The following is a 72,089-nucleotide window of genomic DNA, read 5'->3' as shown; positions in this document are numbered from 1 at the left end:
CCTGCGGAACATCATCCGCGCTTGGTGGCCTGGCAACTGGATCTCAAACGTGGAACTTCATCGCCGGTGTCGTCAAAAGGCGCTATAAATCGAGATTCGGGAACGTACGTGAAGATGGATTGGGCACACGCTGCGAAGAGCCGAAAACGAGATTTGCAGACAGGCGCTTGACTGGAATCCAGATGGGCATCAAAGAAGGGGCAGGCACAAAGGCTCGTGCGACGTAGTCTAGCCGCTGAAATCCGCACAGTTGACGAGAACCTTGGCTGGCAGCAAATGATGACGCTGGCTCCGGATCGCCAGCAGTGGAGATCTTTTATCTCAGCTCTATGCGTCGGTCAGTTTTCTGCTTAGTTATAGTGTAATCGGAAACTAACCGGTATCGCCTCGACGACTCTATAAGAGCCTAAATGTGATGGTAAAATAAATAAATCAGATATTTTAAGAAATGGTATCAATTGGTAGGGTGAACTTTGAACTCGATTTCTTCGAAATCAAGTTTATGGTGTTTAGTTCGGTCTGGTCGAATCCTTACCATATGAGAGCAAGCTATTTTTAGCTATCGCTAGCACAACTGGCCTTTGCAGAGGCTAGGAAGCGCTCAGGTCAATTAGGCGGCTATTCAAGGGAAGCCTCTCCAATAAAATAAAACAAATTAAATTGTGCGGCTATCTTGAAAGGAACCCTGGAAGAGGGCCGCTCGGGTTTCCACACATATTGATCCTCTAGAGCACATGATGGGCAGCACGGCTCATGTTAACCCATGATGCCCCACAATCTCCCCCTCTCTTCTTCAACAACAGAGATCAAATAAACTTGACACTGAGAATCATTTACGGCTGTGAACAAATGAATGAATGTGGTATGATGTCATTAACTTACTTTTATATATGCCCACGAAATAGGTAGAATTGAGGAGCTGCCGAATGGTCCTGCACTCACAACTCCAAAGCTGTTATTTGGACTTCCTTCGTATGGATCAATAACAGGATGAGTTGGTAAAAATTCAGCCAAGTGTGATTTGACTCCAATGGGACCCATTCCGGGACCTCCACCTCCGTGCGGTATGCAAAATGTTTTATGCAAATTCAAGTGCGAGACATCACTTCCAAAATCTCCCGGACGGCAAAGACCGACCTGTGCGTTCATGTTGGCCCCATCCAGATACACCTGGCCACCGTATTTATGCACCGCGTCGCAAACATCGACGACGTTATCTTCAAATATGCCGTTTGTGGAAGGGTAAGTAAGCATGAGACATGATAGGTTTTCGGCGTGCTGCTCGAGTTTCTCTTTTAAATGGGCCACATCAATGATGCCGTTACTGTTGTTCACTCTGATCGCTTCCACTCTCATGCCAGCCATTTGAGCCGATGCCGGATTAGTGCCATGAGCACTGATCGGGATCAAACAAATGTTTCTTTTGATATCCCCGCGTGATTCGTGATAACTACGAATGGCTCGCAGCCCAGCGTATTCTCCTTGAGCACCACTATTGGGTTGGAAAGATATTTTATCATAGCCCGTTATTTCACACAGATCCTTTTCCAGTTCGTCGAACATCTGCTTGTAGCCCTTGGCTTGCTCTCTCGGAGCGAATGGATGTATTTCAGTAAAGTGTCGGAATGAACACGGAATCATTTCCGTCGTTGAATTCAGCTTCATCGTACAAGAACCGAGTGGGATCATTGAATGTACCAACGATATATCTTTGTTTTCCAAGCGTTTCATGTATCGGATCATCAGTGATTCGCTGTGATGTTTGTTGAATATCGGATGAGTTAGAAAGGGAGAAGTGCGTTTGAATTGGGTCTTGTGAATAGAGGTATCCATTACAGACAAATCGGATATGGTAGTTTCAATGTCCGGACAGTTGAAAACCCACAGTAGATCCTCAATATCCGATGTTTTCACTGTCTCGTCCATAGATATGCCAATAGAACCATCCTCGAAATAGCGTAGATTGATCTTTTTTGCCTCGGCGCGCGCTTTTATTTCAGTAACACTCATGTTATGCGGGATCACATGTAAGGTATCGAAAAATACTTTGTTTAACTGTTCATGACCCGCTTTTCTAAGACCAGAGTTCAGAGTCAGTGCGCAGTTATGGATACGATTGGATATAGCCTTCAAACCTTCGGGTCCATGATAAATTGCATACATGGCAGCCATATTAGCTAAAAGAGCTTGAGCAGTGCAAATATTGCTGGTCGCTTTATCTCTGCGTATGTGCTGCTCCCTGGTTTGGAGAGCCAATCTGTAGGCATCTTGTCCATCCATATCCCTAGTTACACCGATCATTCTACCAGGAATCAAACGGGTTAACTTTTGTCGGCAGGCAAAAAATGCTGCATGTGGTCCACCGTAACCTAAAGGTACGCCCAATCTCTGTGCCGAACCTAGAGCAATATCGGCACCAAATTCTGCCGGTGGTCGCAAAATGGTCAGCGCTAGAAGATCAGTTGCTACAGCAACTAAAGTTCCATTCTTCTTACAATCGGCCGACACCTGTTCAAAGTCTTGTACATCTCCAAATGTGTCGGGGTATTGCAGTAGAATTCCAGAGATTTCATGTTCAGCAAAATCAATTTTCCGCACGGAACCTACCAAAACCTCCACGCCCAAAGCTTCTAGACGTGTACGAACACAGGCAACTGTTTGGGGATGCAGTTTCTTCGAAATAAAAACCTTCTTTCGCTTGTTATAGCGATAGCAAAGACTAAGCGCTTCAGCTGCTGCTGTACCCTCGTCCAGCAACGAAGCGTTTGCAATTTCTAGCCCGGTGAGTTCCGTTACCAGCGTTTGAAAGTTCAGCAGAGACTCCAGGCGACCTTGGCTTATCTCCGGTTGATAGGGAGTGTACTGTGTTGTCCATCCCGGATTTTCAAATATGTTCCTTAGAATGGGATGAGGCACTAAACAGTTGTAATAACCCATTCCAATGTACGAACGCCAGACATCGTTCTTCATCGCAATTGCCCGAATCCTATCGATGAGTTCATGTTCGTCTGAAAATTAAAACAAAAACAGGTTATTTTACTGATTTGGGCGAGAGCTTATGAAATTAGGAAAATCGATCCACTCTAGGCTGACAGTGAAGAGGATCTGCGATTGCTTCGCCTCCTCTACATAGTCAATCAGTGAGCCTAGCAAAAGTTTATCCGATCAGTTTTGAGCTTTCTATACAAATTGCCCTCCGCTTAAATTCTTCAACACCTTTTCACTTCTTCTCGAAGCGCACTCGCTTCATCTATCCAGCTATATTCTTCACAATATCTTAAAACATTTCTACCTTAGAAGTTCATCTCGTCGCAATGCCATTAAAATAATAAAGTAGTATTTCGATATCACGGTCAAAAAAAATTTCGCCATGAATATGGCGAAACCGTAAATGATAAAATCGAACAGTGAAAAAGTCGAAAAACTACTGTATAATCAATAATTATATCCGTCGTTATTTTTATTCCTCGAAAATATAATATCGTAAAAATTTAAAATAGTTCAGCTTTTTCTTTCAGTATGTTTACCGGAGAATTTTCCTAATTGGATTCATCTGTTTCTAAATAGTGCCGTCGTACAAGTATGTGAATTTTTTTACAACTTCCGGTCTAAATACCCAGCAAACATTTATCTAGATATACCGCAGACACAACAGGGATATAAAAACGCTTATACCAGAAGGAATAATCGTATTAAACTTACCAGGAAAATCTTTCACGTTTTGTAGTTAGGAGAAAATGTATGGCTGTTCCTGTGTATGTATTCTTTTTGACGCTGAAATCTTTTAGAATGGAAAAATTCTAAGGGTTTCTGGACTGTATTAATAATTTCTCTGCTCTTTCAAATCTTTTCAAAAGCGAGCAATGGCGCTATAACCATGGTCGATGACCTGAGATGAAGGTACAGGGATCCAAAATTAAAACAGTGTATGATGGTTAAAGAAGAGTTTCTTTAATTATTGTATTGTTAAATTTTGGACTTTATGAAGAAAAACCTCATTTCCATCCCCTGAAGGAAGAATCTAAAGGCCCAACACCAAGGAGCATAGAAATATTTTAGCATCTATGCTCCCAACGATTATTTTATTTACAAAGTATTCCGTCTCACGACATAACTTGACGAACATAATTCCTAAAATTCACTCGGTCCATGGCAACCGTTCTCCAATTTCTCGGACACCCCACGGTCGCCAGATCATGCTTCCAACGAATTAATATCAAATAAACATGGGAACGTATGGTACTGTTGTCCACGTTTCTTCCTCCCCTGTTTCCAGTCGTCTCTGCGTCCAATACTGCGCAGTAGGCCCGGCCTTGATAAGATAAATAGTGAATGTATTTTTACTATCCACAGGGATGCTGATAAGATCTGGCTATGTACACACTAAGATTGCATTTATCCCGCTCGGGACCATGGGTCTCCGTATCACAGAAGAACTGCCCAATTCAAACGAAGTTCGAATGAGAATTCACCCAAATCTCGGGCCGCTTCATCTCTCCTGAGATCCAAGACAAACTTTGAACGAGAGCGCAGGAACTTTAAGTGTCCCCGTGATTTCAGGACTTTGTGTTCTCCTGAATCACGGGAGAAACAATTTTTGTCAAATGTTCTTTCTCTTGCTCTCCTGTATAGAACAAACAATTTTTTTCTCTTTTTCACTTGTGCATAAAATCTCAAACCGTCAAAGTTTCAACTCGTCATTTTTTGCGGTCACCGTTCGATCGTTGCAGACGTGTGAGAAAACAACGTTTTTTTCTGTCCTGTTGGACCGTGTTGTTGGAAACGGCAACAATATTCTCTTATCTCAATCAGTTGTGAAAGTGTGAAGTGAGCTGCGCAGACAAAAACGCAAAAATTATTATTGTCCCTCCATCGCTTGGTCTAGGCAAGAGCGTTCCAGGCCGGCAAGATGTTTCCGGTACGTTTGGTTGCCAGTGAAACTAAGTGCAACAGCTGGATTAGAAGACGGCGGCAGCGAACCATTACTCTGGACGTCAAAATTATGGCCACGGTGCAGAATCGATTGGCCCTTACGACGACCAAGAAAGAAGGTGATCTACAGTAATAGCTACACGGGTTTTGTAACGTAGCGAAGCCCATAAAGTGCCTTGTGAATTGATTTTAGTTTTGTGGTTTGCCAATAAAGTGTAAAAAGAAATTCCTAAAATCTAAATCCGAATTTTTTTCCTTTATGAATTAATTTTCAGAATAAAAACACTTTTAAGCTGAAAAATCTGATGTTAACCTGAATTAACAACATTTTGAATTTTAAATTTGGATTCTGGACCAATAATGTATTCTGAGACTAAAATACAAAAAAAAAACAAGACAATTGGATAATTAGCGTTTATGATACAAAAATATTTTTTTCTTATACATATTTGATGAAAAATTGTTGAGCGTTTCAAGGTCAAAATTTAAAAAAGGATTTGTAATACAGGTCTCAAAATTTATTTTCAACTCGAATCAAATATCGAGAACTGAGAAGTTCTGTGCACGTTTTTAATTTGCTTTTATAGACACAAACTTTCATTAAAATTGAATCGAATTTTTAAGAAAAGACACTTTTGTAATATTTTTTGAAACATTTTTCATCTTGAAACGATTTGTTTTAATTTTCTATCGTGAATTATTATAAAGTTTTGTTATTTTTAGAAAATCATGTTTTTTCCTACCGAGTCACCTGCAAAATAGGTTACGACTTCAAAAGTCACTTGCCACCGACTTGAGTCACGCCATTCGCCTCTGAGAATACGGTGACAGTAAAAAAAAGTTCATTCAAGTCACCTAAAGTTCATTCAAGTCACGGCATTCGCCTGCTAGAATACGGTGACTCTTGAAAACGGAGTCACTTCACGTCACTCGCCTCGCAGAATAAGCCCCAATATTCTCAATTTGTTGTTACCAAAATTTCAGCACAAGAAAGCTTTTTTTTCTTTTTATTATTGAGTTTAAGTATTAACTTTTAAATTCAAACAAAATCAGGTTCATATATTTTTGAACAAGTGAATCGTTGGGAATTGCTCCCTAACCCTTCCACACATTCCATCATTTTGCAAAGAATATTTTAATGTACAACGAACAAATAACAAGTAATATTATTCAAAAAACATACTGGATAAACTTCGTGCTATGTTTTGGAAAAGAAATGAAAAACAAAATGTTTTCAAAATCATCCATCCAAAAAGTATAAACGGAACTACAAAAAAATTCAGATACACCCTGTAGCAGAATCGTTTCACAAACAAACACCGAACGGCCGACTGGAGAAGCAAGTTCGATTTGATGCGCCAAAAAATGCCGTTTTAAATCTGGGGCTCGTGGATTTCGATTGTGTAAACCATTATGAGTATCTTTTTAATCATTGACATGATTTGTTACAAGGCTGATAGCTAGAAGTTGATAAAACAATAATTCAAAAAACTAAAAAGGAGTAATGAGCAGGAACGGTTTGATTGTTATGGTCATGTAAATTCACAATGTCATTTTTTTCGTTTCGGGAATTTACATTACATCATAAGTCATGTAAATTTAGTTGATATAACTTGTTCCATTTATTTGCATGTTATAATGTGGTGGATGCCCCCACTAGCTACGCCCATGCGAACATTCTATCGCGACGGTCCAAGGTTCAGTCCTTTATGCTGACACAAGCAAAAGGAAACTGTACTTCGATCGTCCGATGTTTGTTTATGCTGACTACGCGTAAGCTACGTGTAGGTCGCCACCCGAATGTAGGTTTAAGAAATGGATAATAAAATTAATCTTAGTTAGACTCCCAACTTGACCGGATCGTTCGATCGAGATATCACTCCCCTTGTTTCCCTAACTAACGCGGGACAAAACATGGCGATCCAGGCCAGAATTAGCACAAAGTGTACAAGTTCAATGTAGATAGCAGCATCGAAGTGAAGCGCATTACCTGTGCGGGACGGAAATTGATGAAAATAACCATCTACAATTGTTTAACAAGAGAGAAAAGTGAGCAGTTCATGTATGTGACTTTTATAATAAATAAAGCCTAAATATGGGGTGGTTCTCTGCTGACGAAACCGTCGTCGCGCAGAACACTTCCAAAGAACATTCAACCATCGCTTGGGCGTTGGTAGTGATTGCCGCTGCTTTAATTAGCTACGTGCTTCTTAAAGCACATTCGCGATACACCGTGGCACGCCTACGGGATATCCAGCAAAGCCAACCAACACGAGTGCAGCTGGAATAATAAGAATAATAAGACGTTAAATCTTTGCACCCGATATTGTTAAAGTGGAAGTTCTGAGAAGTGTGTGCTGAGTGGAAAAGCAAATCATCCTGTGAATATGGACATCACGGCTGCCGCACCACACAATCAAGCGACTGTATATCGGCAAAGCTGGGAGATCGAAGCCGAGTACTCGTCTAGTATGGCCGATTTGAATGTCAACAGTAAACAACCGGAGCCCTGAGGGAATCGCTCCTGGGGGACTACAGAGAATTGATGGGGACGTTGGAAACGTACCTCAGAATGGGAACCGGATCTAGATAAGTATCTATATGTTTAATTTTAAAAAAAAAAAAATTTAAAATAATGTTTTTAATGTATAGAGTAGTCAAAAAGCTAAAATAATATTTCGACTTTTAGGAACAAACAACAAACAGAAAAACAAAACATGGAAAACGAAAACAACCAACAGAGGAAGAGAACAAATGAAGAGAAATGAAAGACAGAAAAAAAAAAAAATAATAATAATAATCGTAAGTAGAAACTGTATTTTTAGAAATAATGCCAGGAAAAGCAATAATGCCGCCCAAACTTGACCTTAGCTTAGCGATAAAGGTGGTAAAGCCATTCGATGGCACCGCCATAAAACTTCAAAATTGGATCGAAAGTGTGGAGTTATTGAGCGACTACTCAGAAGGGGTCGCAGAAGTGACAACCCTTAAATTTTTAAAAACAACGCTCGTGGGCGCAGCCCATGGAGCAATTGACAATGCAACTACAATCGCGGAAGCTGTAGAAGCATTAAAGAAAAAATTCACAATTCGAGTAACGCCGAAGGCTATAGAAAAAGAAATGATGACCAAAAAGCAGAATACAAAGTCGATATCGGATTTTGGAACCGAAATTGAACAACTCTCTGCCAAGCTAGCTGCAGCGCACGTATCTATGGGTACGTTCGCAAATGAAGCGGCATCTACAAATATTGTACAGCCAATTGCTGTACAAGCATTTACCGATGGACTTAAGGACCCATCGGTCAAATTTTTCTTAAGAGCACGAAACCCGACAACTTTAAACAAAGCGGTTTCAGATGCTCTGGAGTGTCAAGCAACACCCCATCAGGAAAACAGTGTTGACACTCTAATGGCACTCTGGTGCACAACCGGAAAACCGTCATATAGAGGCAATGGACAAAATCAATGGAGAGGCAGAGGCCACCCTAGGGGACATGGTTCCTACAGAGGGAATAATGGATACCGTGGAAGAGGTAACCATTATACCAACTACAACCGTGGTTACAACAATAACAACTATGGAAATAACCATAGCAACCAAAACCAAAGAGGGAATAATCGAAGAGGTCGAAACGGTCCACACATGGCAAACATTGCCGAAGGACAACAACAACAAATTCAACAACAACAACCACAACCCCAAAGACAAGAACGAGAAAGGGAAGAAGCCAATCTGATTGATCTTTTTCGCTAATTTTAATGCGAAAAAGGCTCTCAGAGTAAAATTTTTATTATTTGGTAAAGAAGTAGAACTAATAATTGACAGTGGAGCATCTTGTTGTATTTTGGACAAAAGATGTCTCCCTGAAATTTTCAATATAAATAATTCACAAACATTGGAAATAAGTGGTGTAAACGGAGTTACCAGCACGCTGGGATACGTTGAAACTTTTGTAGGATACAATTCTGTAGAATATCCCATTAAATTTAATATAATAGAGAGTTTACCGGATACAGTTAATGGTTTAATTGGTACAAATTTCCTTAAGGAGTTCGGAGCAAACATTGATTTCGCAAGAATGAAGATGGAACTCAAAAACCCAAATCACGAGTATTTTACAATACCGGCTAGAACGGAAATTGTTAGATACATCGAAACTAATTTTTTTGAAACGTGTGTTGTATTGAATGAGGAAATACAACCACAAGTATTTGTTGCAAATGCTATTGTACAACCGTCAAACGGAAAAATACCCATACGAATGATCAATGTTAAAAACAAACCAGTTCAAATTTCAAATCTGAAACCAACAATCAAGCCAGCCAGTGAGTATTTGATACTGGCGATGGATTATAAGAATGATAAGTCAGACAGAATCCAACAGCTTTTCAAAGAATTGGATTTGAGTCTTTTGCCAAAAACAGAGAAACAGCATATGGAACAAATTTGCACAAAATATGCTGATATATTTTGTCTTGAAAACGACAATCTGACTGTAACAGATATCTACAGTCCAGTGGTTAAAATAAATAAAGAAGCCCAGCCAATTTATAGTAAACCCTATAAATTGCCGCAAATGCAAAAGTCGGAAGTAGAAAAGCAAATTCAAAAGATGGTAAAGAACCAAATTATTGAAAAGGCCACTTCCGCATGGAATAGTCCAATATTGCTAGTGCCCAAAAAATCTGCAAATGACAAGAAAAAGTGGAGACTTGTTATAGATTACAGGAAGCTAAATACGGTAATTGAGGATGATAAATTCCCTTTACCTAATATTGAAGACATAATCGATACACTTTCAGGTGCTCGTTATTTTTCGCATTTAGACTTGTCACAAGGATACTATCAATGCACCCTACGTCCAGAAGATAGACCAGTGACAGCTTTTTCGACACCATCCGGACAGTATCAAATGACGAGACTGCCGATGGGTCTCAAAATAAGCCCCTCATCATTTTCCCGTCTAATGACGATAGCGATGTCAGGGTTAGATATGACAAAATGTCTTGTCTATTTAGATGACATTATTGTCTTTGGTAAGTCAATTGAGGAACACAATAGGAACCTCATCGCAGTTTTTGAAAAACTTCGAAAAGTCAATCTAAAATTGAATCCTAAGAAATGTAATTTCTTTAAAACAGAGTTAATCTACTTAGGACACTTTATATCCGCTGAAGGAATAAAGCCCGATCCTGCTAAAATAGAAGCAGTGAAAAAATGGCCTATTCCGAAAAATGCGGACGAGGTGAAGCGTTTCGTAGCGTTTGCGAATTATTATCGCAAACATGTTAGAAATTTTGCAGCAATATGCGCACCACTAAATCTTCTAACAAGAAAGAATACACAATTCAATTGGAGCATTGAATGCAATGAAGCCTTCAATACTTTAAGAGAAAAATTTATAAATCCACCTGTACTTGATTTTCCTGATTTTGGTAAAAATAATACCTTTACGTTACATACGGATGCATCTGGGTATGCAATTGGTGCAGTTCTTTCCAATGGAAATGGCAGACCGGTTGCATATGCTAGTAAATCCTTAAACCAGGCTGAGACTAGATATCCAACTATAGAGAAGGAACTGTTGGCTTTAGTGTGGGCAATCAGACATTTCCGACCGTACCTTTACGGAAGAAAGTTTATTGTTCATACTGATCACAGGCCATTAGTTTACCTGTTTTCTTTAACAGATCCTTCAAGTAGACTAACCAAATTTCGGTTGGCACTTGAGGAGTACGATTTTCAAATTAATTATATTCCCGGAAGAAATAATGTGATAGCGGACGCGTTATCACGCATTTCGATTTCCGATCTAAAAACTATGACAGAAACAACAATGACAATGATAACACGGTCAAAATCAAAACAAATCAAAGAAACCACTGACACGGAAGGAACTGATCAGCCTCAAGAGTCAAATGTGGAATATATGGAAATGGAAGTATGTCCAAATATAAAAGAAATTGAAATAACCCCACAAAAAATAAGAATACCGCAAACTCAAACGTTAACTCACCTACGGGGAGTAATGAAAAAGGTAGCGGATTATATAAAAAATTTAAAAATGAACGTATGCATACTATTAAAAAGAAAAAAGAGCGCTCAACATCTTATGGAAAATATCCATGAAATAAAAATGAAGGATATACCGGATATAATTATTATAGGGGAACACATAAAAGTGATAAAAGAAGACATACAGAAAAAGATAATAATGAACGACTATCATGTCCTACCAACGGCAGGCCATGCAGGCATCAATAGAACTCTGCACACTATCCAGCAAAGATTCTATTGGAAGAATATGAAAAAAGATATCAAAGTTTTCATTGATTCGTGCCAGTTATGCCAGAAAAACAGAATCATAAATAAACCCAAAACACCAATGATAATCACAACAACAGCTGAAACTGCGTTTGAAATAATTTACTTAGATCTTGTTGGTCCTTTACTGCCTAGTGCAGAAGGTAACCGATATATATTAACAACGCAATGCGACCTGACAAAGTTTATTACGGCAACAGCCATTAAAAACAAAGAGACAGAAACGGTAGCGAAAGCTTTTGTAGAAACCATTGTTTTAAACTATGGGATTCCAAAAAGAATCGTAACAGATAGAGGCAAAGAATTCATGTCGAATCTATTTTCGGATATATGCAAATTACTCGAAATAGAAAAACTGAATTCAACAGCATATCACCACGAAACAATCGGTGGACTAGAAAATTCTCATAAAAACTTGGGAAATTTCTTACGTATATATAGTGAGAAATCACCCTTGTATTGGGACAGTTGGTTAAAATACTACCAGTTTGCGTTCAATACTACAGTCCACACAACGACAAACAAAACACCATTTGAGCTAGTTTTCGGTAAAATCTGTAATTTGCCATCAAACCTATCTAACGCCGAGACAGTTGACCCAATATATGACATTGAGGATTATTCAAAAATTTTAAAAATTAAATTGAAATCTTCGCAACAAGCAATCAGGGACAAAATAATACAAGAGAAAATAAAACGAGTTGAAAAATTCAACAACTTGGCGAAACAAATGAATTTTAACAAAGGAGACTTAGTGTTATTAAAAAATGAAACTGGGTCCAAGATGGAAAATATATATGTAGGTCCATACCAAGTATTGGAAGATTTAGATCCAAACATAAAAATTTCAATTCAAGGAAAACAAGATTTTGTACACAAATGTAGAGTAAAACCATATATAGGACGTGTGGTGGATGTTTAGAAAATAATACTAATAATAATAATAGTAATAATAACAATAAACCATAATTGTAATTCACCATAATAAATCATTGTAACACTTTATTCGAAACACTAGATGATCTTCAGTTAAATATATTTATACAATATTAGTTTTTGCATTAACAGTTCAAGAAACAATATCTCAATGTAATCAATAACAATATCAATTAGTAACAACTTATCAACAAATCAATTTATTGCTTATTATACTACTATAAATAAGAGGAAGACTATAACAACTTTAAACTTAATTTAAAAATTAAACAATAGCATAATTTTTAAATTTTATAAGAAAGGGCGTGTGGTGGATGCCCCCACTAGCTACGCCCATGCGAACATTCTATCGCGACGGTCCAAGGTTCAGTCCTTTATGCTGACACAAGCAAAAGGAAACTGTACTTCGATCGTCCGATGTTTGTTTATGCTGACTACGCGTAAGCTACGTGTAGGTCGCCACCCGAATGTAGGTTTAAGAAATGGATAATAAAATTAATCTTAGTTAGACTCCCAACTTGACCGGATCGTTCGATCGAGATATCACTCCCCTTGTTTCCCTAACTAACGCGGGACAAAACAATAACATGTAATTATTTAATACTGTGTATTTACGGTAATATATTAAGAAATTTACATCCCTGTGTATTTTGACACGACGGTTTATGTCTTCCGATTTCGTGCATTTTTTTTCGATTTAAATTTACACGCCTCAAACATTACATCATTGCAAAAAAAAACATCGCCGTAGAAATTTAGATCAAAATCGATGTTCCGTTTTCGTGCATCGTTTTCGATCTTGAATTATCTACACGAATTAATCTTACTGTGTGGTGTTTGCTTAATAATTCCCTTTATCCTTGATTTTACATTCCACGTGTTTGCGTCCTACGGTGTTCGAATTTTGTACGCATTATACACGCGTCGCCACATTGACACAATATTATTGTGATACTTTTACACAGAGGTTTGTTTATACATATGTATGCGTATTAGACTGCTCAAATTGGAATGGGAAATTTAAAACTTCTGGAATATTATGCGCTACATGCTAAATTTATCCTAGGCCTAGTACAAGATTTCATGCCAAATTTGGGCCAGATTGGATCACGGGAAGGGGTCGCTCAACGAGCCTGAAGTTTGTATGAGATTTTGAGACATTTTGTTCGGGAGAACATGAAAACCCAGTATTTCATAAACAAGTTCTGCCGATTTATTTTAAATACGGTTTTTATTAAAGCCCAAATTATGACAAGTATTTCATCCCAGGACTGCATTTCAATTAGAGCTAAGATAACAAAGTTATTAGGCTTCAAAAATGAGCTATTTTTCTAAGGGTGATATTCATCACTGTTAATGCTGCGCCAAAATGTTCGACGCAGCACCTCACCCTGACAGTGGCGAATATCACTGGTCTAGGAATGAAATCTGTGTCATAATTTGAGCTTTAATAAAACCGTATTCAAAAGAAAACGGCAGAAGGGGACCAAACTTGTTTATGAAAAACTGCATTTTTATGTTCCTCCCGAACAAAATGTCTCAAAATCCAATACAAACTTCAGGCTCGTTGAGCGACTCGTTCCCGTGATCCGATCTGGCCCAAATTTGGCATGAGATCTTGTACTAGGCCTCAGATCAATTTAAGCCTGCAGCGCATAACTTTTTCAAAAGTCGGGTCATTCGGGGCACTCTAAGGCCGATGACATAGGGCAGAAACACAGTGCACGCGAGCGAGCGAGCGAGCGATTTTTGAATGAACCTGAAATGAATTTCGCGTGAACATTGTTCAGGATCGTTCACAGTGCACGCGACGAACGGGATGCGATTTACACTGAGAAAAAACTTTATGGATAGGAAAGAAAATAATATTTATGTAAATCAATTTATAGGGAATTGAAAGAATAATTTTTAAGAGGCTATTTTTGTTTAAATCATTATGTAATAATTCGTATGTGACATTCAATTTAAATTTTCAGTCTTATTTCAATTATTTTTATTGCTGAATCCACAAACCGGAGTTTTAATCGCTATCAGCGCCGGCGACTTTCACTGACGTCAAATCATGTTGACCCGACAAATCCACGTCACGTGACTCGCAGAATAAGCACCAAAGATTTCATTTCAAAAGCACTTTAATGTAAGATATATTTGTTCTAGAGTCATATTTATTATTTAATCCTTGCTCATGTTACAGATTGAACAAGTAAAATTTACCTTTTTCTGGATATAAATGTTCTGTGCTCAGCAGTTGAGTGTTTTCTTTGGTTACAGCACGGATAAAAAACTTTACAGGTTGTTATCAAAATTCGTATGGTTGGCTCGATAACTACGAACAAACTAGCGTTTATGTAAAGTTGATTCGGCTGTAGAGAATTTCTCAACCGCTTATCGATAAAATAATTCAACAGCTAATAGTTTTGACTATATTTTTCTAGTCTGCATTACAATCTGATAGTTATAGTTCTCAAATATCACTGATGCTTGACTAGACCTCGAATTTCGTATGAACAAGCAAGTTAATTATCTGACTTAGAGGGAAAAAAGCCAGTAATTATTTCGTATGGAACGGGTCGACCAACACGAAGCGGATAGGTAAATATGATTTATTTTTTTCAGTTGTTTTTTTTTACAAAAACAATATTTTAATGTTTTCAGATACATATAGAGAGGGTTCACTTTGACTCCCGAAGGCCAACCCGGAAGGTCGAACAAAAAACAGTGATAAACAAGATCATATCACGTAAGTTACATAGTATTCTTAAGTTTTTGAAATTTTTTATCACAATCATATTTTCACAAGAGCTATTGTTTTCTTGCAGGGCGCCGGCTGTTCAACTTCTACCTAAAAAAATTAACAGCATTTTTTTAAGGTCATGGTGCCGGCTCCCCCAGCAGAAGAAAAAAAAAAACAAACAATGCAGAGGTTAACATAAAAAATCATGTCACTGATCGTATATATAATTAAATAAAAAATAAATAAAAATGCGTTTCATTAAAAAAAAACAATGCATTTTATCTGCTCAAATTAATTTAATTAATATTTTGAATCTACGATGCCCCACGTTCACGGGGAGCAGCATTTACAGTAGAAACAGCCATACGAATGATTGAATGAAAATTCCTGTTGAATTCTTAGCATCGATGCGATCGCTAAATCAGCTATTTATCCTTTCGTGGCAAAGTATCATCTGATTGTTTATGTAGACATATTTATGTTCATGTAGACGCATAAAATAACTGAAAAATCTATATATTTTTCTCCGTGAGATGTTAGGATGCTATAAATTTTTCTAGGAGTTTTCATTGTGAGTCCAAGCAACTGATTTTGATCTGGTAGCAGCGTTTTTTTTTCAGTCGACATATTTTGAACTGTATAATCATGATTATAGCAATTTAAGATGAAGGGAAATGATAAATAACTATTTTGGCAGCTAGTACTTTAAATATTTTTCAGCTAATCTACTCTTGTTTTAAATATTTAAAACAATTCCATATATCAATTTCTCTAGGAGAAGTTATTTTATTTGTTCTTAAAGAAAAGGAGTATTTGTTTTACGAAGAAAATAATTTTTTATAAACCATCTTATTTATTTTGGCATCAAAACTTCACGTTCTTAAATTATTCAAGCAATTAAAAATGGAATGAAAAAACTTAGGATCGTGCGATACGTGATGATGTCAATTTGTCACCGGAATCTCCAAAGGTTTCAAATAATTAGAGAAAAAAACGCACGCCGGTATATGGAATATGCATCTTATGCAGCTTGGCGAAAAAAAAATTCACAATGTTTAAATTTTCCCCCGAAATAATGTGTTTTTTACAGCACAAAGAGCACAAATTCAACGTGCCGCAATATAATAGGAATTTATCTTCAGAATTTGCTGGTCACCATTTCGTCCATATACTGGACAAACGACAGGTATATGCTGGAAAAACTTTGTCATAATTGAAATTGACCTCTGCTTCGAATTTATTTAAAAAGTTTGTCGTGGAAAATCGCTTTTTTTATTATTTAAAAATAACGCGATATATTTTCAAATAAAACTGCCGAGAAATAATCTCAGTGCAGGTTCATATGAAGTTTGGGTGAACCAAAACAAAGTATTCACGCGACTGCTGCGACGGATAACTTTCCGAATGGTATTTCGCGCGATAGTACGAATCGCGTCGCTTGCACTGTGAACGGTCTCACAGTTTTCAACGTGTTGAAATGAGGTGCGATTCTTCGCGCGAATCGCTCGCTCGCTCGCTCGCGTGCACTGTGTTTCTGCCCATAGTGAGAGCGATGCGATGCGAATTGGCGAACGCGGCCAATGCGAACTCGAGCGGTGGAACAAATTGACATCTGCTTCGCCGCGTTGAGTATGTCAGGTTTAAGCGATTCGCATACATTTTCTTCAAATGTGGTTCGCCGCATTAAATCACATTCGCCGGTTCGCATCGCATCGCACTCACTATGTCATCGGCCTAATGACACAGTCCACGCGCTTGTACCGCTCAAAAGTGATTTTTATCCGTTCGCGTATCAAAAAATCTCAAAATTGTCTATAATTTTGATAATTCAAATCACACAAAACCAAGGGAAAAAAGAGAAAAAAGTTTTTTTACACATGTTTCAGATGATTTGCTACGTATTGGAAATTAACTGGCGAGATTAAAAGGCGCAAACTTTACCGTCGGCACTTAAGCGCCATCCACTATGTGTAGATGTGCCAACGGTCATCTATTTAATTAGCCCGGACTCTTAACCCAGGGGGGGACAATTTAAATTTGCGCGAATCTCGTGTTGAAGGTTTGGCAATTTCAAGGAAAAAAATCAAAATGTAACAAATGAAATTTAAAAGCAAAAATGACTTACCGACTACGCGCCGATTCCTTACGTTCAGCGTCTTAGCGCGGACCTTCAACTGCCCTCCAAGGACCAGGTTCGACAACCAGTAGGCACTTCAACTAACCGACTTTCCGTTTAGACCGACCGAATGCGCGGAACAACGGCGTCGGAGATTGCCAGCCTCAACGACTTTGGGTTTTCCGATACGACCACACAACTTCCACTTTACCAACGACTACGAGTTTTTAAAATATACGATTTTTCGACTTCAACGAGCGACTTTTCCGATCAGCGTCTGGAGTCTAAGAGAGCGACCCCCGGGTCACCAGCTCGCAAGAAGGCTTCCCGATTGCCTCCCCCTATGAGGTCTGCTTCGGGTTTTTGCCAAGACAATGCTTGTAGATCGCGCGCGAAATTCAAGCATTTCTTCTCAACGGTTGAAATGGACGCTACGTCGACTAGCCATCTTTACTTTTGGTAGCCCTCTTGATGTCGGATCGTGAAGTTCAATCCGTATCAACAGGGCCGGTTCATCATTTGCTACCTAGAGATTTTTACCTTGAGATTGCCAAGAAAATGAAATACAAATAATTAAAATAAGTTGCAACGCAACACTACCCCCCTCTTAAAAAGAATTCTCATACGATCGTTAACGCGGCGCGCTTGCCCATAAAATTCAATTGCCACTCCTGTGTGGTCTTGACTAACATAACTGTATTTTTATAGGAATTCAAAGTGTTTCGATTAAAGCTTAAATGAAATACAAATAAATTTAGGATTGACTAAGCACGTTCCAGTTCAGACAATTTCGGGGTCATATACGTTCATCGTGGTAAACCACTCCGTCTCTATTTCATCCATCGGTAAACCGTGGAGTTACTGACCTTCAACGTCGTCGACTCGGGTCTCCAGCGAAAAAGTTGAATTTGGAAAACGCTGAATTTCAATGGCATGATTAGGAACATTATTCTACTTATACTCTTACATTAGTTCATTCAAATATATGTAATTAGAAATAAAACAATATTATAAACGACTTAAAAAAACTACCAACTATTTAAAAAAAATACAAAGCTGAAGTTTAAAACAAATTTAGGCATCAGCTAGGTAGTCGTTCAAACATTTAAAAATCTTCGGTTATATACTGACGTTCCCGAGGTCAGATGAATCCAATCTCTGGAACGCTTGTATGACCGTGGCTCCCTTGTTCCAGATTCGAAGACCGAAGTCGAGGCGGTGATTGAGTCTTGCAAGCATAGGAATACTTCCCCCAACATCCTCAGCTTGATTCCGGAAGGGGTTACACACACACGAGCCCCAAAGATCTCTAAATGATTGAATAGCTATCTAGAATTCCCAATCTTCCGAGTTCCTCTAGTATTTTGGTTCTACCATTCGATTTAACCCAACCACAATTATTGTTTCACACTTATTTAAATTTTAAAAGCGCAATTAAAATTGTCACCCTTGAAACTATTGCATGGCCGTGGCTCCCTTGCTCCAGAATTTAAGACCGAAGTCGAGACGGTGATTGAGTCTTGCAAGCATAGGAATACTTCCCCCAACATCCTCAGCTTAATTCCGAAGGGGGTGACACACACACGGACTCGAATAATTGGGTTTGAATTAAATGAAAAGCAGAAGAAAATACAAAATAAAACGGAAAAGAGCGAGAGCTAACAACTTCTATACTGCAGTTCATCAGTGCTTTTTCATGAACTCCGTGCTATATGAGCCTATTTTTCCGGTTTCAACGTCCTCTAGGAGGTAGGAAACTTGTCCTTATAAAGTCTTGATTGACACGACACCAAAATATCAAAAACTTCACTTGAACATCCGAATGTAGGAATGTGGTGTTCTTCCATTTTCTTCACCAGAAAACTAGAAACTTGTCCTTATAAATTCTTGATTGACACGACACCAAAATATCAAAAACTTCACTTGAACATCCGTTGCCACCAAAATTACTCAACTAGTTATCTGGTGAAGAAAATGGAAGAACACCACATTCCTACATTCGGATGTTCAAGTGAAGTTTTTGATATTTTGGTGTCGTGTCAATCAAGACTTTATAAGGACAAGTTTCTAGTTATCTGGTGAAGAAAATGGAAGAACACCACACCTTGCTTCTTCCGAACGATGAATTTGATAAACAAATGCCCCAACTTAACGCAATAAATCTTCGAAGCGTCAGTTTTTTTGTTGAAAAAAGTGGTGTTTTCGACAACTTTTACAAAATCATTAATTGTAATACATGGATGATTGTTTTTGGAAATATTTTTAGTATGTTCAGAAGCCAAAAAACGTGGCTTCATTTTGTAAAAAAAATAATTTGTTTATATCCAGTGTAGTTGGTTTGAAAAGCGAACAAAAACAGTCGCAAATGAGTGAATTCACATCACAAAAAAAGAGAAGTTTTTAATTTTACGAGAAAACTCTAACTTTTTTTGAAATAAAAAATTAGATTTTCTTTGAAAATGATAAGACGATTCTAAAACTCGAAAATTTATAGAAATCGGTTGGAATCTAGCTGAGTTACAACAGCAGGAATGCTTGAATTCACGTCACAAAATTTGATTTTTTGTTAAATTTTATACAAAAAATGTGCTCTGAAAGCTGTTTTGACCCTCCAGATGGTCGGATTTTTACAAATCAAGCATAATTTAGTTGATTTTTTTTAAAGTTCATTATTTTCAAATAAAAAAACAAAAAGATTGAAAAAAAATTTTTTTTTGAAGATGAAGACAGTAGTAATTTTAACATATGATCCCTCAATATGTTACTATTCAAGTGCCAATCAAAATAAGGAAAAAGTTAGGTGCAGATACTGAAAATTTATGATTGTAATAGTCGGAACAACAAAATATCGTTTTTGAAAGTGTACATAAAATTTGAAGATTCCAAAGAATGGTTCAGAATAACCACAGTATAACCACTGACCATACTGACTGGACACTCGATTTCGTTTTCTGGATAATTTTTCCAGAAAAAATAAACAAAAAAAATCATTTTTCCAACAGTACGCTAAACAGGACCATTTTTCCTACAGGGCATTTTTTGTCAAATTTTTCAGGTTCGCCACCTGCCGTCGGTATTGCGAACCTGCAAAAGCTGACAACAAAAAATTAGACAGAAAATGGTTGAATTTTTGTTCTAAGAGTCAAGTCAGTGTGGTCAGTCAGGGCCGTAGGAAGAACCGGCTCATGGGGGGGGTTTTGATGACCATTTTTTTTTTCTCAATAACATTTTTGCTTAAACAATGCCTACACAAGTGAAAAATTGTATATCGTACTTAGTGCAAATTATTCGAAATAAAGTTATTTTGCATTAAAAGTTGTTTATTTTTGAAATTAAGTCCTAGGAGAAGCCAATTTTGTTCATGAAGCATATAGCTCAGTTGGTAAATCAGTTGCCTCCTGAGCTGATATCCGTGAGTTCGAGCCCAAGAGTAAACATCGATCACAGTAGTTCCAGATAGGGTTTTTAATACCTGGTGCGCCAACTGCATCGAAAATCGAGACAAAAAAAAATTGATTTTGAACCTTCATTCAGAATTTTTTTTTTTGTAAACTCACTTACTTTAGCAAGCTTCTGAACCATAAGCATAACCGTTTTAAGCATTGGAAGAAAATGTATCAAATATTCAGAAATAAAAATAAAAAATAAGATTTGCGGTTCAAATCAGGTTTTTTTACTACTCTTGTAAGTTTGATTAAAATTTAAGACTAAGTTAGAACCTTTGATTTTGAAGAATCTGCAATACATGTAAATTCGGTAAATAAAGTTTCCAGCTGAATTTTTACATAAGGATAAAAAACAAGTTCAAAAATTATCATTTAATATTTAATATTTCATAATTTAAATCCTGTCATTAAAGTTTTCAAAATCAAAATCTAGATTTTTCAAAAAACAAATTCTTTGAAATGCATTCAGATCTTATTTTTTATATGTGATTTTCACCAGGTTTGTGTTTCTAATCTAACTTTGATAAATTTAAAATTTTAATTTTGAATCAAGAATCAAAGTTATCAAACTCCAATCTCCTTCAATTTGAATCCCTGATGAGATTTTAACATCGATATTTTAATATTGATCATGAAACTTAAATTTGAGCTAAATCTGAATACAAACCTTGAATTTTAGTTCCAAGTCTGAATTCTGCCTTTTGAACCCAAATTCTAAGCCTGAATCTAAATTCCGGATAAGAAATCCTATGAATTTGAAAACAAAATGCGAAATTTGTATCAGGACCCTTGACCAGAAATCTTTTATTCGAATTTGAACTTATGGTTTTCAATATGATTTTTTTTTTCAATTATTTATTGGTAATTGAACTTGAAAAATTTTAATAAAATTGTGAATAACGAAATTTTCACATATTTTTAATTTCTGGACTCATGAAACTTTTTTTTTTTGACTCAACTCTGCACATAAATTGAGAATAAAAATTTTAGATCCAAATCTTAAAAGTGGTTTGAATTTCAAATATTGTTTTTCATATTCCGAAATTCAGAGTTTTGAATATGGAAAACTCATCACATTTAAGATTGAAATGCAACACTTATGTTGGATCAAGTATCCGGGCTTGGCAAATCCAGGCAATTTTATCATGAAACCTTGCGAAATAAGGGTATATTGTTTTAAGTTTTACTTAAATACCCGTCCATTACGCAGGCAAATTTCAGAATTATTCCTCTAAAATAAAGAAGAAAAACACACGGATTATTGTTTTTAATTTTTTCGAAACACATCAGGCGATTCAGAATCATTAGAATCGAGGAAGAATGACCTTAACGGGTTAAACTCCTATCAAAAAGAAAAAAAGAATCATTAGAAAAATCAATATTCCAAAAAATCGTTTATGTTTTTTGATAAAATTTGATTAAAAAAATTATTAAGGACACAATTGAAATTTTTGTTTGATTTTGCAAATAGAGTGAGAAAATCTGGTCCAAATCCGTATAATCTGGTAAGCTTAGTCTAACTTTATTGGGATTCAATATTTGGGAAACAATTACTATCAACAAGTGAGAATTTTTTTTGAAAAACTGTTGTAGAATTGTGGTCCTGAAATGAGATTTCAAGGTTTTGGAGTCAAGATTGTTACACTATTGTTACTCTTGAATCATTTACGTAGTTCATCAAAATTTGATTAGAAAATTCAAATTTTATGTTTAGTACAACATTTCACTTGGCATCTTCGGACCTTCATGGGGGGGTTTAACCCCCAAACCCCCCCCCCCCCCCCCCCCGTTCCTACGGCCATGTGGTCAGTGGTATAACTTTATATTTCGTGACGTCAACTACCCTGTTCTGTTTGAACTGAGTGAATTCACGTCACAACTTCAAATAAGCATAACTTCGTTCGTTGTTGTTCAATCGAAAAGCTACGTACATCAAATTGTGGGTAATTGTTTTCTTTACAACTCATTCGAGGACACCGATATTCTATTTTCACAAAGAGAACAGGAAATCAAAGATGTATGTACTAAAGTCCGAAATGGTTAATTCTAGCGTGCATTCACGTCACAAAAGTAATTAATCACAACTAAAACAACTTAAATTTTAAAATGACCAAATTATATTCATTTTGAAGGAAATTCAATTTGCGACCGTTTGCTACATTTTTTTTTCATTTTCAAGTAAATTGGTTGACTTCTAGAATGATAGGGGAGATGGGGGCATAATGGCCACCTTAAGGAAAACGCTTATTTAACCATAGAGAACAGCTGTAATATGTGAATTACATAATTGTTTCGTGTTCAGACACTCAAATAGTCTATTGCCTAATTGGATGAAACTTGAAAAAGTAGATTAAAACATTTAAAAATGCATTTTAAAAATTTTTGCCGAAAGCTGAAAACCAGTCACTGTAGAGGCATAATGAGAAACCCCCCGAGGCAGTATGAGCACCATGAATGAAGGCATAATGAGCGTTTTCTGCCGAAAATTCTAGCAGCAAATTCGACTCGATGAAGTCAACTGAGTAATAGAGCTACAGCTTAACTTGTACCGTCTGACGATTTGGCCTATTGGTTAGATGTCGGAGAGGTAATCAGTAGGCTCGAGTTCGATTCCCGGTCGAGGTGATTTTTTTTTTCATTTATCATTCATGATCATGATTGCACTAAACGGTGAGGCGTAGATTCATCAAACAAACCAATAACAAAATAATCTAGGTCTGTTTGTAGAATTCAAAGAATGAACACATGCTCATACCTTATGTTTCTGGTGTTTTGTTTGACGGATGATACTTTGATGCTATTAGCCGTATAATGTAACAATAAAAAAAATCAATCATGAATGGTATGTGCAAAAAAAAATCCTCTCGAACAGGAATCGAACTCGAGTCTACTGATTACCTCTCCGACACCTTACCATTAGGCCAAATCGACAGACGAATCAAGCCAAGCTGTAGCTCTATTACTCAATTGACTTCATCGAGTCGAATTCGCTGCTAGATTCCCCGGCAGAAAATGCTCAATATGCCTTCATTGAAAGTGCTCTGTTCGCCTCTAGTGAACAAATTAAAGTAAAAACGCGTTTTACAATTGATTAAAGTGAAAAATCAAAAATTTTATGATGCTGAAAATTGAAAATCAATGTGTAGATCATGTTGCAGTGCGTACATTTCAGATCAAGATGGTTTAAAGGTCATAAAAGCTTATTTGGTGGTGCTCAAAAATTATAATATTTTCGTCACTTGAGAACCTTGCTGGTTATTATTTAATATTTCTGTAAATATGAAAAGGATATTTCTTTTTTGGTGAAAAATTAATACTATAGGTAGTACGAAACAAGTCCTCATGAAAATTTGTTTAAGAAAATACGTACTTATGTAGAAAAATGGACTTCTCATTATGCCTCGGGTGCTCGTTATGCCCTCATCTCCCCTAATAGTGCAGAAAAGTCCGGAAAAGCGATATCACGTTACGGTGGAATGTGTCTAATGTGTATGTACCTATGTTTAAGATATGTTTGTTTGAAAAAAAAAAATTCAATGTACTTACTCAATGGGTCTTCGATGTTCAGAATTCGCTTGAACTTGATGGCTTCGGGTATCACCTTTTCCGACAATTCATCCAATGACTAAAAGGCAAAACAACAAAATAAAAATATTAAATGTCCGTTTTTACTACGTTTGTATCACGTCTGTCTATACATAGTTACAACTGTATCACTTTCAATTTCGTTTTCGCCTGGGGGTAGCCTTGAAATTGAATAATTGCTGATAATTTACATTTACATTTATTCAGTTCATCTTTATCAGCTCTTGGCGATGAGGGGATGACGACGATTAAAGCAGAGAAACAGTTCATTATGTCAAACTCTAATCTGGCTCGCAGACATTCCAAGCAAACTTGTTTCAAGTCGAAAATTTAACAATTGAAAGAAAAATGATATCCTTATTAGCAGTGATCTAAAACTGAACGGAATTGAATTCGTTTTTTTTAAACCAACTATATTTATGTCACGCAGGTACTGAGTTTGGCCAAAAGTATGAGAAATCAAATGCACATTTTAAACCGAGTAGTTCGGCTTTACTTTTACCTTGAATCCGATTGAGTTCAGCATAGTAACGACATCCGTTTTACGGGGACCAATGTGTCTGGTGGCGAAATCCGGCTTATTTGGGAAAACATCTTCAACAGTTGCAAAGTTTTTCGGTAATCCGACTTTCCATGCGGCGGCACTAAGTAGATGGGGTTTCTGGGTTATTTGAACGATTTGCCGTTGAGAGGCATTTCGGAACAACAAAGAATGCATTTAAAAAAAAAAAAAGAAACAACCCTGTGACTGGGTTACAACAGGTATAAAACACCTTGCCCCAGAATACTACCGGATCTGAAATAAACTTCAAAATTTTAAGTTCACCACAAGCTAGTCACTGGTATATTGTTTAAGCAACAGTCGTTGAGCTGGCTGTAACAAGACTAAGCGTAGTCACTGCGATGTTTTTATAATATAAAGATGAGCTTATCAATAAACGAATTAATGTAGGCATGACCTGTATGCTCCTAAAATGAGAATCAACGAACGATTCCACGATTTTCACAATTGAAGAAATACAGGTCAAAATGACAATCATTTATCTGTTTTATCTGCTCCCATTCAAATTTGTTTTCTAAATTTTAAAATGTATCCTAGAAAACTTATTCGTTAAAAAATTGTAAAACAATGATTCAAGAACAAAACATTTCGAAGACTCTCGAATAGAATTTCGTAATCCTGTACACCGTCATTTCCGTCGTCGCCAAAAAAGCAATTTTTGATACTCTTCACGTTGCGCGATCGATTTTGGGCTGGATGATACTGAAGATCAGCAGAAGCTTGAGTTAATCTCCTTACTTATTGAAAACATACTTTCTTTGATACACTGCATTTCTTCGGCTTGGCTTTGAAGACACGACTTGTTGTTCTTCCAGTTTCCCAGTGCTCCTCTGGAGATCTGAAGGGCATCTCGATGCAGCGTATTTATTGGTATCGCTAAAACAATAACATTGGTTTCTTTGTTGAAAGCACCCACAGTGAACCTCGGTTTCGGGGTATTGTCGATCTGAAGCCTAGTCCACACTTGGTACCTTGGACTGCGATTTCGGTTGCTGAGACTTGTTTACGTTTGCGTTTAAAACTAGACGATGAGATGCTTGTCTCAAGTCTTCAGACAAGTATGGGAGAATTTATGCAACCAAGATGTAAACATAAACAAGTCTCAGCAACTGGAATCGCATTTCAAGTTGCCGAGAGTTGGACGAGGCTTAACAAAACGATAAAGCGAAGCGTGGACTGTAAACAATGCATAAGAGTGGCCACAAAAATGTCAATGTCGAATTTCAGAAAACAACCATGTGCTTTTTATGATGTGTCCATATGATTATTTTAAAACAAATCATTATGAAGTTCTTCTTTTATCAATGTATCACAACAGTTTTGAAAATCTTTCCAGAAAAAAATATAAGGTAAGGTTATATGGAAATGTCCACGCTTGTCCACGGAGAGGGGGGTAGGGGTTTGGGTCATGTCCACGTGGGCATACTTACTCCTTTAATATTTTCTAAAGGTGAATAAATATTAAAATGTTTAAATCAAAACAACTACTACACGCAAAATTTTAAACTTGAAAATGTTCGGAAAAAATCATTTTTTTCCAATTTTTTCTGGTCGGGGGTCGCGTGAAAAACCTTGAATTTTTTGAATCTTGCAAAATTTTCAACTTAAAAATTTTTCGGCAAAAATCGTTTTTTTTCGATTTTTTCTGGTCGGGGGTCGCGTGAAAATCCTCAAATTTTTTTGAATCACGCAAAATTTTAAACTTGAAAATTTTTCGGCAAAAAAATTTTTTTTTTCGATTTATTCTGGTCGGGGGTCGCGTGAAAATCCTTGTTTTTTTAAATCACGCAAAATTTTAAACTTGAAAATTTTTCGGCAAAAAATCATTTTTTTCGATTTTTTCTAGTCGGGGGTCGCGTGAAAACCTTAAATTTTTTGAATAACGCAACATTTTAAACTTAAAAATTGTTTGACAAAAAGACATTTTTTTCGATTTTGTTTTGGTCGGGGGTCGCGTGAAAAACCTTGAATTTGTTTAATAACGCAACATTTTAAACTTAAAAATTTTGTGACAAACTTGAAAAATGTTCAGGAAAAAAATTTTTTTTTCGATTTTTTCTGCTCGGGGGTCGCGTGAAAATCCTTGAATTTATTGAATCTTCGAAATTTTAAACTTGAAAATTTTTCGGCAAAAAATATTTTTTTCGATTTTTTCTGCTCGGAGGTCACGTGAAAATCCTTGAATTTTTTAAATCAGGCAATATTTTAAACTTGAAAATTTTTCGACAAAAAATCATTTTTTCGATTTTTTCTGGTCGGGGTCACGTGGCAAACCTTGAATTTTTTGAATCAAGCAAAATTTTCAACTTAAAAATTTTTGGCAAAAAATCATTTTTTTTTTCGATTTCAGTCTCGTGCCGTGTGCGTACCCGAAAGGACGTGTTTTCTATTGCTTACGGAAGTCGGATCGGTTTTTGCGGGATGCCAATTTCTTTGAATTGAAGTTTTTAGGAAGTAAAAGGTGTAGTGCTTGGTGAACCGGTCGTATGCGTTTCGTCCATCTTGACCGATGGTTTTTTTTATGGATCAGGACGGACGAAAATGTACGTCCAAAGGTTCCAAATTTCTGACTTAGTGATCCTTCTCTTTCAGCTTCTAAGGTATGAAAAAGATTCACTTACTAGGTGCGGAAGCGAGATGTCAATAACATTTCATGTGTTACGTGCGTTACACATTCATTTTTTTTGCACGCCTAACGATAATTACTCAATGCCATTTGCAAAATATGCACTGAAAACGGTTTTCTTCACTTTAACCAGTAACTATCAGAGTTATGCTTTATTTTAGTTTCTGTTATGTGAATCTATTCTTAGAGTCAATGCTTTATTTTAATTTCAGCAATGCGAATCTATTCTCTACAAAAGGATTGTGAGATTTTCGATTGATTGTGTCTTTGGTTTTATTTATCTAGGATTGGAAGTATCATATATCTAAAAAGTGTTCATGCGCGTACGGACTCCAACAACGATGATTTCAGCAGAATACTTGGTGCTAGGTGATGCTAGTGCTTTAGGTTTTCTGTTTTGTGTACCTCAATGTTGCCATTTAGTTTGCTGTTGAAAATCAACATTAACTCTTCTGCACAACGTAGTACATAATATTGAAAATAGTTTTTCACAGAAAGAATCATGTCTAGGAGCATTTCTAGACATAGAAGTAGCATTTGATAATGTCTCGTTTACATCAATAATGGATGCGGCACTACTTCATGGAGTGCCTAGTGTTATAACTAACTGGATTAGCGCAATGCTAAGTAACAGGAATCTTCATTCGTCTTTAAGACAGGCTTCAATAACAAAAGTTAGCACACGTGGTTGCCCACAGGGAGGTGTACTATCACCTCTTTTGTGGAACCTAGTTGCAGACGGCTTGTTGAGAAAACTCAATGACCGTGGAATACCAACCTATGGATTCGCAGATGATTATCTTCTGCTGGTAAGAGGTTTGTGCATAAGCACATTATTTGATATAATGCAACAAGCTCTGCGCTCTGTTGAACGATGGTGTTCTCATGTAGAACTGTCAGTTAATCCTCTAAAAACTAATATTGTTTTATTTACTAAAAAACGTATCACCCGCGGGGTGCGCCCTCTGCTGTTTTATGGTTCCGAAATCACCGTGTCTAATCAAGTTAAATATTTGGGTGTCATTCTTGACTCCAAATTAAACTGGTCTGATCACATCGAATTCAGAATCAAAAAAGCATGCATGGCCTTCGGACAATGCCGACGTGCAATCGGAAAAAACTGGGGACTCAAACCCAAACATATACACTGGATTTACTCCACAATAGTAAGACCAATTCTGGCCTATGGGTGTCTAGTGTGGTGGCAGAAAGGAGAAGTTGCAACAGTTCGGGCTAAACTAAATCACCTTTAAAGAATGTGTCTTTTGGGGATGTCCGGATCGTTCACTACAACTCCTACTGCAGCACTAGAGGCTCTGTTTTCTATCAAACCTCTACACTTGTTCCTAAAACAGGAAGCCTTCTCATGTGCTTTTCGTCTACAGGCAGTTGGTCTCTGGCTGTCAGGAAATATCGAAAGATCATCGAGTCATACAAATGTGTGGCCTGAATTAGTTAGATTAAACAAGTTTAATCTATAGCGCCAAACGATTTAACACTCTCGAGTAGTTTTCCCTACATGGGGTTTAAATTCAAATTTCCTTCTCCTCAAGAATGGTTATCAGGTTTCGTAGAGGACCAATTGTCCTCTCATATTGTATTCTATACTGACGGTTCATTATCAAACGGCCGTGCAGGTGCAGGAATTTACTGTCACGAGTTGAACATAGAATATGCTCAACCTCTAGGAAAATATTGTACAGTCTTTCAGGCTGAGCTATATGCTATTATGTATGGAGTGCAAATTGCACTTCAAAAGAAGATTATGTTCAGAACAATTTATTTCTGTTCAGATAGCCATGCAGCTATCAAATCACTCAGTGCTTCCAGTTCTAGATCAAAACTGGTAATCGCATGCCGGGAAGCAATCCAAGAACTTGCTGAAGGCAATGGATTAAACCTTCTATGGGTACCCGGACATAAGGGAATTTTTGGAAACGAATGCGCCGACGAACTCGCTAGAGCTGGGTCGGAAAAGGAATTTTACGGACCAGAGCCGGCTGTCCCAATATCACCATGTTGGTTCAGAAACCAAATTCAAACTTGGTCCTCTAACCAGCATGAACGATACTGGGAAGAGTTGGACACTTGTCGTCAAACTAAATTATTTTTAGAAAAACCATCTCCAATCATATCGAGTTACTTATTAACTTTAAATAAATCTCATTGCAGCATCTTAACCAGAGCACTCTCCGGTCATTGTAAACTCAACTATCACATGCACAACATTCAGCGTGCTGAATCTCCAGTATGTGGTAGTTGTGAATCAGATGTGGAAGATCCCTTCCATCTTATATGTAACTGTCCCTCATTTGCCAGACTACGTTTTCGTACTCTGGGATCTTACGCTTTAAGCGAATCTGAGTTTAAGAAATTAAACTTAAAAAACATCGACTTCCATCTGTACCGTTGAGCCGTCAACACGTACGCCGGAGCATCGTATCGTTGCTGTGTACCTGCAGGAACATTTTACATTATTTATTTTTTCCTTACCTGTATTTCAATCAGCACTTTTCAGTGCTAAAATTATTTTCATTTTCTTTTATTCATATTTTCTCTTTTCTTTCCAGCATGGGGAAGTCTTCGGCTGGCTCAAGGGCCGGAAGAAAACGGATTGCTGAACCTAATCCAGGGCCATCTGCCAAAAAAGTTGAAATTTCCAATTCATTCGATGTCCTTCATAACATCGGTGATGAGGAAATATTCATATTTAATTCTGATAAGAGTACTAAGAAACCTTCTTCTTCTTCTTATACTCTTAAAAACGAAAAGATTCCACCAATAACGGTCACGATTCCTGACTTCAATGCCTTTCGAAAAGAAATCGTCACTTCCGTCAAGGATGTGAAGATTTCTTTTCAGATCGGTCGAAGGGGAACTGCTCGTATATTGGCGGAATCTTTTAATGATTTTCAAAAGGTTTTAAATTATTTGAATAATAAAAAACACCAATTTTTTACGTACGACACTAGAAGTGATCGTCCATTTAAAGTTGTACTTCGTGGTCTCACTGGCGATCAGACACCGGATGAGATCACAGCTGAATTAAATTCTTTGTTAGGTTTTTCTCCAATTCAAGTAATTCAAATGAGGAAAAGAACCAACACGAATAATACCAGTAGTGTTGGTTTTGCTCCTGAACTTTATTTGATCCATTTTAAAAAGGATCAGGTTAATAATTTGAAAATTTTGGAAAAGGCTCGTCTTATGTTTCATTGTCGAGTAAAATTTGAACCTTTTCGTAAATCCCATACCAATTTTTTACAAAATATTACGCAATGTCGTCGTTGTCAAGCTTTTTGTCATGGCACTAAAAATTGTAGAATGAATGCAAGATGCATGTTTTGCGGCTCATTCGATCATGAAAAATCTAAATGCCTTTTTGGTGGTGATAAGCCAAAAACAGAATTTTTTAAGTGTGCGAATTGCGCAGGTAATCATTCCTCGAATTCTCTAGATTGTCCCGTTAGGGCAAAAATTGTTGCTTCTAGGAAAAACCCCAAAGTTTCCAGAAAAGTTTCTTCTCCTCCTTCCTCTTTTTCGTCTACACACGTTAGACCGGCAAACAACCTGCCTGTTCGCAGTCAGCCTCGGCCTACATTGGAATCACGGCTGGGTAATACCCGAAGTGATTTTAATGTTACCTGGGCTGATTCTGCGCCCCAGACTCGTTGTTTATCGTTCTCAGAGGTGGTTGAAAATGGGTTTCCCTCTTCAGGTTTTACTAATAAAAATGGGAAAAAACCAAGTCTCAACGTTCATGCGAAGGCTTGGGAAAATCCCCGAAATTCAAATACTTTTTCTTCTCCTTCCTCTTCTGATTCTAACAATTTTGTTGATTTGGGTGAGATTACTGAGGAAAAATTAAAATTTTTGCATCAAAATTTAATGGAAATGATGCAACTTATGTTGAAAGCAAATTCAATGTTTGAAGCTTTCCAAACTTCTTTTAATTATGCTAACAAAATTATTATGACTTTACGATTCCCTCATGGATCCAAATAGATGTTTAAATATTATGAATTGGAACGCCAGATCTTTGCTGGCTAACCAAGATGAATTCTTTTTATTTTTGAAAACTCAAAACATTCATATTGCTGCCATCACCGAAACTTTTTTAAAGCCAGACAATAACTTGAAAAGCAATGCTTTCTTTAAAATTTTGCGAAATGATCGACTTGATCGACAAGGTGGGGGTGTAGCTATTGTCATCAATAGTCGTCTCAAATTTAGACTTCTTCCTTCTTTCAATACAAAAGTCTTAGAAACAATTGGAATTGAATTAGAAACTTCTATGGGGAAAATTATAATTGTTGCCGCATATTTGCCTTTTCAATGTAGCGGTGAACAGAAAAATTTTTTGAAGGGAGATTTACAAAAACTCACCAGAAATAAATCTAAATTTTTTATTATTGGTGACTTCAATGCAAAACACCGATCTTGGAATAATATTTCATCAAATTCAAATGGGAATATTTTGTTTAATGACTGCTCTGCAGGTTATTATACTGTTGAATATCCTAATGGGCATACTTGTTTTTCTTCAATTAGAAATCCCTCCACAATTGATTTGGTTCTAACGGATTTAGGCGAGCATTGTAGTCAATTAGTTACTCATGCGGACCTCGATTCAGACCACCTTCCAGTAACATTTTCTTTATCCCAAAGTCCCATTGAAAACCCTTTAAAATCAACTTTTAATTTTCAAAAGGCTAACTGGGAGCGATATATGAATTTTATTGAACGTAATTTAGATGTAAACGTTCCATTGAATTCAATAGAAGATATTGATTTGGCTGTAGAAAATTTGACAACTTCAATAGTCAATGCTAGAGCCGCTTCAATACCTAAAGTTAAACATAAATTTAATCAACCTTTAATTGATGATGATCTTCAGTTTTTGATACGATTGAAAAACATTCGTCGACGCCAATTTCAACGAACTAGGGATCCTTATTTGAAATTAATTTATTGCGACCTTCAAAAAGAGATCAAACGTCGTTTAAATTTCATCCGTAATGAAAATTTTGCTAAAGCAGTAGAGGACATAAAACCCTACTCAAAGCCATTTTGGAAATTAACTAAAATTCTAAAAAAGCCCCAGAAGCCAATTCCTACTTTGAAAGATGGGGATAAACTTCTTTTAACTAATTCAGAAAAATCTCAAAAATTAGCCCAACAATTTGAGTCTGCTCATGATTTTAATTTAAACGTTGTAAGTCCAATTGATGCTCAAATTTCCCTAGAATTTGATGATATTCTTTCTAAGCAAATTGTGTTTGAAAGTTCTTGTGAGACAAATATTGATGAACTTAAATTGATTTTCAAAAACTTTAAAAATATGAAAGCCCCGGGAGAAGATGGGATTTTCTATATTCTTATTAAAAAGTTGCCTGAAAGCACTTTAAATTTTTTAGTTAAAATCTTCAATAAATGTTTTCACTTGGCTTATTTTCCCAATAAATGGAAAAATGCCAAAGTAACTCCAATTTTGAAACCTGGAAAAAGTGCTTCAGAGCCTTCAAGTTATCGATCAATTAGTTTGCTTCCTTCTTTAAGTAAACTATTTGAGAGAGTTATTTTGAATAGAATGATGATTCACATTAATCAGAATTCTATTTTCCCTGATGAACAATTTGGTTTTCGTCATGGACATTCTACTACACATCAACTTTTGAGTGTAACTAATATGATTAACACTAGCAAATCTGAAGGTTATTCAACTGGTGTTGCTCTTCTTGATATTGAAAAAGCTTTTGACAGTGTTTGGCACAAAGGTTTAGTAGCTAAATTAGCTCGATTTGATTTTCCTGTATATCTCACCAAAATTATTCAAAATTATTTGACTAGCCGAACCTTACAAGTAAGCTATCAAAATTCATGCTCTGAAAGGACACCCATTAGAGCTGGTGTCCCTCAGGGTAGTATACTTGGGCCAATCTTATACAATATTTTTACTTCTGATTTTCCTGATGTCCCAGAAGGAAAAGGTAGAAGATTATTTGCTGACGATACTTTGCTTTCAGCCAAAGGTCGAAATTTACGGGTGGTACGCAGTAGATTGCAACAAAATTTAAATTCCTTTTTGAATTACTTGAAAATGTGGAAAATTTCTCCTAACGCTTCCAAAACTCAACTTATTTTATTTCCCCATAAGCCAAGAGCAAATTTTTTAAAACCTAATGAAAATCATTCCATAACTTTTAATGGGGTTTCTTTAGAATGGTCTGATCACGTGAAGTACTTGGGACTCACACTTGATCGGAATCTTTCTTTGAAGAATCACATTGAAGATATTCAATCTAAATGTAATAAATACACTAAATCTCTTTATTCTCTCATCAACAGGAAATCCCGACTTTGCCTGAAGAATAAGATGCTTATTTACAAGCAAGTCTTCCGACCAGCGATAATGTATGCAGTTCCGATTTGGTCTAGCTGCTGCGCGACGAGGAAGAAAGCCATCCAGAGGATTCAGAACAAGATTCTGAAAATGATTTTGCGGCTTCCACCTTGGCACAGCACCGAAGATCTTCATCGGATTGCGGGCATCGAATCGATCGAAGAGATGGCCAACAAAATCATCTCCAACTTCAGAGGCAAATCGATGCAGTCTTCCATCGCAGAGATTCGTTCTCTCTATAATTAGTTTTAATTTAGGATAGTTTTAGTTTTTAGTAGTAAGTTTAAAATATTTTTTGACATTACAGGATGTTCTCCTACATAAAAATACATGATTGCACTCAGCAAAATTAATTCAAATAAATAAATTATAGTGATTAATAAACTATAGGGCTCTGAAAGTTCATTATTGAACCGAACACCTAATTTAATGTATTAATGTAATATAAATGTAATGATGAATTGGTACTAATAAAGATAAATTTAAAAAAAAAAAAAAAAAAAAAAACTTAAAAAACATTCTATCATTCCTTACCGAATGTAGAAAAGAGCTTTAATGCTAATAATCCCTAGTGGAAAGCCTTTATGCCATCTTAAATAGATTGAATTTATTTCTTCCTTTTATAAGTTTTTCAGGTTTCTCAGGTAAATGATGAAATCTTGGATAAAAAAAAGGCTAGGCACAATTTTCCCGTATGTTTGGATAACGTGCCGCTATAAGCCTACCCCCATTCTGATACCTGATCATATATCAAAAAAGTGTTCATGCGCGTACGGACTCCAACAACGATAATTTCAGCAGAATACTTGGTGCTAGGTGATGCTAGTGCTTTAGGTTTTCTGTTTTGTGTACCTCAATGTTGCCATTTAGTTTGCTGTTGAAGGAAATTGTGTTTTGGCTCAATAGTTTTGGGTTTTCGGGTGTACTAAATATTATTATGCTTGCTTATGATACATACACAGCCAGATCTTGTCAGCATCCCGGTGAGTAGTAAAAGTACATTTACTACTCATCTTAACTAGGCCGGGCCCACTGTGCAGTATTGGACGCAGAGACAACTGGAACACAAGGAGGAAGAAACGTGGACAACAGTACCATACGTTTCCATGGCTACTTAAAACTAAGATTCTAACGTTGGAAGCACATATGCTAATTTTTCTGTGCTCCTTGGTGATGGCCCGTATGCATTCGTCCTTCTGTGGATGGAAATGATGTTTTTCTGCACAGAAATCCAAAACTCCAATATTTCCTTCCAAATTTCCTTAATTTTCTTTTCGATCTGTATTGTATTAACGTGGTAAGTAATAGTAACTTAGAGTTTCGAATTTCGACGCACTATCATTTCTGGTCTTTGACCTTGGATATAGCGCCTTTGCTCGCTCTTGAAAAGAAATATTAGAACAAAAAAACATAATTAGTGTTTCTAAATCCCCTTCCCCCAGGAAAACTTGTTTCAAAATAATTCAACGATAAAAACATATTGCGCATTTTACAGCGTCAAATGCGGTTCAAACTATCAATATAATATTGGAGGTAATCCTGTGGATAACATTCAGGGGGTTAACTTTAAAGTGATTTTTTCTATTGAAACTTATTTGTTATAATAAACCTGTTGAAAATCTATTTTATTCATCGAAATTTATTGGAATTATTTAATTAACTGAAGATTAAGAAAAACATGTAAAAATCTATCACTAGTACGAAAAAACGAGAATCAGAAAGGCGAAAAATTGGAATTAGCTCACCGAGTTTGCTGCATTCGCTCGTAGTTATCACATATATTCGGATATGTGCCAAATGTGTTACGCCGACCCAGGGACATCATCAAGCACACATCGATTCAGCTTGCCTTTCTTCACTTCCCACCACAAATCTACCCCTTCCTCGTTTCACCCACACATACACTGAGAAGCCATGGAAAACATTGAAACTTTTCCATGTATCAGAAACAAAATTCAGAGCATTTTTGGGCATAAACTCATTCAGGACACATTTTTTTTCACTTTTTCAACGTCTTAAACATTGAACCAATTGAACTGATCGCAGTAAGCCTCGGTATGCAACTTTACGACGTTCGCTCAATCGTAGCAAAATAACAAATAATGTCCGCTTCCACATCCATTTCAAAATTTGTTTCTCAGATGCCTTCCAAAATACAAAAAATATGCACTCAAATGAATACAGAAATCTTACAAATTTTCATTTTTCTTCCAAGTCTCGTCTTGTGGTTGTAAAAACACTCTTAAACGCACAGTTATATCACTTCTGACACTATGGACTTCGAAAAAACGCGTGCGCTGCATCAAAGTCATCGCCTCTAACCTCTCGGGTGTACTAAATATTATTAGTAGTGAAACTATTTGAGGCAGTAGAACATACGATATTTTTTCATTTGAGGACGGACGCGTGGGCCGATTTTGTGTGGGTGCGTAAAGAGTGATACGGTCAAAATTTGGTCAAGGGAAAACGCGTGTAAATCGATGAAATCGTTTATTTAAAAAATCAAATTAAATTTCTTTTTCAAGTTTAATTAGTATAAAATTCAGGAAAAATATTCAGTTAGGCTTCCGCTTTTCCAAATCCGAATTGCCGGGCCTTACGCTTTACCCCTGCCATCAGATTTTGTACAGCCACCTTGTCCACCTTCTTCGCCGCAGAAAGCCAGTTTGCCTTGAACTGCTGCTCGTCCTTAGCAGTTTTTTGGTCTTCTTTAGGTTCCGCTTGACAAGAGCCCAGTATTTCTCAATTGGGCGGAGCTCTGGCGTGTTGGGAGGGTTCTTGTCCTTGGGAAGCACCTGCACGTTGTTGGCGGCGTACCACTCCATTGGCAAGATGCCAAATCCGACCAAAACAGTACGGAACAACCATGTTTCTTCAAGATAGGCAGCAGACTCTTTCACGTAAATTTCTTGGTTGACAGTTCCGGAAGCTATGAAAATGCTGCTTTTCAAGCCACAGGTACAGATGGCTTGCCAAACCAGATATTTCTTCGCGAACTTTGACAGTTTCATGTGCTTGAAAATATCTGCTACCTTTCCCCTATAAAACTCCTGTCTCGGAGGCTGCTTGTAGTCGGCTTTCGTCGTCCATTACCACGCTGTCAAACTTCGTCAGCATCGTCGTGTACAGCCTCTGGGATCGCGCTTTGGCCGTCGTATTTTGTTTATCATCGCGATTTGGAGTCACTACCTTCTTGTAAGTCGATAGTCCGGCTCATTTTTTGGCTCGATGCACGGTTGTAGATGATACACCCAGCTTATTTGCGGCATCTTGGAGAGAGAGGTTAGGGTTTCGCTTGAAACTACCGGCAACTCTCTTTGTCGTCTCAGCGGCTTCCAGTTTTCGATTTCCCCCCGATCCAGACTTCCTGGCTGTCGACAACCGTACCTTGGTACACTTTAATTACATTTTTAAAGGTTGATTTGACAACTTTTAGCGATTTTGCCAGCTTTGCTCAGATTTTCGCGATGCGCGAGTAAAATTTTGATACCCTGCTCTTCTTCCTTGGACGGCATTTCGACAACTGAAGAGCAGGCTTCGGATTCATTTGAGAGCAAACACCCACGGAGCTAAAATCTGCTCCCACTCTTTAAGCGGCAATAAGGAATGAGAAGGAGTGACCATTTGCCTCGAGATGCAATGCTCCTAGGGAGCTCTTTTTGCCTCTCCCTCTGCTCTGAAAAGAGGAATGAGCGCTGTGCGGGAGTAGCTCCCTAGGAGAACGCCTTTTAGGCAAACGTTATGTACTGACTGGCCCGTGTTCGTTTGTTTTGGTTTGCGCCGGCGTTGTCATTTGAAAATGATTTAATATGAATAGCAAGAGCTATAGAACGTGTTCTCGCTGATTAGTTTGTTAAGTAGAGTGGCCCAAATAAGCAGATTGTTACGTGGAGTTTACATGCAAAATTTAAGGAAAAAAAAAGTCCGATAGCACAAGAAGAGATCACGCAACGAGCCTCAAGTTTGTAAAGAAGTTTGAGATATTTTGTTCGGGTATCTATTTGTTCATCAATAACCTTTAAACGGGGCATCATGCAACAGCAGGGTTAGATCAAACATATTATAATCAACATTGGTAACTCTCAGCATGCTTCATATACTCCAGCAAGGACATGTATATCAGCACCACCTCCAGGAGAAAGTTCTTACTAGAAGGAAATTTCAAGCATTGAGGCAAAGATACCCACTTCAAGATAAAGAAGTGGGCTTTGCCGCGAACATTAGTTCTTCTATACGGACTTTCGATGTTCGCAACGCCACCTTAAGAGTTCGGGCAACAAGATTCATGCATCTAGCCATGGTAACCAATGTATGTCTTGGAAAAACAAATCTGCTTTAAAAGTATATCTGTTGGATGTGAGTACTTCAGAGCCATCTACAATGCTTTAAATGGTAAAAATATATTTTGGTTGACCATTTGGACGAATTATTAACCATATATTGCCATTCGGAAAAAAATGATTTGAATTTTAATTAAACCGAAACTCTGCTTTTCTAATTTTACTCTGTTCGAAAAGAAAATCATCTATTGAATGCTCAATTGGGAATCTTTTTGTTCATAAAAACAAGTATGTTGAAATTTATATTGCGGAAGTTGCACCTATTTAGACTCCTGTGCAAATAATTTCCACGCAGAAATATTTTCGCACTGACGCACACATAGACAACCCGTGTCAGTTTTTCAAATCAGCCGTTGCTCGTTTCTGATTTTCGAATCACATTTTCAAACGGCACAATCGTTATTGTTTTGGCGAAAATTATTATGAAATGCGAACCAAGGAGTTTAATAACGAAAATTGACCGATCAACAAATGAAAAGAAACGAACAGAAAACAGAATGCATCCTGTACATTCGGGTACAAGAATGTAAGTGGAACAAATAAATCGTGCATTATTTGGGCGTTTTTCGAATCACTGAAAAATTAGCCAAAAATTATGGATTCACTGACAATTTTTACTGACACACCAGTCGCAATTGTTTTCAATTCAATTTTATCCAAAGATGTAAAGAATATCGATATGTGTCATTGTCTATGTTTAGGTCTGTGAGCAGATTTTACTGCGCGCAAATTATTTGCACGGGAGTCTAAATAGGTGCAATCTGCGCAGTTTGTTAAAGACGGCAACGGTGCGTATGAAAGTTGATTTTTTGGTAGAAATAATTTGAAGTAACTGAACTCTGATGTTGGTCCTCGTTTCATATAGTCCCTTTTCAACTTTTAGCACATGATAGTTTATATAAAGAATGTGATGGTGTTAGTGAGTGCGGAATTGTTATCTGTCAAGTCAGATTCTCTCAATAGTCTAAAAATTCATGCAATTGACAATACCAACAGTGCGAATACGAACAACGGTTGCTTTGATAATTTTGTATGTTATTTGACGTTGAAGTTGTTGAATACTCAAACCATTGACCCCCATGGAGGGTGTACAAGCTATTTTAGTCGCCTGTTATGATACCCCTTCTCAGAAGGGAGCAGCACTGAGCGTATAGAAAGAATTTTCGATAAGTTACATGGGTCTGATCAAGGTGGGTATATATTCAGGAGGTGTTCCCGAATAACAAATTCCCGATTCAGCCATTTTGGCTATGTAGGCTATGCAACTATACGGAACTCATGAAGTTTGTTTACCAACAAACCACAGAAAAGCTGAGCAAAAAATAAACAAACTCATTGAGAGCCCCGCTCACTTCTCGCCTACTTACTGTGGAAGTCAGAGAACCTAGTGTATCTAAGAACCTTGGGTCTGATTGAGGTACTGAGGAACTCTTAACATTCTTTCCATCAACCTTGGGTTCGCGTCTTAACTACAAAAGGTCGTGTTTGAACTTGCATTTCTATGACCACGCAGAAAATTTTGTTTATGTTTTATTTTCAACATAGGAATTTCAGCCTACTCCAACTTTTCTTCGTGTAGCAAAGTATGTTGCTATGGTTCTCAATTTGTGTTGTTTTCTGCCGAATGAAAAAAAGGTCCCGACTGACGGAGTATGCTAATAAATCTACAATTTGAGATTCTAATGTCATTTGAATTGGAACAATCATTGATGGAAATTTCACTGTTTGGACAGTACTGAATATTTCACAAAAGAAATCATAAGAAGGCAACAATTTACTAAGACAATTGATCTTAAAATCTTCTCTAAAATATTATTTGAGATTTATTGATGACCATCATCATTATTATTATTATTATTATTATTATTATTATTATTATCTGGAGCACGTTTGGTAAATGGAAATCAGCATTTCTCTAAAATGAATAAATTGGTGAAGGAAAAAATCCTTCGTGTAGATTTAGCTCTTTTCAATACTTTTCATTTACGCACATCTGATTTTTTGAAAACTCCAAAACATGTTGAACCGATCATATTTTGAGTATAAAATTTATTAACGAAGTCAACTTACTTATCATGAAAGATATTATGAAAAAAAAAGTAGATATACTTGTGTTGTATTTAGTATAATTGTCAGATCGGGACACAAAGTTTTGGTGATAATGAGCTTAACAGTTTTCGCCAGAAGCTTTCGAAATTTAGTCTAAGGCAACTTAGGTCTTCTCGATAGCATTTATTCATGTTCCTAAGAACTTTCCTCACATGGAGGCACGTTTCATGTGTCCTTCAAGTTTCTTAGGAGTAAGAAATATTCCTAATATATTATATTTGGTTAGATGCTACATTTTTAGATCACAACACTTTTGAAATTTTTATTTAAATTTAATGTAATAAAGTTACCATTTTTTTTCTAATTTATTTATTAACAATTTTGTAGCAGTTGGATTAGTCTGAAGACTGTTGTCGACTGCTGAAGCCGGCGATACAAATGTGCACGTGATTAACACTTGACCCCTATGACTTAATCGGGGGTGGATTTGTTGATGTTCCGGCAGGTAAACTTCAAAGTCATACTTTGCTACAAGGAATAGGATGAGCTAAGGAAGGATATTGGTAGGGTTTGAGGATTGCAAAGCTAGGGGATAATTTCCTATCCCTTTTTGCTCCCAAGAGTCCATATAAGTAGGTTTTACCGCGCCTACGTCGCGTTGCTTTAGGAGATTGTCTTGGGAGTGCTATGCAAGAATTAAAGTTTTTTTTTGATGGCGAAGCGAAGAGATAACCAATCCCCCGACTAACCAAACTATCTTTGTACCGTAAGGCTTCGTCAAGGTGGATCAGTACCACTAAGCTGAATAAGTTTAAGATGCGTTGAAAAGAAAAATCTTAAGGTTATTTTTGAAACTCTCTAAATTTCTTGCGTTCTTTAAGTCTGATGGAAGTGAATTGATCAGATTCATTCCACGATAAGCTAAGCTATTTTGTGCGAAGTGTGTTCTTGCTCTATAGGCAAAAAGAAATTCATGTTTTCAGCGCTTCTCATATTTCTATTGTGAATGTTATTTATATAAATGAGTTCAAGGTTCGATTTAAGTAGGTTTCTTGAGATTTTGAAAAAGAAAGTTAAGGTTTCAAATTTGTTAAGCATTTCCAAAGGTAATAGTTTTGGACTGTATAGTAATCTGGTGGAAAATAAGGTAGGCAACTTTTTAACATATTAATGATAACAAAAAGATGATGTTTAAGTTTCTTACATCGAGAGACAGATTTTTAAAGTTTTTTATTCTTAGAAAATTTGAAAAAATTGAGCAATAGATGTAGACATATTTACATTTTTCAATGCTATGAAAAACTTTACCCACTTTGACAGATTGACAGATTCTCCTATACCAACACTGTTGGTGTAAATATATGTTTTGAAAAATTACTAATTTTTTTTTAAACAAATATTTTTATAATTCAATTACCAGTCTGGGCAAAAATTCATCAAAATGCTAATCAAAGATTCACCTTTTAAATCTCGATTCCATATGCTGGGATATTATTGTTATGCATCACGCGTTTGTTAATTTCACAATTTTATCTTTCATAACAAGAACTTTTATGATTTAGGCTAGTTGATTTTTAGTATTTTTTTTACCCCTAAATGTATGCAGCACCTTCATGCCTCTTCATTAAAATCATTTTTAACATGATTGTTTTACATCACGCGTTTGTTTTTTTTTTTCAAAATTTCATCTATCATAACTTCAACTTTTATTATTTAAGGGGGGGTAGGGTTTAACGGGTATAAAAAAACACAATTTTCACGATTTTTTTCTAGAGCTATCGTTCAAACAAATGTATTGAAATTTTTTGTATTATACAAAGCATTGTTAAAAGAACATTTAGTAATTTTTTCGTAGAAAAATATTGAAAAATGAGCCGGTGACGGAGCACTTTCGAGGATGCCTTTTAGAAAACAGGATTTGCGGTGGACACTGTATCTCAGCACAGAATCATCTGAAGTCAAAAAATCAGAGCAAAATATTTTTAATAGATGTTTTTCTGAACCCCATCCTTTTTATTTAACTTAAAAATATTTATAAGAAATTTTTGTGGCTGTTTGAAGTAAAAACTACGATTTTTCACTTAAAAATTCGCCATTTTTCACCTGTAAAATCTCCCCAAAGTAAAAAAATCGAAAAAGAAAAACGTTGGGGTCTGGTATTTTATGTATGTATGTATGTATGTATGATTCCCCCATCGGTAGCAAGGTCCTGCCTATGGCTGTGTGGCTTGGCCTTCGAATTTCTTCTAGGGCTTCCACGGTCCGATGGTTCGTCGAAGGAAGGCATCCAACCCTCAGAAACCTACAATGGCCGGCTACCCGTGCCGCTTGCAATTATTTCTTCAGGTTATCCCCAGATGCATTCCTTCTAAAAATATATAACGTTATAAAATAATACATGGCAGTAAGGAAAATTACTTAAATATTGGATATATATTTATAGTCATATAAAATAAAGAACAAAATATTGTTTATTGATAAAAGGATACGAACCTGAAAGTTAAAATTATTAGAACATATAATCATAATAAACGTTTGCTTATATCACAAAGGTGTCCTAAATTTAATAAAAATCTTAAATTTTATCTATTTTGAAATATCAAAATATTTTGAAAATTTTCATTGTTTTACTTTTTTTGTGTTATAAATTTTCAGAATTTTGCAAAAAAAACTTATTTGATGAGTTTAATAGGATTAATTTTGAAATTCGATGTTTCAAGAAAATATTCACTAAATCTTGAAAATATGAAACTTTTGAAGGAAAATTCAGTTTTCGTTATCCAACTTTACAAATTTCACTAGTTTCAATAACATGAAGTTTTAATTTTTTTTTATTTCAAAGCATTCCAGAATTTATTATTCTTAAATAACAATATTTTCAAGTGTAAAGGTATTCATGTATCCAAACTTACAAATTTTCATTTTATTCCCAACTTCCATCTTTTTTTCTAACTTTCAATTTTTAGTAATTTTTCCCATTATTTTATATTTCTGATTCCCCCCATCCTTTCCAAAGATTCCATTTATTCAATTCTCATTTTTTTCAATTTGATGAGTTTTTTTTTCAAATTTAAAATTCTAGAAATTCTAAAACAAAAATTTTAATTTCCAATTACACTCAATATTTTCTAACTACTTAAACAAATTTTCTAACAATATCAATCAATTGATTTCATGATTTGGTCAAAATATTGGAACACGTTAAAAAGAAAAAAAACAACTTCCTGAGTTTAGAATAGAGTGTTAATAGTTCAAAGCTTCTACTTGCATCCCGACTTTCACAAATAGATTGATTCCGCGTGTTTTTCCTCGAAGGTTGAATTGCATTAAAAGCTTCAGTTATAATTTTAATTACTGTTCGAAAGCATTTAAATAGATGAATGGTTAACTTAACTTCTTAAGGGATGAAGTTATGTTTATTAAAAGGAAATATACTTAGCTTAGTGTTAACAGAGACATCTTGGTGTCAGTTGTTGATAACCAACTTCGGAATCCGATCGAGAGAGGTCACTGTCATCAAATACCATATTGCACACAAGCCTCCCAATGTTGTATTCAATCACTTGATGCAATTTCTTCCTCTTATTGAAATAACGCGTTCGTAGCGTCACCATCTTGGAGAATTTTACGCACTAAAAATTAACAATTTGCACCAAAAAAAACCCCTTTTGCACTAACCCTGCTAAGAACTTCACTTCACCCAAAGAGAACAAAACAATGCGCAAACAAATCACTAGACTATGCACCGGAACACCTGTTTTTTCACTCGAACCTCGACAATTTTACAGCACCGATCATAGAAAATAAACTTCACTCGGCAGTGCAGGGTTACTGACGTTGGGGTCTGGTATTTTATATGTAGAAAATATGTTCCAAATTTGAAAAGAATCGGATAAGTAGTTTTCAAATGACGATGTCCACGGACTTTAAAAATGTGCTTTCGAGAAAAACGCGTTTGAAGTTTCTGCTCTTGCTTTCTTGCAGTATTAGATAGGAGGAGATAAAGGCCTTTAACTTCTACAGTTTTGCTTCAATTGACTTGAAAATTTGACACAACATTCTTGAAATGTTTTACAATAAAAAAATAAAAAAATCGATATTTCGAAAATGTTAGACCCTAACCCCCCCTTAAGCTAGTTGTTTTTAGTATTTTTTACCCCTAAATGTATGCAGCACCTTCATGCCTTTTCTTTAAAAATTATTTTTGACATGATTGTTTTGCATTTCATCATATCATGAACTTTTATGATCTAAGCAAGTTGATTTTTAGTATTTCTTACCCCTAAATATATGCAGCACCTTTATGCTTTTACTTTCAAATCATTTTTGACATGATTGCTTTGCATCACGCTTTTGTTAATTTCAAAATTTAATTTATGATAACATGAACTTTTATGATTTTAGCTAGCTGATTTTTAGTAATTTTTACCCCTAAATGTATGCAACACCTTTATGCTTTTTCTTTAAAATAATTTTTGACACATTTTTTTCGAACAAAACCAAAACTTACTGCAATTTGTCCTTTATGCGTTATTTCATCACAAATATATCTAAAACTAAATTTTCAAACGTTTTCATTTGATTTTTCATTAAAAACAAAGTTTGTTACAACTAACCCCTTTTTTAGTAGGGTGAAAATCGCATCCTTCGTAAATTAAAAAATAACTGGGGAAACCAATAATTTTTTTGACTACGTTAATTTGATGTCCCATCAACATTCAAACTATTGATGCATAAGCAAAATAATTATCTGTGGACGTTAAGTTTTTATAAGCCATTGAGGTTGAAAAGTGTGTATGATGCCCCAGTGGAAGGTACTTCTTTCACCACCGGCCGATTTCTTTTTAATACATATTATCTGAAAGCCCAAATTGCGACAAACGATTTACATGAACATTGAATGGAACTCAGAGTAATAATGTAAACGTTGTTAAGATTCAAAAATAGTCTAAAATTTGTTCTGCTTACATCGCCGCACAGCCACCTCATCAGCCAGCCAGCAGCTGCGTGAGCTACTTGAAGCGATCAAATATGTAGGGGAGAGTGGGATATCGTGGGCCATGGGGAAACGTGGGCCACTTTTAATGTTTCAGATGTGTGTTGAGATAAAAATATCAAACCAAGTGTCATTGTCGTCGCTATGTGTGAGCATATATTTCTATACGTTGTTGACTGAAATACGCATCATATGCTTCTTTTATTTATCAAGCTAAAAAAAGCTAGAAAAATTTACTTACATAATTAAAAAAACACCCGCTTTAACATCGACTAAGAACCTAAAGTGCATAACAAAAATATGCTCATACGCTTATGATCTTAGTTTTGTCATGATCTTTCACGTGGAAAAGGAACTTTTGATGAAATATCAATATGTCACACAAACGCAACCAATTTGCAAATCATAGCTTGTGGGGAATCGTGGGCCACGCATCTTGAACCACCTATATTTTTATGTTTTTATACACATTCAGAACTTAAAATACGTTTTTCTGTAAAGTTTTCTTATGCCAAATGAAGAGTTATGAAAAATATTTTGTCCATCCTATATAAAAATTTTGCCAAAACGATCGCGAGCCAGGTTTTGGAATCTATGCGATCATACACAGCTCTCTTTTTTATTTCATCATCTGAAATTGCTTTAAAATAACGAAATGAATTAGGAAATCACAGTTTTGGGTCAACTCATAAACTTTGCGTGTTATTTGGTCAATTTGGATTTGGTGGCCCACGATTCCCCACCATTTTTCAAAATCAAAAATTTTTTTCTTTTTTTCAAACAGTCAGAATTCGGGGAAAATAACTTATCAAAAATTTAAAAAAAAAACCTTATGATACCTTGAAAATGTAGAAAACCATACCATTTTTTATTTACATTTTATCTTTTATAATAAAGAAGTTATGGAACAACGAAAAAAAGTGGCTCATGATTCCCCACTTTCCCATACTTAACTTGAACGCAATTCTGAATCGTTACACGCAAAGTGATTCCTCCCAGGGAGGCCTCTTTGAGAGCAGCGCTGAGCCTCTGAGGGAGCAAAGAGTGACTTACGCTCTCAGCGATTCTGACGGTAGGAGTAGCGAGAAAGAGTTATTTTCAACTGCCAGGAGTTTGGGAGTTCCTCCCCTATGAGTGGTACTGCTCTGCCTCTTTAGAATCGCGCCTCGGGATCCGTCCGAAGCCTGCTGAAGAGTGAATTCCAAAATCAAAATAGGAGCAAAATTCTACACACATACACACTAGACTGGCCCAAATTTGTATGGGATGATTTTTACAACATTTTTTTTCGACGCGGCACCCTTACACTCAGAAAAATACTATTAAGTTTGCCATAAGATTCTCTTATAAACTGGCGCCATAAGAAAAATCATTGAAATTTATAAGATTGTCTTATGACGCGAATGAATTCTTCAAATGAACGCCTACTTCGTTGAGAGGTTTTTGCTTTTCATAAGAGGGTCTTATGGAAACAGAAAATGTCATGTTTGATGATAATAACTCAAGATAATTGATATTAAAAACATTTTATTTATTTTCTAGCTAATTTGTTACATCATTATCACTAACAGCAGCACACAAACACCCGGTTCCAATACATTTATTCTGTCGCATAGGATCTTTTGAGTTTTTACTTTTTCCCGGTCAATATGCTGAAAAGTAAACAAAAAATAATGTGTTTGAGTTAACAAATAATGTCAACGTTTACAAAAAATAAACTTACCATTTAGAATGGATAATCACTTATCTTTTAGGAACTCTATAATAGTTTCACGCTTCGTGTGGCGATGAAAAATAATGACTGATGGAATGAATGTGTTCATTATTTTTTCACAATGCCGCTTCTTCTATTTTTCATAAGAACTTACTTTGAAAATTGGAAGAATTTCATAAGACTCTTATGAAAATCAATTTTACACTCTAAAAAGCGGTTCATAAGATGCATCTTATGAGAATCATAATAAGAATTTGCCTGAGTGTAAGATTGGTGCATTGAGGTGAAAAAATGACTTTCTGAAAGTTTCAGGTCATTTGGCCGAAGCGCGAGCAGGCGCAAAGGACTTGAAATTTGTATGAAGATTTTCGGCAAAATGTATGGAAAATCGACATGCTTTCACTCTCTGTGTTCTAAAATATGTTTCCAGTATGCTAGAAAGCTCAGAATTTCAGGAATTGTAGTTCAAAGAATGACAAACATGTTTGCAGAAGATTTTGATACGATACGAGTTGACTGTGATGAGTTAGTGACAATTGAATGTGTGATTTTTTCGCACTTCATCGATATATCGTGAACGGTGTAGGTGGATTATTAGTACTAACTTGATCGCATTGTCACACAATGAGAATAACAGATAGAAAGTTTGTGTCCTCGGCAAAGTTGTAGCTTATTTTATAACAAATATCTTTGCGAAAAGTTGAAAGAAAGAATTTTGAAAGAAAAGAGTTTTTAGTTAGTGCGATTATTAGCCCATACACCGTTCACGATATATCGATGAAGTGCGAAAAAAATCACACATTCAATTGCCAATAACTCATCACAGTCAACTCATATTGCATCAAAATCTCCTACAAACTTGTTTGTCATTGTTTGAACTACAATTCCTGAAATTCTGAGCTTTCTGGAATACTGGAAACATATTTTATACACAAAGAGTGAAATTATGTCGATTTTTCATACATTTTGTCGAAAATCTCCATACAAATTTCAAGTCCTTTGCGCCAGCTCGTGCTTCGGCCAAATGACCTGAAACTTTAAGGAAGTCGTTTTTTCGTCTAAAGGCACCAAACTAGGGGGTGCCGCGTGGAATATAAGGATTTTTTTCGTTTTGGGCCAGTCTAATACACACACCTTCAAAATGAGGAGTGTTCAGGTTTTTTAAATGCAAAATTGAAAGAAATACGTCGAAATTGACCAAGTTTTGACCTTATCACCCTTTATCAAAAAATGAAAGGGATATGAAAGAACATGTAGTGGTGTTTAAGACGGAGTGAATGAAACAGCGATAGAACAAAAGCGTGCTGTTTTATTTCAAAAGAACTAGGATGAAGGAAGTGAGGAAAGAAATTTTGAATGGGGGGAAAACAGGTGGTGCCAAGAACTGCTCGGGAATTCCATGATCATTGATAAGTGGTGGTACGGAGAAAACATCACAGTTCTCTCAAAGCCTTCAGCGAAACCAATCGATTTTCTGATCCCTGCACTCGCTTATAAAGGCTAAAAAAATAATTTTCGAATGCATTCTAATGCTCGGTAGTGCGTTTAATCATGAACCCCGGTGATCGACCGGACCGTACTCTTCTGGAGTGGCTTGACCCAACAAATCTACATGGGAAATTATATTACCCACTCAGGCAAATTCTTATTATAATTTTTATAAGATGCATCTTATGAACCGCTTTTTAGAGTGTAAAATAATTTTTCATAAGAGTCTTATGAAATTCTTTCAATTTTCATACGAAGTACTTATGAAAAATAGAAGAAACGGCATTGTGTGAAAGTAATGAACACATTCGTTCATTTCAACAGTTTTTTCATCATCTAACAGAACGAAGCAATCGCCAGTTCATAGTTACTAGTTTTACTTCAAAGATAAATTATATTGTCATTTCCGGAATGGTAAGTCCCATTTGTTGTTTCTGATGTGAGCGACATATTAGTAATTTGAAATACATTTTTGTTTACTTTTCAGCTATCTGATCTAACAAAGTCGAAGATTGGGATGCGGCAAAAAAAACTTTGATGGAAGCGTCTGTTGATGCACTGCTGATGATGACCATAAATGATTTGATTTCAAACAAAATTGGCAAACAATAAAGAGAATGTTTTCAGCATGAAATATCTTAGATTATTCTTATTAGAAAGTGATTTACTGTTTCCATAAGAACCTCTTATGAAAAGCAACAACCTCTCATTGCAATAGGCGTTCATCTTCAGAATTCATTCGCGTCATAAGACAATCTTATGAATTTCAATGATTTTTCTTATGGCGCCACTTCATAAGAGAATCTTATGGCATACATAATAGTATTTTTCTGAGTGAATGTTTTTACGTGCTTTGGATATAGACACAGTTTACCAAACAACCCGTTCCTGATTGGACGATCCATTGAAAAACAAGTGGGAAAAATCAGAGGAGCTTTTTTTGACCGCAACAAGAAATGGTATGTTTTGAAGATCAGAAATAAAATCAAGGTAGGCATTTAGTGCTACTTAATAAACTGGAAAATGGTACTCCCATCGAAATAGGTAGACATCCTCATTTAAATACCAGGAAATTTGTTGTTCGATGTGACGAAATAAATGGAATGACCGAAGAAGAACTGCTTTCCGAGTTATCAACTCAAAAAATTACGCACGTTCGCCGCATTACAAAAAAAACATCAGAAGGTAAAATTGTCAGTACACCAACTTTGGTGCTGACGATTAACTCGACAATAATACCAGAATTTGTGCAGTTTGGATTGCTTCGAGTACGCACTCGAGTTTATATCCCTTTTATACCATTATATACCCATATCTATATACCGTTACAATCACACAAAAAAACATTGTACGTTTGAAAAATCCTGCAGTATTTGCTGTAGTACGAAACATGATTCGACTCAGGAATGTTAAGATTTGTTTAGAAAAGTTGTTTTTCCACAGAGAACAGACATCCACTGAATTCAATAGAAGATATTGATTTGGCTGTAGAAAATTTAACAAATCACTTATCATTGCTAAAGCCGCTTAGATACCTAAAGTTAAACATAACTTTAACCAACCTTTGATCGATGATGATCTTCAATTATTGATACGACTGAAAAACATTCATCGACACCAATATCAACGTACTAGGGATCATTATTTGAAATTTATTTATTGCGACCTTCAAAAAGAGATCAAACGTCGTTTAAATTTTATTCGTAATGAAAATTTTGCAAAAGCAGTAGAGGACATAAAACCCTACTCAAAGCCATTTTGGAAATTAACTAAAATTCTGAAAAAGCCCCAAAAGACATTTCCTACTTTGAAAGATGGAGATAAACTTCTTTTAACTAACGCAGAAAAAGCTCAAAAATTAGCCCAACTGTTTGAGCCTTCTCATGATTTTCATTCAAACGTTGTTAGTCCAATTGATGCTCAAATTTCCCTAGAATTTGATGATATTCTTTCTAAACAAAATGTGTTTGAAAGTTCTTGCGAGACAAACATTGATGAACTTAAATTGATTTTCAAAAAATTTAAAAACATGAAAGCTCCGGGGGAAGACGGGATTTTCTATATTCTTATTAAAAAGTTGCCTGAAAGCACTTTAAATTTTTTAGTAAAAATCTTCAACAACTGTTTTCACTTGGCTTATTTTCCCAATAAATGGAAAAATGCCGAAGTAACTCCAATTTTGAAACCTGGAAAAAGTGCTTCAGAGCCTTCAAATTATCGACCAATTAGTTTGCTTCCTTCTTTAAGTAAACTATTTGAGAGAGTTATTTTGAATAGAATGATGATTCACATTAATCAGAATTCTATTTCCCTGATGAACAATTGTGTTTTCGTCATGGACATTCTACTACACATCAACTTTTGAGTGTAACTAATATGATTAACGCTAGCAGTAGATTGCAACAAAATTTAAATTCCTTTTTGAATTACTTGAAAATGTGAAAAATTTCTCCTAACGCTTCCAAAACTCATTTTATTTCCCCATAGACCAAGAGCTAAAGCTTTAAAACCCAATGAAAATCATTCCATAATTTTTGGTGGGGTTTCATTAGAATGGTCTGATTACGAGAAGTACTTGGGACTCACACTTGATCGGAATCTTACTTTAAAAAATCACATTGAAGATATTCAATCTAAATGTAATAAATACACTAAATCTCTTGATTCTCTCATCAACAAGAAATTCAAATTGTGTTTGCGAAATAAGATGCTTATCTTCAAACAGGTGTTCCGACCAGCGATAATGTACGCAGTTCCGATTTGGTCTAACTACTGCGCAATGAGGAAAAAACCCATCCAGAGGATTCAGAACAAGGTTCTGAAAATGATTTTGCGGCTTCCACCTTGGTACAGCACCGAAGATCTTCATCGGAATGCGGGCAATGAATCGATCGAAGAGATGGCCAACAAAATCATCTCCAACTTCAGAGGCAAATCGATGCAGTCTTCCATCGCAGAGATTCGCTCTCTCAATTAAGTTAGTTTTTAGGATCTAGGATCAAGTTTTGGCTCTACAGGATATTCTCCTATATATCAAATACTTTATTTCTATAGCAAATTTAAATCAAAAAAACAATGTTTAGAATTTGCTGAATCAAAGAGTTAAACTGATCATGATTGATCTGAACACTTAATTCACTTTTATAATGTAACTTAAATGTAATGATTAAAAGACTAATAAAGTCATATGAAAAAGGTCGAGATCTTTTAGACAATTATTATCTTCGCTGTGGTGATACATCTGTACTCTGATATCTGTGACCTCTGTTCTGACTGACTTGAAATTAGTGTGTAATAAACAACAACACTGTTTACCGAGAATCTGAACGCGTGTGTTTTATTATCGGATATCGAGTATCACAAATTGGCTACGAGGACGGATTTTCGTCAAAACCGAGGATAGAATCGGCTACGGACCTAGAGCGGAACTGTTTCCGATACGGATCGTGGTGGAAGGTATGTATTTTGAAATGATAAAATGAGATAAAAACCGAAAAGAATTATTCGTTCCCAGAGGCTTCTGGCAGAGACAAAGGTGTTATTTTGAGCTACTGCGCATGAGAGCAGATTGAGGTTATGACCTCTGATTAAGGCAGAATAAGATTGCCTGGATTTGCGACACGACAGCAGGAAAATAGCCGGATTTGCGACATGTCAGCAGGAACAACGGCTTTGATTTGCGACTTAAAGCAGGAACTTTGCGACTTGTAGCAGGAACTTTGCGACTTGAAGCAGGAGCTTTGCGACCGAAAGCAGGAAAGATTTTGGAAGACAGGTAAAAAAACAACAAAAAAAATGTTGTTTCCATGGAAATATGCAATGAAATATTTGTTTTTAGAGATGGACCAAAATAAGGCGTTCGTCAATCTACCGGCATTCTCATGCGTGAGTGTTCCGTTAAATGAACGGAGGAACAAGTGGAATACTTGGAAGCGCGGATATGAAATCTGTTTGCGAGCGGCAAAGATTGAAGAATGCACGGAGAAAAAAGATTTACTACTAGCATATGGTGGATTTGAGCTGCAAGAAATTTTCTTCAGCATTCCACACCCAAAATAATCTGCACGTAGCGGCTACGTGAAAAACTACATAATTTTTATCCAATTGATTTTCACGTAAATTCTACGGATAAAATAAGTAAACGCTCCCCTAATTAGAATTGGTGTATAATGAACATCAGCTACAACATACGTGAATTATTAGTGAGTTCAACGCCATTTCAACGATGGAAGTTATTGTTAGTTTACTTGAATCTTAATGGTTTTGGAATAAATTTGAAATGATTGCCTAATAAAAATAATTCGATGTTTGGTTGATTTTATCGTTTCTTTCATTTTTCTTTTATTATTACAAATAAACCACTTTTCACTAACCACTATTTTAACTCCAAAACATGCAAACAATGGATTCCATGAATCATCCGACGGCCGTTGTTAAGCGCAAATTGGTTTTCGAAATTCTGTAGGGATCGAAAAAATAGGAATTAATAAGCATCCTATAGAAGCATAAAATATTTTAATGAGGAGTGATATGGTGTTTACCTGATCTACATCTACAGAGAACTTGTTTCCTGGAGTACTGATGTTGAACTTGACGTTGAACATATTACATGGTTGCCTGAAGTTGAAAATGTAGATTCAATAAAATTTCTTTAAAAGCAAATTTGTTGAAGTTTTCGTGTTTAATTAGAAATCGAGATCCTGAACTTACTTCATTTATAAAACAATTTTGGCTACCTTCAGGATCCTCACTACTAGTGCCACTTCGCTCGGCTGGGAATCCGGATGCCCCATCAGCAGCACCATCATGCAGCTTCCCGTTTGCCTAAAGTGGTATGAATTATGAATAACAATTTGTTAACCATTATCGTTACATTCTGAGTTTCATATTTATTCGAATGTGTGAAAAAAAACTTACCCTTTGTACTGACGGTGCGTACTTGGATGCCGTTCAGTTTTTAACTTTTTTTTTTTTAACTTTATTCTGCTGGTTCCGAGGGAAACAAGAAAACACTTTGTTTTAATTCCGGTGCCGCGCCGCTGATTCAGTCTCACACCCAAGTACGTGGAAGCGGCTGGTAATTCCACGAAACGGAACCGAAAATGACCACCGATACCGAAAAAATAGGGACGTAAATTTGTGGACCGGGACGGGAAGCTATCAGCTCCTGACTGATTTCCTGAGAAATTTTCTTATTAGAATTTAAAACGTAAACAAAAACACGCTCATGAAAAGTTAATTACAAAAGGAGTTTTGGTCATCCACATACATTTTACGTGAAATTTTTGAGTCATTTATGTGGAATTAAAGTAACTACTACAAGACGCACGCAGAATCGATGGGATGGAAGAAAAGCTTAATTTACGTGAAAAATCCCGTAGAATTAATTTCTTTAATTTTTTGGGTGCAGGAGCGGATGTTGATCAAGATGAAGAAAAAACGGTGGACCCATACAAAGTGGCTATTGACAAGCTGGACAGCTATTTTGCACCACAACGTCATGAGGTTCATGAACGGTACCTTTTCTGGGCGATGAAGCCAGAGCCGGAAGAATCGTTGGAAAAGTTCTTGATGCGTGCTCAGATGCATGCAAACAAATGCAATTTTGGGAAGAATCATCCAGAAAGTTCGGGAATAGCTGTTATAGACAAAATGCTGCAAATTGTCCCTGCACCGCTGCAGCTACTGCAGCAATCGGAATTGACCGTAGAAGAGGTTGTTAAGCAAATTAATGCCTATGTTGCTACTCGGGCCGCTAGTGATCAAATGTCAGGCCAAATTAGATCTTCCACCACAGGTACTGAAGTTGTGCAACAAATGCAAGCAGATTGCAAGTTCTGTGGCCTCAATCACGAACCGAATGAAGCGTGTCCGGCGTGGAATAAAACATGTTCGAAGTGCGGTAAACGGGGACATTATCGAGCAGTTTGTTTCTCCCGTTTGAGAGACAATTTCAGAAGTGGGGCATCCATGAGCGCGTTTCACAAGCTGGGAAGCGCAATTTCAACCACGCATTTCCTTCGACTTCGTCAGGTCAACAGTATCGTAACAAAAAGCCAACTCAAGTTCGGCGGCTACATGCTATAGCTGACACTGAAATGGAGGAGAATGTAGAATTGGTTGAGATGGTTTCGTGTGACAATGAATGTGAAGATTTAGTCTGGGCGAAAGTCGGAGGGGTTTTGATCGAGATGCAGATCGACTCTGGGGTGCAGTCAAACATTATTGACAGCAAAACATTCGAAATGTTGATGCGAAATGGTGTGGAGTTTACCAGGCGGACAGGACATCCCGATAAGAAGTTCCGTGCTTACGCTCAAAAGGACTATCTAGTTGTTACCGATCAATTCGAAGCCGAGATTGTTATTGACGATGGAACCAAACAACTGAAGACTCTTGCTGGTTTTTACGTAGTCAAAGGTGGGCCTGTTACTCGCGCCAACTAAATCAGCAAACCCCTCGTTTTCTGTGTCATGAATCATAACACCATCGTCCGGCAGCTCGTGACTACGTCAGGCGTTGTCATTATCGTACCGAGAAGAACGAATTGAGAGGAGGAAGATTCGAAGAGTGTTTGCCGTGCAACCGCGTGAAAATTGTTAAGTGTTCACAAAACTTACTTTCTTGTGCATTTACTTATCCAAGGTAGTTGATTTGTGTAACTTGAAGCAGGATAATGTAATTAGAATTTTTTCCTAATTTAGGTGGCATAAAAGCCCTTTAGTTACTCGACGTAACACTTTCCGCTCATATCAGCCCACAGCGCATCAGCGCGCAATATTAAGTATGAACTTTGTAAATCTTACTTAGTATTTATAATAATTAGTTTTCCTTTATCAGTTGTCTCCTTATCAATTACTATCCATCGTTTGTACCGTATTGATATTTCGAGCTAGTTATTGAAGACATTCAAGGTGAGCCATTCAAAGTAAGATTTCACTATCATTACCTAACCTAGAATGTAACATCATAGGTACCAAACCGATCACTCCCAGTTTAGCAGATTAAAGAAGGCGTAGAATACCTGTGCAAGGCAGGAGATCACTATAAGTATGTCACATTTAGTTCTTCCAAAATTCTTAAAACTAATGAATTGTATTTGTAGGAATTTTGTAATAAAATACACTGCTGGATTTATTAACAAAATCATCGATCTTCACACTGCCTCGTAACATTTTACAAAATTCTTATATGGCGAGTGTTGCTTCAAACGGATCGGATCTAACGATTATGGATAGTATCGAAGAAGGTAACGGAAATACCACTCATAAGGAAAGCAGTAGTCCGCTACCTGGTGGTATGGCATCCGGAGAACCTTCAGAGCAGCAAAAAGGCGCTATAAAGAAGAGCAAAGGAAAGTTCAAGAAGTGAATAAGTCTGTGAAAATCCTGGAAAATGCTGTTCACAGAGAAAGGCGAAACCCTATAAGAGTCACTCGGAAACGAACTAATCATCATTGCCCGGCATGTGAGATGCCTGATACTAGCAGGATGGTCATGTGCGACTCTTGTTCATGCTGGTATCACTTCACGTGTGTGGATGTATCTTCAAGCGTCGCTGACGAGCCCTTTTGGTCATGTCCGAAATGTATCGCGAGCAAGAATCCACAAACCACGAGCGCGTTAACTAATCGTTCCATGCGTCAGGAAAATGATGCAAATGCCATTGCTCAAACATCCGAAAACGCGCCTGGGAGGAAAGCTAAACCGGAAAGTATTCGATCCACAACAAGCAAAAATAGTTCACGTGGTGAAACAAAACGTAGTGCTGAACTACGTTTGCAAAAATTGAAGGAGTTGACCATGCTGAAGGTGCAGTATCTGGAGCAAAAGTACGCAATATTAGAGGAGTTGGACAGCGAAACTAGTAGTTTGGCGAGCGAAGGTGATGTAGGGCTCGATAACGTAACGCAGATTCAAAAATGGATGGACAACGCCGATCTCCTTGGTAATGATCCCTGTTCGGTAGGAAAATTAACCGACAACACGGTCGCTAAAAATTTACAGCCAGCCAAGTCCACAAAACGGGATGGGGATCTATCGAAAAATACAACAACCAAACAAATATCGGCGGAGCCAGAGTTAACAAGACAATCTCTTCCACACCCTAGTATTGGTGATTTGCAACGAATGCCTCCTAGGCAGGAGTATTTTGCACCCGGTCAACGCTCCACTACTCTTGCTGTTGGCAGTCGTATCAACTATCACCAAAAAGATAACGTGGCAGATGAGAATTGCATTCTTAATAAAAGTCAACTCGCTGCGCGTCAAGCCGTATCAAAGGAACTTCCTGAGTTTGGTGGAAACCCCGAAGACTGGTCTTTGTTTCTAGCAACTTTCAATTCTACCACGCGTATGTGTGGGTTTACCAACGAGGAGAACATGATGCGGCTCCGCAAAAGCCTTTTACATCCAACCAACGTCTCAGGTGTTATCTCCACATTGAAGATGCTATTCGGGAATCCCGAGGCAATAATACACGCCGTCATAAGGAAAATTCGTCCCCTTCCGCCACCAACCATGGAAAAACTTGATTCGTTGGTAACCTTCGCGCTTAACGTTGAAAATTTGTATGCGACGATTCAAGCTTGTGAAATACCAGACTTTGCTTTCAACGTTACGTGTCGTTTGTCGTTACGACTAGAGCTCGTAGACAAACTTCCGTCAGAACTCAAGATGGACTGGGCCCGAAGCACAAGGGGAATCATTAATCCGAGTTTGGCAGATTTCAACGCCTGGATTTATGCACTAGCCGAAGATGCAAGCACTGTCATAGTAGCGAATCCCGTTAATGTTAGAACGCGCAAAAAGGATGGGTATTTTAACTACCACGAAGAAGAAGAGTTTAATGAAGACGTAGCCACTGCAACAGTGTTGACTCACCAAAGTCCTAATTGTTCAATATGTGCCGGAGTTTGTTCAGAAGTTGAAGTCTGTCGTAAGTTCAATGCTCTACGCTATGATCAAAGATGGAATGCTATTAAGCGAAATAAATTATGTCGGATGTGCTTAAAACATTATAATGGTTCTTGCAAACAGCATAGACAGTGTGGCATAAATGGATGCCGATCCCTTCATCATCCCCTTCTGCACAAATATAAACATGAAATTGCACAGTCTGTTCCCAGCACATCTAACTCAGTTATCTGTAGAGGGAAGTGTTAATGTGAACCAAGTCACAGGAAATGGAGTACTCTTTAGAATTCTACCTATAGTTCTTTACGGACCAACCAAAATAGTAAACACTTACGCGTTCTTTGATGACGGGTCTGATTTAACACTCATGGAGGATGAATTAGCAAATGAGCTTGGATTGAGTGGCCCCCGTCAGACATTGTGCCTTAAGTGGACTAGCGGTACTCGACGAATGGAGCATGAGTCTCGCCAAATTAACTTGGAAATATCGGGCATAGAAAGCACATCCAAAAAATATCGACTCACGAACGTGCGAACGGTACAGCGTCTACAGATCCGGCCACAAACGCTTAACATGCAGCACTTGCAAAGCAAATTCAAACACTTACAAGATGTCCCGGTTAAGTCGTATGATAATGTGAGCCCTAGACTTATCATCGGACTGGAACACGCCAAACTTGGAAATCCACTTAAAAGTCTGGAAGGAAATCTGAGGGATCCCATAGCGTCTAAGACACGGCTAGGGTGGACAGTCAATGGTAACTGTACCGATGATTCGATATTGACTCACCACCTATATCATCACTCATGCCTCGCATGTTCATGCAACAGCTCGCTAGACAGACCTTCACACTTCGTTAAAGGAGTTTTTTTTGCTTGAGAGCCTGGGAATATCCAAACCGGAAAAATCACTTTTGTCGCGTGATGACCAACAGGCACTTACGCTACTGGCTGATAACACGAAACGCAAAAATGGACGTTACGAGACTGTTTTACTGTGGAAATACAGCAAGGTACGAGTGCCTGACAGCAGAACAATGGCTCTCAACCGCTGGAAATGCTTAGAGAAAAGATTGATTAAGGATCCAGAACTGTTCAACACAATGCAGCGCACGATAAACGATTATCTCAGAAAAGGATATGCACGAGAATTAACTGCGGAAGAACTAACCGTAAAGCACGACAGGACCTGGTATCTTCCTGTGTTTCCGGTCACCAACCCTAACAAGCCTGGCAAGACAAGATTGGTGTGGGATGCCGCAGCCACAGCGCACGGGATATCGTTAAATTCATTACTGCTCAAGGGACCTGACCAGCTGGCCTCGCTTTTCGCGGTGCTTGTCAAATTTCGTGAATTCAAAATCGGCATCTCAGGGGATATTCGCGAGATGTATCATCAGATACTAATTCGCGAGCCTGATCAGCATTGCCAACGTTTCTTTTGGAGCCACAAATTAGGTTCCGCGCCACGCACGTTTATCATGCAGGTTATGACATTTGGTGCTCGATCTTCTCCTAGCACGGCTCAGTATGTCAAAAATGCACACGCTGAACAGTTCAGACATACGCATCCTGCTGCAGTATCCGCCATTATTGACAGACATTATGTCGATGACATGTTGATCAGCACAGAAACAATCGAGGAAGGCATACAATTAGCAAATGACGTCAAATCAATTCACGAGTCCGCAGGGTTTGAAATGCGAAACTTTGTTTCCAATTCCCCCGTTGTTATCAGTGCCCTGGAATCACAATGTTCATCTGGAGTTTGCAAAGAGAAAAACATGAACGTTGGACTGGAAACCACAACAGAGAAAGTTCTCGGCATGTGGTGGAACACTGCAAACGATTCTTTTATGTACAAAATCTCAGCCCGATTCGATGTTGAACTTCTGGCAGGAGAGCGTATACCGACCAAACGTGAAGTGCTAAGAACGCTGATGCTACTATTTGATCCGTTGGGACTCATCGGACATTTTTTAATGTTCCTAAAGTGTCTCTTACAAGAGATTTGGAGGACATCTATCGGATGGGATGATCCTATCGGCGACGAACAGTTTAAAAAATGGAATCGATGGCTGACTATTCTTCCACAAATTGCTTCCATTAAAATTCCAAGGTGTTATAGATCTTTAGTAACGCTTAGTCCCGAAACCAACGTACAACTACACATCCTAGTCGACGCCAGCAAAAGCGGTATGGCGGCCGTAGTATATTTGAGGTTCGAGAGAGAAGGAGACATAGATGTTTCGCTGGTTTGCTTTAAAACTCGAGTAGCACCGCTCAAATTTCTATCTATTCCTAGATCTGAGCTGCAATCAAGTATAATTGGAGCAAGGCTCGCAAAAACCGTCATCGAAAACCTATCCGTTAAGGTAAATAACCGTTTCTTTTGGACAGACTCACGAAACGTATTGAGTTGGTTATCGGCCGACCATAGGCGATACAGCCAGTTTGTTTCCCATCGTGTAAGTGAAATTTTAGAACTAACCGATCTTTCTGAGTGGCACTGGATACCAACAAAGTTGAATGTAGCTGATGAAGGCACCAAGTGGACAAAAAACCCAGATCTAAGCAACACAAGCAGATGGTTCAAGGGTCCTCCGTTTCTTCGACTTCCGTCAAGTCATTGGCCGCTACCCGAAGAACCAATCAAGCAAACAGAAACTGAGCTACGTGCACATTTACTTTGCCATGCAGTCTCCCTGAACATTAACGTTATTCCTACTTATAAATTTTCCTCGTGGAACAAACTGCTCCGTTCTACATCCTACGTTTTGAGATATATTTCGAATCTAAATAGCTGTCGACTGAAGAGAAAGTGTGCTACCGGCCCTCTGACCGACGCCGAGCTTCGTGCATCGTGCGCTACTGGGCCTCTGACCGAAGCAGAGCTTCAAAAGTCCGAAGTTTACCTATTCCGTCACGCTCAAGAAATTTATGAACATGAGATTGAAATTCTATCGAGCCATAGAGTTGGTATCCTTCAACGAAATCTTCCTAAGAATAGTCCGCTACATAAGCTTAACCCATTTTTGGATGAAAATTTGTTCATTCGAGTAAGGGGACGAATCTCAGCTTGTGAGTTCGCATCTTTTGACGTTAAATATCCCATAATACTTCCACGTAGTGACCACATTACGTACCTGATAGTGCACTTCTTCCATATACGCTATCATCATCAAAATCATCAGACCGTTATAAACGAATTGCGCCAGCGCTTTCACATTGGAGGACTCAGATCGTTATTCAAAACAGTACGTAAAAGCTGTCAAGTTTGTAAAATTGATCGCGCTATACCTCAACCACCTTTAATGAGCGATCTACCGCCTTGTCGTGTAGCAGCTTTCACGAGACCATTCTCATATCTGGGAATTGACTATTTCGGACCAATCATTATCAAAAACGGTCGAAAACAGGAAAAGCGATGGGGTGTCTTAGCTACCTGCCTAACAATAAGGGCAGTACATCTTCAACTTGTGCGCTCGTTGACTACGGACTCCTGTATTTTAGCTATTCGAAACATCATGGGCAGACGCGGTGTTCCTATAAGAGCAAACGCACCAATAAGTGAGTATACGCGGCCCGGTTTTGCTCATTTCAGCGGACCGGTTTTGGGATACACACTCTTTCGTGCACCGGGCGGTAGCATAATTATTTTTAAATTTAGCATTGCACTGAGAAAACTTTTGAAGAAAATCTAAATCTTAAATTAATACGTACCGAGTAAATTTTCGGAGTCGTCAGTTTTTTGCTGAAATTTCGATGAATGTTGGTCTTAAAAGGGCCTGGGGGTGTTGGCAGTTATTTGACGGGATAGCTGCTATCCGTATCGTGACGTCAAAGTCTACATCCTGGTTGAACATGCCGTACAGCAGCAGCAAGGCCAAGCAGCTTCGAACACCAGCAATCGGGTCCGATGACGGATGCAGCAAGAACTTCCGAACAGGATGTTTGCTTCGCTTGGCCTCGTCATCATATCTAGGACACCACTTTCAACCGTTTGCTGGATTGTGATTAAAAACTTATTGAATTGTAGGACGACTTGATTGAATAAAATAAGTTCAGATAAGAATATATTTTCGAATTAAGCTCGATTTTGCTTTCAAAACGCTGGGCACTTATATTTCCTAACACATGGACCCGAAAAACAAAATTCAACAAACCAAACAATTCAACTAAAATTCAACTTTATTTGTTTATAATATTTATATTAAAATCATACTTTTCTAAAAATCTTCAACTTCTTTTTCTATCCAACGTGCTGATTGAAATAGTTGCTGCTCCGAAAAACTGGGTCCCATTAGTTGCAAACTTATTGAGAGACCTCGTTTCGAAAGCCGAATCGGTAGGGACAGTACTGGAATGCCACCCATATTGACCGGATGGATACAAAAATCCTGCACAGCGCACTGGTCTCGATTATTATTACTCCGAGAAACTCCGAGTGACCATTTTTGGTCACAAATTACGATGCTTCAAGTTTGTTTATCTGAAATTGAGTGAGAAAGGAAAAAATGTTATCAAAATTCATAGGTAGAAAAAAGTCCAAAACAGTATAAAATACAAAATAAATAACTCACCATCAGAACCAGCATTTACACTTTCTCGTTCAATTCCTAGAAAAACCCGAAAAAATGTAACGAAATTGCGAATTTAACTGGTTATTACAAAAACATCCATCCACAATTTTAATCTGATACAATTTTTTTTTCTTAAAATAAATATCAACAAACATCTACACGCTGCGACATCGTTTGTTTAATTCTGCTCAAAACGGTAGAATTTTTTCAGTGCATGTTTGCTCTCGCCCCTTTCTAGTGAGCAAATTTGGTGATTTTGTCGGTCCCGACGGCATCGGCCCTATTTTGCTCACCTTCATACTAACCCCCGGTGCGGTATGGAAGTGATTAAACTCGTGAGCATTTTCACTTTGCTCGCGATTGCTGCGGATGCCCTAACGATCTATAGTGACAGAGGAACAAATTTCATAGGAGCTGACAATTAGTGGTATGAATAAGGTTTAGCAATTGCTTCGGTAGCTTTTACTTAGCTCGAAATCAATCAAAGCAAAAGTCCAAAGCATTTGCTTAGTTTGGTATGAATAAACATTTGCTTAGCGGTTGTGTACTAAAGTCTTAGAACATAGCTTTTGCTTCGAAAAATAGAGCTATCCAACCAGCAGAATCTGAAGTTTTCTAAAGTAAAATGAAAGAAGACGATCAGAAAATTGAAAAGTACGGCTAAAGTAGCCTTGAAGCCGACGAATCGGGTGGTGGGTGTAAGAACGACCGGATTTTTTTGGTAAATTTGTGCTCGTATGTTGATGTTTAAAGAAAAATGAATACATATTCAAATATTGTCAAACCAAAAATGGCCTAACTTCAATATTTATCATAAGTTCTCCCCCCTCCCCCATTGTATAAAAAATAGGCAATAGGCGCGCATTTTAATTTAGATATTTTTTCTTAAATCTTAGAATTATATAAAAATGAGAGATCTGTATAATGTTTTAAATTATTACAATTTATTTCTTACTTTGAGCCAATTGGGACTTCATCCACTATAGCCGGAGTTTTTTGAATTTGAAATATTTACTAATTGATTTGTTTAATTTCATCTTAGACGAATGATTTTAAACAACGACAAGAATATGAAAAAAGTTGGGTTATCACTTCGACTTTTCTTTGTCCATGTTGAAAATGCCTTTTTGAATTGTTTTGTAGTGAAATATTGCTAATTTGATAAATTCATAACGTTATTAAAGAATTTTTTATTGGAAAAGTCTGCTACCGAGCATGCTTAGAAAAAAGAGCAATTGCTTGGAGATTTGCCGAGCAATTGCTTTAGATTCGAGCTTTATTCATACCAAACTAGCTTGTTCTAAAAGTAAAAGCTCCTGACTGAGAAAACAGCTGTCAAAAAAACTTTATTCATAACAACTGAAGCAATTGCTTTAAGCGACTGCTCGACTGCTCGATTTAGTTTAGCAAAAGCAATTACTAGGTTTTTTTCATACCACCCAATGAGCTGAAACTAGCATTGGCAGCTGTTAACCAGAACAAACTAATTGAAGAATTTACAACTACAGACACCCAGTGGATATTCAACCCCCCGGCTTCTCCGCACATGGGCGGAGCTTGGGAAAGGCTTATAAGAAGCGTGAAAGCAAACCTAGCAAAGCTTAAACCCACTCACTGTCCAACAGAAGAAGTTTTAGAGAACATGCTCGTAGAAATTGAAAACGTTATCAATTCCCGCCCACTTACTGACGTGCCGATTGATGATGATAACTCCCCCGTGCTCACACCAAACCACTTTATCCTTGGTTCATCAAATGGATTAAAGCCATATGTTCCATTTGACGACAGCTCGCTAGCTGTTAAGAAAGGATGGCAGTTATCGCAAATCATGGCAAATATATTCTGGCGATGCTGGGTACACGATTATTTACCTACACTTACACGGCGTGCAAAGTGGTACACAGAAGTAAAGCCGATCGAAGAGGGAGATATCGCTGTTATTGTAGATCCCAAACTACCCAGAAACTGTTGGCCAAAGGGTAGAGTCATCAGCACCACGGTGTCATCGGACGGGCGTACACGGAAAGCTGTGGTGCAAACAATCAACGGAATCTATGAACGACCAGTAGTGAAGCTTGCTGTTTTGGATGTTGGCGATAAGGATAGAGCACACGAGAAGCCAGTTCCTGTGTGTGCTCCGGAGGGGACTGTTACTCGCGCCAACTAAATCAGCAAACCCCTCGTTTTCTGTGTCATGAATCATAACACCATCGTCCGGCAGCTCGTGACTACGTCAGGCGTTGTCATTATCGTACCGAGAAGAACGAATTGAGAGGAGGAAGATTCGAAGAGTGTTTGCCGTGCAACCGCGTGAAAATTGTTAAGTGTTCACAAAACTTACTTTCTTGTGCATTTACTTATCCAAGGTAGTTGATTTGTGTAACTTGAAGCAGGATAATGTAATTAGAATTTTTTCCTAATTTAGGTGGCATAAAAGCCCTTTAGTTACTCGACGTAACACTTTCCGCTCATATCAGCCCACAGCGCATCAGCGCGCAATATTAAGTATGAACTTTGTAAATCTTACTTAGTATTTATAATAATTAGTTTTCCTTTATCAGTTGTCTCCTTATCAATTACTATCCATCGTTTGTACCGTATTGATATTTCGAGCTAGTTATTGAAGACATTCAAGGTGAGTCATTCAAAGTAAGTTTTCACTATCATTACCTAACCTAGAATGTAACATCATAGGTACCAAACCGATCACTCCCAGTTTAGCAGATTAAAGAAGGCGTAGAATACCTGTGCAAGGCAGGAGATCACTATTTATAAGTATGTCACATTTAGTTCTTCCAGCTAGCGCCGATGTGGTCTAGTGGATAGGCTGGCGCGAGTCTGGTATTGGTACGCCAGGCGTACTGGGTTCGATTCCCGGTATCGGCAAGAAAAACTTTTGGGTTCGAATCCCATAAGCGGGCCGACAGGTAAGATGTGTTTCATTATATAACTGACTATATAATTGGAATGTTCAATCAGTTGCCAGCTGGCCAGGTATATACACGGATGCCGGAATACCTGTAAGTAAACTAGCCCACCTGATTGATTCGTTCTTCCAAAATATACCTACATCAACACACGCAATACATTCACCACATAACAGTTCATACGAAGCCATGGGGTCCGGGTATGGTGGCGCGCTGCATTGGAGATTTGTCGAACCTAATAATCTAAGGAATGCATGTGACCCATACTTTGGCAGAAACTGCGGTGAATCCGTGCACCCATGGTGGATTACCAACATACATACATACATGTCACATTTAGTTCTTCCAAAATTCTTAAAACTAATGAATTGTATTTGTAGGAATTTTGTAATATAATACACTGCTGGATTTATTAACAAAATCATCGATCTTCACACTGCCTCGTAACATCTTCTAGGTAAACTCACAGCGAAGGAACTAGGCGTTTTAATCGTTGGGCTCCCAAGTCGCCAACAAACGGTTCATCAAGTAGGAACGGTTAGGCCGTTTCCCAGTATTAGAGGAGTCAAAATTCACATTCCGGTTGACAGATCGGTGCAACCAGTTGCTCAAGGATTACGTAGACTGCCGTTCGCTACTTTGGAGAAAGTGGACGAAAAACTCAAGGAGCTTCTGAGCAAGGATATCATTGAGCGGGTATCGGAACCAAGTCGTTGGGTGTCGCCAATGGTTATCGTCATCAAAGATAACGGCGATATTAGACTGTGTATTGATATGAGACAGGTGAATAGAGCGATTTTGCGCGAAACTCATCCTCTTCCAACATTAGAGGACATTCGTTGGAAATTGAACGGTGCAGTATATTTTTCAAGGCTGGACATTAAGGATGCTTTCCACCAGTTGGAGTTGGATGACGACAGTAAACCGCTAACAACTTTCATCACTCACAAAGGTAAGTTACAGTTTCACTAACCGTTGTTAATGAAATGTCGCTATAACATACGAGTTTTTCAAATTGGGCAAATGTTGTCTATACAATGTTTTATCAGGTTTGTTTAGATACAAACGCATGGTTTTTGGAATATCCTGCGCACCAGAGATCTTCCAAAAGGTCATCGAGCAAATACTAGCTGATTGTCCCAACACCATCAATTTTATCGATGACGTTATCATAATAGGAAAGACAGAGAAAGAACATGACAGACGCCTCGAGTGTGTGCTGTCGTTCCGCGATTGTGGTATTCTATTGAACCAGTCAAAATGCGCATTCAAACTCACGACAATCGATTTCCTGGGACAAAATTTTAGTATGCAAGGCATCCTACCGTGCGAGGATAAAGTTCAAGCGATCCGAAATTTCAGAACTCCAACCACTGGCGAAGAAGTCAGGAGCTTCCTAGGGTTGGTTAATTATGTCGGGGCCTTTATTCCGGATTTAGCAACCATCTCTTTTCCGTTACGTGAACTGACAAAGGTCAAGGAACCATTCAAGTGGGGTTCAGCTGAACATGAATCGTTTGAAAAGCTTATCGGGTTAATCGGCCAGGTAAAGAATCTATCTCATTTTGACCCAAAGTTGAAAACGCGAGTTGTTGCCGACGCGTCTCCCGTGGGACTGGGAGCAATCTTGCTACAGTTTCATGAAGGTACTCCCAAAGTAGTATCATACGCTAGTAAGAGCTTAACCGATACTGAAAAACGATATGCTCAGACTGAGAAGGAAGCATTGAGTCTTGTATGGGCGGTTGAAAGGTTTCGAATTTACCTATTTGGAATACGATTTGAATTAGAAACCGATCATAAGCCTCTCGAAGCTATATTTTCGCCACAATCAAAGCCGTGTCTCAGAATAGAACGTTGGGTTCTTCGCCTTCAAGGATTTAGTTACGACGTAGTCTATCGAAAAGGAAAGACGAACATTGCGGACTCTCTTTCGCGGTTGTCGAATGCTGAACCAGTGCCTTTCGATCCGGACTCTGAAGTATACATTCGGAGTGTAGTAGAGCTAGCAGCGGTTGATGTGGGTGAACTCGAGGCGGCGTCTGAAGTAGATCCAGAAATGAGTGAACTTCGTGAGTTTCTTGATCGTGGTGTTTGGAATTATACTTCACAACAGATAAAACATTATCACGCTTTCCGAAACGAGCTTGGAAAAGTGGGAAATTTAATCGTACGGGGATCAAGATTGGTTATACCGAGATCACTTAGAGACAGAATGCTTAACCTGGCCCATGAAGGTCACCCGGGTCGAACCAAAATGCAACAGCGTCTCAGACAAACCTGTTGGTGGCCGGGAATGGATGACTCAGTAACAAAAGTCGTTAACACATGTACAGGGTGCCAAGTAGTAGGTCTGCCTGACCGTCCTGAACCCATGCAGCGTAGGAAGCTTCCTGAAGCAGCTTGGGTAGATGTCGCAATCGACTTTCTTGGGCCACTTCCGTCGGGGGATTATCTGCTGGTTATTATTGACTATTTTAGTCGGTACAAAGAGGTAGAGATCCTCAGAAAAATCACAGCTCTGAAACGGCAAGCCGGTTGGAGAACATTTTCGTGAGACTTGGATACCCCCGTACCATCACTCTAGACAATGGACGCCAGTTTGTCAGCAATGAGTATGATGTGTATTGCAGAATTCGAGGAATAACTCTCAATAGAACCACCCCTTACTGGCCGCAAGAAAATGGACTCGTTGAGCGTCAGAACCGATCCCTAGTGAAGCGGCTGAAAATTAGTCAAGCGTTGAAGAAGGATTGGAAGCAAGAACTACAGGCATACTTATCCATGTATTACTCGACACCTCAAAGCACAACCGGCAAAACCCCTTCGGAGCTAATGTTTGGAAGGAATATTAGAACTAAACTACCATCTCTGCAAGATGTAAGCACAGCGGTCCCGTTTACTGATTTTACGGATCGTGATCAGCTGGCAAAGGAAAAGGGGAAGGAAAGAGAAGATGAGCATCGTAGGGCAAAACTTTCCAGTCTGGTTATCGGCGATAAGGTTTTGGTGAAGAATTTGTTACCTGGAAACAAGCTAACCCCGACCTTCAATCCAAATGCCATGACGGTTACGGCAAAAGATGGCGCTCGGGTAACAATTGAAGATGATAACGGACGAGTTTACCAGAGAAACTCCAGTCACCTTAAGAAGCTATTTTCAAATCAAAATCCAACGAACGAAGGTAATTCTCACTGCTGTTTTTTTTTTCTTTATATTTGTTCTAATTCCATTTCAGATGAATCCACAAGCACCCTTAATCCGATGGATGAAGTTGTTCCAGGTTCAGAAGGATCTGAGCAGGGACTCGGTGAGGTACATGATGATGATGCACTTTCCAACGATCCTTCAGCTTCTCCATTATCATTGGACCCTATCGTCAACAACACGAACGGTAGAGCTCGTAGGAATATCAGGAAGCCGAATCGTTTCAATGATTGTGTCATGGAATATTAAATCAATCCTAAATTTGTAATCTTATGAAAAGGGGAGATGTGGTGATACATCTGTACTCTGATATCTGTGACCTCTGTTCTGACTGATTTGAAATGAGTGTGTAATAAACAACAACACTGTTTACCGAGAATCTGAACGCGTGTGTTTCATTATCGGATATCGAGTATCACATTCGCATTGGATGCTTTATGCGACAAGGTTTCTGCAACCAACTTCCTGACTATCTCACTGAACATCTTCAACGTGCCAGAAACAGTAGAACTAAATGTTTTATCCTGCCACACCATACAACCAGCTGTAAGAAAAGTAGTCTTCTGTACGGTGCCTCCTACTGGAACAGTCTGCCAATTTCCATGAAAGAGTCAAGTAACCTACTTTTTTTTTTATTTGGATGGATTTTAACTTCCAAATAAAAAAAAAGTAGGTTACTTGACTCTTTCATGGAAATTCAAGTAACCTACGTAGCTTTAACACTAGAAAGACCGCACCAGTCAAAATGACTGGTTGGACACTTTGTTTGTTGAATATGTTTTGCAAACTTTGCTTTAAAAATTCGCAAAAAATACGACTTTTCATGAATTTTGAATCTCTACAAAACTGTGTATTTTTTATTTCACAAGCTCTTTTAGTAAGACACTCGGACCGTGACCAGTGAAAATGACTGGTAAAATTCACAACCCTATAACTCAAACAAATTAAAAAATTTTCGCTTGCTTTTGGTTTCATTTGCAAGCTACATTCAAGACAATGAGTCCTAGTTGATTTATGATGGGCAGAAGTGTGTCATTCGTTATGAAATTATTGATTTTCGATGCGAAGTCGTGAAGATTTGAAGAAAAAATTATCGGATTGGCCGCTGTGTGGCGCTTCAAGCACTTGACTCCCAATTTTTTTGGTCTGTTTTGTTGCTCAACTATAATCGAACTTTCTGTCAAAATTTGGCGAAATTTCATCAAGATTTGTAAAAGTTATGTTAGATTTAATACATGTCCATTCGAGTAATCGAGTAGTTTTAGGTGATAAATATGTTTTATACTAAACTAGAATGAGTAAAATTATTATTAATTGAGTACTTATTTATTCAAATTTGAAGACGTCAGCTATGAAACTGAATAATTAAAATGATATTTCAACATGGATGCACGATATATTCTTATATGTTGGTTATCCACCATGGGTGCACGGATTCGCCGCAGTTTCTGCCTAAGTATGTATTCACTTGCATTCTTAGATTATTAGGCTCGACAAATTTCCAATGCAAGTTCACTTACAGATATTCCGGCACTCGTGCACCAGCTGGCAACTGATTGAACATTCTTATTATAAGAGGAAACATATCTAACCTGTCGGCAACTTATGGGGTTTGAACCCAAGAATTTTCTTGCAGATACAAAGAATCGAACCCAGTACGCCTGATAGACCACATCGGATGCGGATATTTCAACATGGGTGCACGGAATGGCTGCAAATTCACCGTTGTAAATTATATAGGGTGAAATAGTTTTCAACTTGCTTCAGAACACAACATATTTTTGAGTTAGACATGATAGGTATTTGAAATGCAATATTCGTCAATTTAAAAACTTTTAAGGAAAAACAAATCAACGTGTACATTTGACAATGTTGATTCATTATTTTTATTTCCACTGTTTCCGTCGCACGACATAACTTGATGCATGTAATCCCTTAAACTCACTCGGTCCATGGTAAGCGTTTTCCAATTTCTTGGATGTTGATCAGATCTTATTAGATAAATATACGATTTCAAATCTGTTTTTAATAATAAATAAATAAATTCATTATTTCAAGATATAATTGAAATATTTCTTTTCCAGGAATGAAAAAACGGAACTTTAAATAAAAATCGTTATTTTAATCATTATGTCTGAACATGAAAGACATGGTTTCGACTTTGGTTTAGTTGAGATTTATAAAAATGCTTTTTAAAAATTTGCAAAAAGTCCAATATTTGATTAAAACGCGGTGAATCCGTGCACCCATAGTGAAAAACCATGTATATAACACAAATTTTTATTTGAATCTATAAAAGTCTTTATTCTTTACCTTTAGCATACTAAAAAATTGATTTTGGATGAATAGCGGTGAATCCGTGCACCCATGGTAAATTGCTCTATTTATAGAAAAAATATGCTTCAAAACCTACAATATCAGGTATAATTTACAGGCAATGTGTTGAAAAATTTCAGAGCGATGGATGCTAGAAAACATCTACTAAAACAAAATTGAAGTGAAACCGTGCACCCATGGTCAATATCCATAGCCGTCTAACATGATTTTATAATTAGATTGATAATGTGTTTTAATTTTTTGGTTATTATTTGAAATATTCATTTTATGACATACACGCATTCGTCAACTATGCCAAAATGAGGTGATTCCGTGCACCCATGGTGAAAAAATATTTCCATTTTATAACAAAAATGATATCGAATGAATAACAAAACAATTTCAACAGAAAAAAGTTTAAAATATTATGATAGAAAAATTTTTCCCTTTACCAGTCATTTTGACTGGTCACGGTCCGAATAGGTATATATTCAATTTGCCGGTCCTTCTAGTGTTAAGGAAGCACTGAATAGTGCACTCTAGAGAGAGATACTTGTATTTAGATTAGATCTAGGTTTTATTTCACCTCTATTCGAACATCAACTAGTGAAATCCTTATGTTACATATCCTTAACCTCAGTTTTGACAAATAAGGTTAACAAATTAGAAAGTCATTTGGATAAAGTAAGCCGTGATTCAATTTCGAAAAATGCCATGATATTCGGACTTCCTGTCAATGCCAATGAAGATCCTTCAAACTTGGCCTGTAAAGTTTGTCACACATTGGGATACGATTTGAAACCTGATCAAATAGAACAAGCTAAAAGATTGAACTTTGGAAAATCAAATTCGCTTCCACCATTGAAAATAACATTCAAAGACGAAGCAATTAAAGAAGCAATTTTCTTCAAAAAACGCCAGTTTGGCTAACTAACTTCTGCACAGATCGATCCCTTGTTTTTAGTAAATGGAAACTCAAGCTACGTTACCATACGTGATGAATTGACACCATTTACTATGGAGCTTCTAAACGAAATGCGTGAGTCCCAAGAGCTCCTCGACATAAAATATATATGGCCCGGTAGAGGCGGTGCAATTTTAGTTTAAAAAAATGAAAACTCAAAACCCGAAATTATAAAAAATAGAAACGATATTGCCCGTATTACGTCAAAATTTTTGATCTCAGCTGAAAATGCATCCAAGATGACCACTCCTTCGCCAAAACGTAAGAGGCAATAAATATTTTATGTGTGTGTGTGTTTTTTTTCTGTTTTCTTATTATAAAAATGGATAGTGTGATTAACAATTATAATGATAATATTGATGATTTTAATGCTTGTATTGTAAACGAAAACGATTTTAAGAAACTAAGAATTTTACAGTGGAACATATGTGGAATGAATAAATTATCAAAATTTGACAATATTCTACAAACTATTGATCAGTCTTATGTTGAGATCGATGTAATAGTAATTAGTGAAACATGGTTAAAAGAGGAAAATTGTTCTCTCTATAATATTCCTGGATATTCTTCATTTTTCTCTTGTAGGAATCAATCGCATGGTGGTTTAGCAATGTACGTTAGGAACAACTTAAAATTTAGAATATTTGTTGGAGAACCGACCAGGTTCTTTTTGCCGAAAGTATCAGAACTTGTGGTTGTTGGCGAATAGATCTTACCATAGGATCTATGGTTGATAACGTTAAATCCTACCGTCCAAAATGGTTTGATTTTTCCGGATTTTCGGGGTAAATTTAGCCTTTCCAGAATCCTGAGGCCTCACTGAACAAACTCGGCACAATTACGTTAGAAAAACACGCGTTTATTAAAACCAACAATATTCTAACTTCCGATTTATTCTCTTATACAGTCTAACTTAACTAAG

At 37.2% G+C, this 72,089-nt stretch overlaps 2 protein-coding genes and 1 long non-coding RNA gene across 3 annotated transcripts in view; 1 reads left to right on the top strand and 2 right to left on the bottom strand.

Moving 5' to 3' along the window:
• The window catches only part of LOC129739150 (glycine dehydrogenase (decarboxylating), mitochondrial), a 30,668-nt gene extending 5,693 nt beyond the window's left edge, over positions 1–24,975 (bottom strand). The window contains exons 1-3 of the mRNA XM_055730554.1: positions 24,580–24,975; positions 24,039–24,117; positions 883–3,008 (exon numbers count right to left, since the gene is read on the bottom strand). Of these exons, the coding sequence (XP_055586529.1) occupies positions 883–3,008; positions 24,039–24,117; positions 24,580–24,795 (2,421 nt within the window). The 5' untranslated portion in view covers positions 24,796–24,975. The remainder of the gene's footprint in view (positions 1–882; positions 3,009–24,038; positions 24,118–24,579) is intronic.
• Positions 24,976–51,660: 26,685 nt separating this feature from the next.
• Positions 51,661–68,231, top strand: LOC129738378 (uncharacterized protein K02A2.6-like). Its single transcript, XM_055729560.1, has 4 exons — positions 51,661–51,711; positions 65,138–65,632; positions 65,730–67,864; positions 67,919–68,231. The coding sequence occupies exons 2-3, from the start codon at positions 65,407–65,409 to the stop codon at positions 67,235–67,237; spliced, it is 1,734 nt and encodes a 577-aa protein (XP_055585535.1). The 5' UTR covers positions 51,661–51,711; positions 65,138–65,406; the 3' UTR covers positions 67,238–67,864; positions 67,919–68,231.
• On the bottom strand, positions 52,326–53,628 carry LOC129738380 (uncharacterized). Its single transcript, XR_008735506.1, has 4 exons — positions 53,173–53,628; positions 52,966–53,079; positions 52,797–52,872; positions 52,326–52,714 (listed from the first exon to the last, which is right to left on the bottom strand). It is a non-coding gene; the product is annotated as an uncharacterized LOC129738380 (long non-coding RNA).
• Positions 68,232–72,089: the final 3,858 nt, after the last annotated feature.

This window comes from Uranotaenia lowii, chromosome 1, assembly GCF_029784155.1.
Source record: "Uranotaenia lowii strain MFRU-FL chromosome 1, ASM2978415v1, whole genome shotgun sequence".
Classification (NCBI taxonomy): Eukaryota; Metazoa; Arthropoda; class Insecta; order Diptera; family Culicidae; genus Uranotaenia; species Uranotaenia lowii.
The sequence above is the reverse complement of the archived record's forward strand: the minus strand, read 5'-3'. Positions and strand labels throughout refer to the sequence as shown.

What these genes read in the sequence shown, in the direction of transcription:
- LOC129738378 (XM_055729560.1), top strand. Translation starts at nt 65,407, where the DNA reads ATGGTTATCGTCATCAAAGATAACGGCGATATTAGACTGTGTATTGAT. An exon ending in AACTTTCATCACTCACAAAG is followed by an intron (nt 65,633 to 65,729) that starts GTAAGTTACAGT and finishes ATGTTTTATCAG; the next exon opens with GTTTGTTTAGATACAAACGC.